Below are 71,540 nucleotides of genomic sequence, written 5' to 3'. Positions count from 1 at the left end.
GGTGTGACCAACCGACCGTTGGTGCAGGCCATGCGTCGCCCGTTGATTGCGCAGCCGACCATTGGCCGCGAGCGCCGTTGGCTCACCGGACAGTCCGGTGCACACCGGACACTCTAGTGAATTTTAGCTACGGCGCCTTCGCTTTTTCCCGAGAGCAGCGAGTTCGCCGCCGGGCCAGCCTGGGCACCGGACACTGTCCGGTGCGCCTCAGGATAGTGCTGATTTGGCTGAACATAGCGAGTTCTTCTCCACTTCTTTTCCTCTTTTCTTGGTAATGTTTCTAGTACTTAGATAAACATGTTAGTACCCAAAAACTGTTTACTAGGGCTAGAAACATACCTTGGTTCTTGATGTGCACTTCTAAATCACTTGGCACATATGAACTTAAAACAATGTGTTGGGCATCTAATCACCAAAACAATTATAGAAATGGCCCAAGGGCACATTTCCCTTTCAATCTCCCCCTTTTTGGTGATTTATGCCAACACATTAAAAAACAACTAAAAGTGCAACATCATTCTCAAAAGTGCATAATTGAAGACCAAATTTTCTCACTTGAGATTTGGCATATTTGGATCACTTTTGCCACCACTTGGTTTATTTTCGCAAAACAAATTATTTTTCCTATTTCTAAGTCAAACACACTTGTTTGGGCAAATAGAGAGCTATTCCAAGAGAAGAATTTATCAAGTGCCAAAAGACTCCCCCTTTTCCCATCATCAAAATTCTCCCCCATAAGAGACCAAATTTTGCAATAAGAGTCATTTAGGAAAAATACAAATTCTAACTCTACTATTTTTGAAATTCACAAGTGGTTGGCTGATCCATTTGCTTTAGCCCCTTAGTTTCTCCCCCTTTGGCATTAAGCACCAAAACGGGATAACTTTTGGCCCCTTTAACCTCATTGCCTCACCAAAATGTCAAATAAGAGCAAAAAGGCCATGATAACACAATAAGGAACTTAGGACAAGATACATTTTACCGGAATGCAGTGGAAGCTCTTTCCTTATCCAAGTTCACTTTCCCTTTCAATGTTCCTTAGAGACTACTTCAAGTGTACTCAAACAAACAGGTTAGTCTCGAAGGAGTCAAGTTGTAGCCCATCTCCCCCTAAACATGTGCATCATTTGCAGAGGGACTTGTGAGGTCCGGGGATGACTTGTACAACTTGAGCACCATAAATAAGCAATAATTGATGTAAATGCTCAAAATAACATGATCAAAGGCATGGTAGACATGTATGCTATAGATTAATCCAAGTTACATGAATCTAAGACATTTAGCTCACTTCGCAACCTGCAAAATCGTTTCTCATCTAAAGGCTTGGTGAAGATATCGGCTAGCTGGTTCTCGGTGCTAATATGGTAAATGTCGATATCTCCCTTTTGCTGGTGGTCTCTCAGGAAGTGATGCTGGATGTCTATGTGCTTAGTGCGACTAAGTTCAACAGGATTATCCGCCAAGCGGATTGCACTCTCATTATCACATAGGAGTAGGACTTCGCTCAGATTGTAGCTAAAGTCTCGGAGGGTTTGCCTCATCCAAAGCAGTTGCGCACAACACTGTCCTGTGGCAACATACTCGGCCTCAGCGGTGCATAGGGCAACAGATGTTTGTTTCTTGGAGCTCCAGGACACTAGGGACCTTCCTAGAAATTGGCACGTCCCTGATGTGCTCTTCCTATCAACCTTGCACCCGACATAGTCGGAATCTGAGTATCCAATTAAGTCAAAGGTAGACCCCTTTGGATACCAGATCTCGAAGCAAGGCATAGAAACTAATTATCTAAGAATTCGCTTGACGGCCACAAGATGACACTCCTTGGGGTCGGATTGAAATCTAGCACACATGCATACACTAAGCATAATGTCCGGTCTACTAGCACAAAGATAAAGTAATGAACCTATCATTGACCGGTATGCCTTTTGATCAACTGACTTACCTCCTTTATTGAGGTCTAGATGTCCGTCAGTTCCCATCGGTGTCTTTGTAGACTTAGCATCCTTCATCCCAAACCTCTTGAGAAGATCTTGAGTGTACTTCGTTTGGGAGATGAAGGTGCCTTTCTTGAGTTGCTTCACTTGAAAGCCAAGGAAGTAGTTCAACTCGCCCATCATCGACATCTCGAACTTCTGCATCATTACCCTGTTGAATTCCTCACAAGACCTTTGGTTAGTAGAACCAAATATAATGTCATCGACATATATTTGGCAAAAAAAAAGATCACCATCACAAGTCTTTGTGAAAAGAGTTGGATCAGTTTTCCCAACCTTGAAAGCATTAGCAATTAGAAAATCTCTAAGGCATTCATACCATGCTCTTGGGGCATGCTTAAGTCCATAGAGCGCCTTAGAGAGCTTATACACGTGGCCGGGATACTTGTCGTCCTCAAATCTAGGGGGTTGTTCCACGTATACCTCCTCCTTGATTGGTCCATTTAGGAAAGCGCTCTCCACGTCCATATGGAACAATTTAAAAAAATGGTGAGCAGCATAGGCTAATAAAATCCGAATTGACTCTAACCTAGCCACAGGAGCAAAAGTCTCCTCAAAGTCCAAATCTGTGACTTGGGCATAACCTTTTGCCACAAGTCGAGCCTTGTTTCTTGTCACCACTTCGTGTTCGTCTTGCTTGTTGCGGAACACCCACTTGGTTCCCACAACATTTTGCTTTGGACGTGGCACCAGGCTCCAGACTTCATTTCTTTTGAAGTTGTTGAGCTCTTCCAGCATGGCCAACACCCAGTCCGGATCCTGCAAGGCTTCTTCTACCATGAAAGGATCAATAGAAGAAACAAACGAGTAATGCTCACAAAAATTAGCTAATCGTGAGCGAGTTGTTACTCCCTTGCTGATGTCACCTAGAATCTGATCCACTGGATGATTCCTTTGGATCGTCGCTCGGACTTGAGTTGGAGGGGCCCATGATGCTTCTTCCTCCATAACTTGTTCTTCATGTGCCCCCCTTGATCCAGCCCTTCTTCTTGAGCTACCTGTTCATCATCTTGAGTTGGGGGAAGCATCATCGTAGAGGAAGAGGGTTGATCTTGTTCCTGTAGTTCCTGTGGTCGCACATCTCTTATCGCCATAGTTCGCATTGCGGCCGTCAGAACCTCATCTTCATCTATATCATCAAGATCAACTTGCTCTCTTGGAGAGCCATTGGTCTCATCAAATACAACATCGCTAGAGACTTCAACTAATCTTGATGATTTGTTGAAGACCCTATATGCCTTTCTATTTGAGTCATATCCTAGTAAAAACCCTTCTACTGCTTTGGGAGCAAATTTTGAATGTCTACCTTTCTTCACTAGAATGTAGCATTTGCTCCCAAATACAGGGAAATAAGAAACATTGGGTTTGTTACCAGTTAGGAGTTTGTAAGAGGTCTTCTTGAGGAGGCGATGCAGGTAAAGCCGGTTTATGGCATGGCAAGCTGTGTTCACAGCTTTTGACCAAAACCGCTTAGGTGTCTTGTATTCTCCAAGCATCGTCCTTGACATATCAATTAGCAACCTGTTCTTCCTCTCTACCATGTTGTTTTGCTGCGGTGTGTAGAGAGCAAAGAACTCGTGCTTGATGCCTTCCTCCTCAAGATATTATTCAACCTAAAGATTCTTGAACTCAGACCCATTGTCGCTTCTTATCTTCTTCACCTTTAGCTCAATTCGTTTTGAGCTCTCCTTAGGAAGAGCTTAAGGGTTCCTTGAGATTCATATTTATCCTGTAAAAGAACACCCAAGTGAAGCGAGAAAAGTCATCTACAATAACAAGACCATACTTACTTCCCCCGATGCTGAGATAGGCAACGGGTCCGAAGATATCCATGTGTAGAAGTTCCAGTGGTCTTCATGTTGTCATCACATTCTTGCTGTGATGAGTACTCCCCACCTACTTTCCTGCCTGGCATGCTGCACAAGGTCTGTCTTTCTCAAAACAGACATCGGTTAGAGCTGACACATGATCTCCCTTTAGAAGTTTATGTAGGTTCTTCATCCCAACATGTGCCAGACGGTGATGCCAAAGCCAGCCCATATTAGTCTTAGCAATTAAGCATGCATCTAGACCGGCATTCTCTTTTGAAAAATCAACTAAATAGAGCTTGTCATCTAAGACACCCTTAAAAGCTAATGAACCATCACTCCTTCTAAAGACAGATACATCAATGTTTGTAAATAAACAATTATAGCCCATGTTACACAATTGACTCGTAGACAATAAATTATACCCAAGCGATTCAACTAAAAACACATTAGAGATCGAATGCTTGGATGTGATGGCTATCTTGCCTAAGCCTTTGACCTTGCCTTGGTTCCCATCTCCAAAGATAATAGAATCCTAGGAATCCTTGTTCTTGACGTAGGAGGTGAACATTTTCTTCTCCCCCGTCATGTGGTTTGTGCATCCGCTGTCGATAATCCAGCTTGAGCCCTGGATGCATAAACCTGTAAGGAATTTAAGCTTGGGTTTTAGGTACCCAGCTCTTGTTGGGTCCTACAAGGTTAGTCACAACAATTTTTGGAACCCAAATGCAAGTCTTGTGTCCCTTGCATTTAGATCCCAATTTTCTAGCAACCACTTTTGCATTTTTGCATGAGAGTACAAAGGAAGCATTACATGCATGATAAACAGTAGTAGGTCCATTGCAAGTTTTCCTAGGTGCATGAGACACAACATGATTACGCCTAGGCCTATTTTTACCATAAGCATAAGTAGAGCTCGATGCAAACATAGCATGTGAATCATGATAACTAGGTAAAGCCGAATGATTATAACTTTTACCATGATGAGAAACTTTCTTAACATGAGCATAAAGATAAGCATGGTTCTTTTGATCATGTGAAGAATATGAACTACTAGCCATAGGAGCCTCCCCTTTCTCCTTGTTGAGACCAGAAGTCCTTTGGCTTGTTAAGTTCTTGGTTTCCTTTTGAAAACCAAGTCCATCCTTAATTGAGGGGTGTCTACCAACGGTGTAGGCATCCCTAGCAAATTTTAGTTTCTCATAATCATCTTTGCAAGTCTTAAGTTGAGCATTAAGACTTGCAATCTCTTTGTTTAATTTAGCAATAGAAGTAGCATGTTCATCAAAATCAACTTCTTTACACCTATTGCAAATAACAACATGATCTACACATGAACTAGTTGCACTTACTTTTGCTAGCTTAGCATTTAATTCATCATTTAAATTCTTTAAGCTAGAGATAGATTCATGACAAGTAGCAACTCAGAAGATAGCATTTCATTTCTCTTAATTTCTAGAGCAAGAGACTTTTGAACACTAATAAATTTATCATGCTCCTCATACAAAATATCTTCTTGCTTTTCTAGTAATCTATCCTTTTCATTAAGAGCATCAATTAATTCATTTATTTTGTCTACTTTAGTTCTATCTAATCCCTTAAACAAATCAGTATAGTCTACTTCATCATCAGATGACTCTTCATCACTAGAAGAAGTATACTTGGGAGTGTCCCGAATACATTCCTTCTTCTTCTTAGCCATAAGGCATGTATGGCGTTCACTGGGGAAGAGCAAAGATTTGTTGAAGGCCAAGGTAGCCAGTCCTTCATCGTCGGAGTCGGATGAAGAACAGTCAGAGTCCAATTCCTTTCCAAGGTGCGCCTCGCCCTTTGCCTTCCTATAGTTCTTCTTTTTCTCCTTCTTCCCATGCTTTTCTTGTGCCTGGTCATTATCATTATCGGGACATTGAGCTATAAAATGACCAGTCTTATCGCATATGAAGCAGGAGCATTTTCCCCTTGACTTGTTGTTTGAACTTGCTCACTGGCACAAGTTGATCCAACAGCGAGGTGTAGTAACGCAAACAGGGTTTCTGCACGTGATGGCAATAGCTCTGTTAATCTAGCCTCTCAAGGGCACTGTGCGGGGGTATTTATAGGTGTTCGGGTGCCCAGCATCCCATGTTAAGGATGCATGTGCCCTCAGACACCTAGGCTATCCCCAGAATATTCCCATAAAGCGGGGTTACAGACCGTAATTACAGGGAGGTCTTTACAAATTAGGCCCGTAACGCGCAACGGCCACGCAGGGCCTGTTACAATGGGTCGGATCACACGTGGGCCTCCATTCTGGACGAGGTCGCAGGATGAGATGACCTCGTCACAGGTCTTCGTTCGGCAGCGTATGAGACAAAGGGTAAGTCTGCCCGCTGTCTTGTCACCGTTGGTGTAGCGAGTACGGCGAAGGCCTCGAGCGAAGGGTGGCATCTTCGCCTTCGCCCCAACATTTTCCCTCCGAGGGACCAGTTCGACTAAGTCACCTGGTGCCGAAGACGTCGCTAGATGGCGGAGACGCTGCCCTCACTCGAAATGGTTCCGCGGGGGTTTTTGACATGACCGTTGATTGATGCCGTACTATTGGATTGCGGGTTTCCCGAAGCGTCGCGCCCTGTGTATAAAAGGGGACGGGGGGTGGCGCGTTTTGAACTTTATCTTTCCGAGCTCCGTGAAAACCCTAACCGCCTTCTCAAACCTCTTGCTGCTCGTCTGCCCTCCTTGCTCTTGTTCGCCGGAGATCTGGCCCGTGTGAAGCAGACCGCCCGCCGCCGCCGATGGTACGTAGCGATGCCGACCTCTTCTTCTTCTGCTGCCGCTACGCTGCCGGCCGACGCGTCGTTTGAGGAGACGCTAAGCACTGTGGCAGCGGAGGAGTCGCGCCGGCGACACGGTGGATTTCGGTGTGTCGCGGATGTCCTCGGTCCGCGTGCAAGATATGCAGCAGCTTGGTTACTTTGGCGGCGGAGTCGCTCGTGTCCCGGGGACGGAGGAGGTCCCCGAGCTAGAAGGCGAGTTGGTTGTCTTCGAGGCGTTTTTCGCCCCTGGTCTTCGCTTGCCTGCGCACCGATTTGTGGGAGAGGTCCTGCGCAGATTTAACGTCCAGATCCACCAGCTGACTCCGAATGCCGTGGTGGCTCTGTCGAAATATGTCTGGGCGACGACTTCGTACGGTGGACAGCCATCGGTCGAAGTCTTCGCGAAGTACTATTGTCTGCACTGGCAGAAAAGGATGATCGGAAATAAGGTTGCTCAGTTTGGGTCCTGTACATTTACGCCGAAGACCGGTAAGACCTGGATGGAGGTAGTTGAGTTGGTTCCTTGCGCCCGCAATAAATGGGGCAACTGGCATGAGTTTTGGTTCTACGTTGCAGAGGGCACAGTTGAGGACCATCCGGGGCTCCCCGTGGCCGAGATGTGCTCGTATTATTACTCAGCATACCCGCAGTTTGAAGTGGCGGAGGAGGATGCAGACGAAGGGGCCCTTCGGTGCGCGGCCGGCCTGAGCAGCGGGCGCGATTTGGTTGAGGAGTTTGTGGCGTATGGGGTGTGGCCTTTGGCGCATGGCTGGGCGCTGGGCGAAGTATGCCCTCGATAGATGCCTTCCCGTGGTGGGATGCTGGTGCGAAGTCCTGCCTTCGCACTGGATCTGCGTAGTCGCGATCCGGCCGCCGTTGTGCGTGAGGCGGAGGATGGGGCGGTGCGGATTGTTGGTCGGTACGTGGCAAAGATAGAAGGCCAGCGTAGCTGGGATATACGCGGGTCTAATGACCGCTTGAACAGGGTCTTCGAATTGAACCGCTTGCCGTATGGCGGGAAGAACCCGGTGGCAGCGACTGGAGACGACCCCGCGCCGGCGGCCGCCCCATCCTCTAAGAAGAGGAAACTAGGTATTGCTACGGGAGGACTGGGGGTTTCCGATGGTTTTGCTAGGGAATTGATGAGGACATGCGTGGCCCCAGGGGGAAGGATGTCTTCGCCCGAGCTCTGGGAGTCTTCGGCGCGGATGCTGAGGGTTACCGGGGGTTGGTGGCCTAAGAATGTTCCTATCCCCCGCGCGGCCGGCGAAGATTTTTTTACATCTCGCATGGTTCGTGATTGGAGGGTGTTTCCTTATGGGCGGAATATTGCTGTTGTTTTGTCGGCAGTGATGGACAAGGATTGTCAGGGAGCTGTGCAGAAGCGCCAGGCGGTCGTCAGGCTGCCTGAGGCCAGGCCGAAGAGGTCGCGGGGGACTGCGAAGGCTGCTGCCCCCGGCGGAAGCCAGCCGACACTGGCGGCGAAGTAGGCCGCCCCTGGGTCCAGCAGGGTGCCGGAGGCTGTGAAGGCGGCCGCCGCCGGCGGTACCAAGTCTGTCTCGGCGGGGGCCGTGAAGGCTCGAGAGTTGCCTCCGCCGGGCAAGCGCGTTCTCGACTTCGCCACTGATATTAGCGTGGATGATTATCTTGTTGGTAAGTCATTAGCTCGAGTTTTTTTTGATATATTGAAACGTTACAGGGTCGGGCGAAGGCCAACCTGTTGTTCCGCCCGCCGTGGCGACCGCGGCGGCTGCCGTGGTGCCTAGGGCGAAGGGTAGTGCTCTTAGTGCCGGTGGTGAGATTCCGGCACTCACTGCCGTCAGGGACGAGGCGGGCGTTGTGTCCCGCCGGCTGAAGGAGGCGTTAAGTCAGGTAAATTGAGCTAGACTTCGGTTTTTACCAGCTTCGTTGGGGCTGTGGTCTTATGTGTGTCTTGTAGGCGGCTGACTTCGCAGACCGCGCGGCGTCGGGGGCCCTTACGGCAGTGGTGTCTGCCGAAGTCGAGAGACTTCGGGCGCAACATGCTGACGCCGTCTGGGAAAAGTCGGCCGCCGACAGCAAGTGCCGCAAGTTGGCGGATAAGGTGGCCGCGCTGGAGGGTGAGAGGACTGACCTCCGACGCCAACTGGCGGAGGAGAGGAAGGAGGCTAATGAGGCCCTCGCCAAGGCGCAGTCTACGCAGGCGGAGGCCAATTTGGTGCAGGCGGAGTGCAGTCTCGCCAGACAGCGCGCCGAGGAATTGGAGGAGCGGTTCAACGCCCTGCAGACCCGTGTGGAGAGGGCCGAGGCTTCGACGCGCTCGGAGACTGAGCGGACGCGCAAACAGCTTATGGACTCATACCACGAGCTGGGCGCGCGGACCGCTGACTTTGAAGTGCCAGACCAAGAGCCCGGCCTTCGCTGCCTCGAGTGGCTGCAGGAGGAGTTGCTGGCGCTCCCCACCATTGTGGAGGGGTTTATGTCCTATGCCTCCCTGGTCACCTGCGAAGGGGCGATGAACGCGCTGTCCCGCGAGGGGTGCCGGCACTATGAGGTCTTCGACCAAGCTGATGAGGATTTCGAGCGTGATATTTACAAGGTTGAGGACCCTGTGGTGAAGGAATCCGTGGGAGCCCTCTTTGACCGGATGTGGGGTCCTCACGGTCGGGAGGTGGTCAGGGAGCGGTCCGAGACGACGAGGGGTCAGGTAATGTTTGACTTTTGTTTGGTGTTGTTGAACGTGGGTTATATGTGGGTTTGCTGAATCTATGTGTTGTGTCTTAGGCGACGCGTAACGAGAAGGTGGAGGACTTCGGGGCTTTGAACAGCGCGCAGCCTGACTCGGAGTCGAACCCGGTGGCGGCTGTGTCCGAGGTCGCCCCGGCGCCGCCCCTAGAGACCGTCGGAGGCGCCCCTGATGCCCCCACAGCCACTGCGGCCGGCGGTGGCTCGTCGCCAACTGCTGCGCCGAGGGCTAAGGATCCTGCGAAGATGGCGGCGGAGGCGGCAGTGGATGATCCTACGACGGCTGGGTCTTCGCAGGTGGCATAGTGGGTGTGGGTAGTTAGGGAATTTTGCATATGTTGCTGAACCTTGGTTGCTGCGTAGGTTCAAGATTTTGGGCCTGCGCACGCAGCCGCTACTGCTAATTTTTTGGCGGCTTCGACCGTGGATGATGGGAATGAATCGGATGAATCTGCGTCTAAGCTTTCTGATTTTGATGATTCTGGGAGTTCGGTTGGGTGGACTGAGGAGTCGTCGGATGAGGACTTGGATTACTTTGTGGCCTTGGATATGGCAGCGGCGGAGGCTTCGCCGCGTGCTGTGGATGCTGAGGTTGTGCCTGGTCCAAGTGCGGGGCGTAGGCGGCGAAGGGCGGTTGCGAAGCGTAGAGTGAGTGAGGCGGACGGCGGTCGGCTTCGTGTGAACAGGGCTGGCAGGCAGGAACTGTTGTCCTTGCCGGCAGCTGTGAGTGCAGGTGAGGGGTAGCTGCGAAGTCTTTTTGCGGGTGAGGAGCTGAGGATAATGCTATTTAACTATAGGGAGATGGGAATTATTCCGAAGGTTGAACCGATGTAGGGTGTGATGCCCTCGCTTGTTCATATGTAATGGCTTGTATGATGAGGTTGTGTGCCTTCGCACATTCGGCTATGCTCACGAAGGCGTTACGTACTTGGTCTGGTGTATTTGTTATGTTGGTCTGGTGCGCATGTAGTCGGTCTTTGCGCGGACAGTTTGGTGTAGTCTTTTCCGCACTTGTTATGCTTGGTCCGGCTGCACCCTTAGGCGACTGTTGCACGGATAGTCTTCGCGAAGACTTCGATTATTCGCACTTGTTGTGCTAGTCCGACTGCACCCTTAGGCGACTTCTGCACGGATAGTCTTCGCGGTAGACTTTGATTCTTCGCACTTGTTGTGCTAATCCGGCTGCACCCTTAGGCGACTTCTGCACAGATAGTCTTCGCGGAAGACTTCGATTATTCGCACTTGTTGTGCAAGTCCGGCTGCACCCTTAGGCGACTTCTGCACGGATAGTCTTCGCAGAAGACTTCAATTATTCGCACTTGTTGTGCTAGTCCGGCTGCACCCTTAGGCGACTTCTGCACGGATAGTCTTCGTGGAAGACTTCAATTATTCGCACTTGTTGTGCTAGTCCGGCTGCACCCTTGGGCGACTTCTGCGCGGAGTTGTCGCATGCGAGGGTGGCTAGCGCTGGGCCTCGCGGTGACTTTGTATTGGTCGAATGTCGAAGACCGTCGGTGCGGTCTTTTTTCGACGTAGATTTTTGCGGGGGATTTTTCACTTGTATATTACATGACTCCGCCTCGTTAAAAACCTCACCCCCGGGAGGAAAAGAGTGCAGGCCAGAATAAAATTGTTTTTGCGAATTACAAGGGCGAGCTGGCCCTGATGAGTCAAACAAAAAATTTGCGGAGATTATCGATGTTCCAGGAATGCTCCAAGTCTTTGCCGTTTGGCGTTGCGAGCCTGTATGCGCTGGGGGAGGCCTTCGTCTTGACAATGAAAGGGCCCTCCCACTTGGGCTCCAGCTTGCCCCTGGACTCTGTTCGAGCTGTCCGGACGAGTACGAGGTCCCCTTCGATGAATTCCCTTGGGATGACTGCGTGGTCGCGCCATGCTTTTGTCTGGGCTTGGTATTTGTCCAGAGCCCTGTAGGGCGAAGACGCGGTCTCCGTCGATGAGGTCCTTCGAAGTCGGCTCGTCTATGTCGGGGACGGCCGACGCGGCTGTCCGAGGCGACCCATGTTTTATTTCTTGTGGACGGTCGAACTGCTTGCCGTTGTCGACCATGAGTTCGGACGGTACTCCGAAGCGGCAAACAATATTTTGCCAGAAGAATTTCTGGGCTGTCTTCGATGTGATGGTGGATACTGCCCTCGCTTCAATCCATTTGGTGAAGTATTCAACGACGACGAAGGTGAACTTGAGGTTCCCCTGAGCAGTGGGCAGGGGCCCGACAATGTCTAGGCCCCAGCGCTGAAGGGGCCACGTGTGGGCGATCAGCTTCGTGAACTGCGAGGGGCGTCCCGAGCGTTGGGAAAATTTCTGACAGGCTTCGCAGGATCTGACGACCCGATTTGTGGTGCAAATAATGGTGGGCCAGTAGAAACCTTGGCGAATCACCTTTGCCGCTAGGGCCCTAGGCCCTGCGTGGGAGCCGCAAGTCCCCTTGTGGACTTCGCGCAGGATTTGGACGCCTTCGGTCTCGGTGACGCACTTAAGCATCGGTTGACTGACCCCCTTCTTGTAAAGTTGGCCCTCGATCAGTGCGAAGTCCCGGCTTCGGTGGTTGAGGCGCTTGGCCTCATTGCTGTCGATTGGGTGATAGTACCCCTGTAGGTACAGGGTTATTGGCGCCCGCCAGTCTTCGGTCATGATGAGGTTGATTATGTGGTGGCCCTCGCTGTCGTTGGTTATTTGGAGCCCTTCAGGGCTGCGGACGGCTGGCGTGCCGATGACGTGGTAGAACACGTCGGAGGGTAAGGCTTCGCCCCTGACGGCTGCCTTGGCCAATGCGTCGGCTTCTTCATTCTTGGCCCGGTCCACATGCTGCAAGGTGAATCCCTTGAATTGTCTCTCGAGACTTCAGATGGCCGTGAGGTATTGCATAAGTGCGGGGTCCTTTGTTGCATAGTCTTTCTCGACTTGGCCGGCGACTACCTTGGAGTCTGTTCTGACAATGCAGGTGGTGACACCAAGGGCTCTTAGTTTGCGGAGGCCGAGGATGACAGCTTCGTATTCTGCTATGTTGTTTGTGCATCTGTCAGATTCCAGAGTGAAGCTTAAGCGTGCCGCGTATCTGTGCTTGACCCCGGCGGGTGAGGTGATGACTGCAGCAGCGCCTGCCCCCGCATGGCACCATGCACCGTCGTAGTGGATTGTCCAAACCTTCTCTGCGGACGGGTCCGGCTGTGTTATTGGCCCGGTCCAGTCGACGACGAAGTCTGCTAGAACTTGTGACTTGATCGCTGTCCTGGGCTCGAAAGTGATGTGGTAGCCGAAGAGTTCGGCCGCCCATTTGGCGATCCGTACCGATGCCTCCGGGTTTCTGAATAATTCGCCGAGTCCCCTATCTGAGGTGACGCGGACCTTGAATGCTTCAAAGTAGTGGCGCAATTTGCGCGAAGACATAACAACTGCATAGGCAATCTTTTCGAGTTCCGTCATGTTACATTTTGACGGTGTGAGCACTTCGGAGACGTAATAAACTGGGCACTGTCTGATCACGCCCTCTACTGTCTGCTCCTGAACCAGTGCCGCGCTGACCGCGTGCGGCGAGGCCGCAACGTAAAGCAACAGGGGTAGCGAAGAGTCGGGGCTTGTAAGAACCGCCAATTCCAACAGGTACTGTTTCAGTGAGGCGAAGGCCGCCGCCTGCTCTGGTCCCCAAGCGAAGTCTTTTGCGCCGCGGAGTGTTTTGAGGAAGGGAAGACTTCGCTCAGCGGATTTGGAGATGAATCTGTTGAGGGCGGCCAATCTGCCCGTCAGACGCTGGACGTCTTTGGCTGACTACGGGGGCGTCATGTTGATGATGACCTGGATTTTGGTTGGGTTGGCCTCGATGCCGCGGTGTGATACCAGGTAGCCCAATATTTTCCCCTGGCGAACGCCGAAGACGCACTTTTCGGGGTTCAGGCGAAGTCGTGCGTCCCGCATGTTCGCGAATGTCTCGGCGAGGTCAGCGAGATGGTCCTCCTTGCTCCTGCTGGCGACGACGATGTCATCCACATATGTGAATATATTTCTGCCGACTTGTTCTTCGAGCATTGTTTTGGTAAGCCGGGAGAAGGTGGACCCGGCGTTCTTGAGTCCCTCCGGCATTCTGATAAAGCAATATGTGCCGAAGGGTGTTATGAAGCTGGTGCTGGCCTTGTCTTCCTCCTTCATATATATTTGATGGTAACCGGAGAAGCAGTCGAGGAGTGACATGACTTCGCACCCGGCCGCGCTATCGACTATTTTGTCGATCCGAGGCAACGGGAAGTTGTCCTTTGGGCAGGCCTTGTTGAGACTGGTGAAGTCGATGCACATTCGCCACTTGCCGCTCTTTTTCTGCACCATCACAACGTTGGAGAGCCACATGGGGTAAGCCACTGGCTCGATAAATTTGGCTTCCAGGAGGCGATGCACCTCGGCCTTGGCGGCTTCTGTCTTCTCGTCGGACATTTTGCGGAGCCACTATTTTTTCGGTCTCACCGAAGGGTCGATTCCCAAGCTGTGCTCAATTATGGATCGGCTGACCCTGACCAAGTCGAGGGCGGACCAGGCGAAGACGTCTTTGTTCTTGGACAAGCAGCATAGGAGTTTCTCCTTGTCATGCGAAGTGAGGTCTTCGCTGATGGTGACTGTCTGCTTGGGCGTGGCCTGGTCGAGGGGAACAGTCTTGGTCCCGTCGTTGCTCTGCAGCTGTGCCTTGTCGTGTTCTTTTTCGTTTGGGCTGGCGGATGCAGGGACCTCGCGCTGGGCCGTGAGGCAGTGAACATTTCTTTGCCCGGGGATGAAGTCCCGCTCTATATTGCGCGCAGTCTGCTGATTGCCGTAGACCGTGATGGCGCCTAACAGACCTGGTATCTTCATGCACAGGTACAATCCGTGAATGGCTGCCTCAAACTTGTTGATGGAGCCCTGGCCCATGATGGCGTTGTACGGATACACCATATCGACGATGTCAAAGGTTATTTGCTCACTTCGGGCATTGGGTGCTACACCGAAGGAGAGAGGCAACTCTATTTTGCCGACAGGAAAAGTGCCCTTGCCGCTGAAGCCATACAACGGGTTGTCCGAAGGCTTGAGCAGGCTGTGGCTTATGCCCATGCGGTTGAAGGCATGGAGGAAAATGATGTCTGCTTGACTGCCATTGTCGACTAGGACTTTGTGCAGGTCCCAGCCTGCCACGCTGCAGTTGATAACCATGGCGTCGATGTGGGGGGCGCTGCGCAGGTCGACGTCTCGGGCGTCGAAGGTTAGCGGTACGTGGGACCACTTCGTCTGCACGACTGGACCGGTGATGGCAACGTGGTTGATGCTGCGGTAGTGGTCCCGCTTCTGCCGCTTTGTGTCGAAGTTGGTGCTAGACCCCCCAGTGATCATATGAATGACTCCGCGATACGGCTGATCGACGAAGTCTTCTTGCTTTGGGGCGTGGGGGTTGTTGATGTTTTGTTGTTGCTGGTGTGGAGGTGGGGGTGGGGGAGGTACGATTTGTACTTCCTGGTGGTGTTGGTATGCGTGGTGCGGTGGATGTGGGGCGGGGGCGTGGATGTATGGTGGAGGGTGTTGCTGATAAGTGTGCGCGACAACTCTAGGGTTGTCGGCCGGTTGCTCCCGTGCCATCCTGTCTCTGGTGGCCTTCGTCTCTGGGCAGTCTTTGGTTTGGTGGGCGCAGTCTTCGCCGTGGAAAAGACAGTAGAATCGGCGCGGCGGCTGCGCGTGTCCCCGGCCCCTACCGCGAGTTCCATTTCCGCGGCCCTGGGGGGATATTCCTGGCGGCGAGGGGCATCACCAGTGGGGTGCTGGTTGGCAATGTTGGGCACCTGCTGCTGATTGCGGCCGTCTCGACCGGAGTCTGGCTGCGGAGTTCTCGTCCACGTGCGGCTGGACTGTGGAGCATCTTTGGGTTTCCTCTGAGACTCAACTTTGCGCTGGTGGAGCTCTTCAGATTTGGCGTATTTTTCAAATAGCTGATATAATTCTTGGAGGTTCTTGGGCAGATCTCTGATGCAGTGGCTGTAAAGGACGCCGGCGCGAAGGCCACTGATGGCGTAGTGCATGGCAATCTGGTCATCGACCGAGGGCAGCTGTGACTTGAGTGTTAGAAACTTGCGGTAATACTCTCGCAGAGTCTCTTTCTCCAGCTGCTTGCAGAGTGAGAGTTCGGCCAAGGCATCGGTGTCCGGGCGGTACCCTTGGAAATTGAGCAGGAATTTGTCCCGGAGGCTTCTCCAGGAGTCGATGGACAGCGGTGGCAACCGGGTGAACCAGGTGAGAGCCGGGCCCTCGAGGGCGATGATGAAAGACTTGGCCATCGTGGCGTCGTCCCCACCGGAAGATGCAACGGCGACCTGATAACTCATGATGTACCGTGTTGGGTCAGTGCTGCCGTTGTACTTGGGATAGGTCCCTGCCCGGAAGTTGGCAGGCCAGGGTGTCACTTGCAGGTGTGGCGCCAGGGGACTTCGCTCGTCGAGGTAGTTGACCCCTTGGAATGGCGCGGCGTGTGGGATGGCGTGGTCGCGGTAGGGAAAGTGCAGGTCTTCGACTTGTGCGCGCTGTTGCAGGGGTGGCCCTTGTTGCAGGCCGAAGTGGCCTTCGCGCTGCATTAGCGCGATCTCTTGCTCGAGCTCCTGGGCCTTCTGCTCTTCGTCTCGTATCATTTGCCGCACCTTGGCTTGTGCAGACACACGTTGGCGCTTGGCCTCAAGTATCTCTTTTTGCTTCTGGAGATTGTGGTTCTTGATGCGCAGGGCGCGCAGTTGTAGCTGTTCTTCTGCGGAGACGCCGATGACTTCGCTGTCCTCGGTGAAGTCCGTGCCCTCTGGTGGAGCGAAGTCTGGGGGAGGTTGCGGCTGTCCTTCAGGGCTGCAGGTGCGGTGAGCGTCGTCTTCGCAGGTGCGGTGAGCGTCGTCTTCAGTAGCCTCTTGGTGGGTGGAGTGGGTGAGTGCGAGGGCCTTGCCCTTTTTTGCGGCCAGCAGTGCTGCCTTCGCAGCCTCGTCAGCCTTCGAGCTAGCTTTCTTGGGTGCCATCGCGGGTGTTTGTTTCGTAGCACGAACGGTGGCGCCAAATGTTGGAACTTGCTCACTGGCGCAAGTTGATCCAACGGGGAGGTGTAGTAACACAAACAGGGTTTCTGCACGTGATGGCAATAGCTCTATTAATCTAGCCTCTCAAGGGCACTGTGCGGGGGTATTTATAGGTGTCCGGGTGCCCAGCGTCCCGTGTTAAGGATGCATGTGCCCTCAGACACCTAGGCTATCCCCGGAATATTCCCATAAAGCGGGGTTACAGACCGTAATTACAGGGAGGTCTTTACAAATTAGGCCCGTAACGCGCAACGGCCACGCAGGGCCTGTTACAATGGGCCGGATCACACGTGGGCCTCCATTCTGGACGAGGTCGCAGGATGAGACGACCTCGTCACAGGTCTTCGTCCGGCAGCGTATGAGACGAAGGGTAAGTCTGCCCGCTGTCTTGTCACCGTTGGTGCAGCGAGTACGGCGAAGGCCTCGAGCGAAGGGTGGCGTCTTCGCCTTCGCCCCAACACTTGTTCTTGTGGGGGTACGCCTTTCGTCCTTTTTAGCGCGGTCTTGAAACGCTTGATGATAAGCACCATCTCGTCTTCATTGAGCCCGGCAGCCTCCACTTGTGCTACCTTGCTAGGTAGCGCCTCCCTGCTGCTAGTTGCTTTGAGAGCAACGAGCTGTGGCTCGTAGACAGCGAGTGGACCATTGAAGGCGTCGTCCACATATCTTGCCTCCTTCACCATCATGCGTCCGCTTACAAATTTTCCGAGGATTTCCTCGGACGTCATCTTAGTGTACCTAGGGTTCTCACGAATAAGATTTACAAGATGGAGGTCAATAACTATAAATGACTTGAGCATGAGTCGGACGACGTCATGATCCGTCCATCTTGTACTCCCGTAGCTTCGAATTTTATTGACCAGGGTCTTGAGCCTGTTGTAGGTCTGTGTTGGCTCCTCTCCCCCAATCATCGCGAACCTCCCCAGCTCGCCTTCCACCAGTTCCATCTTGGTGATCATGGTGGCGTCATTACCCTCGTGAGATATTTTGAGGGTGTCCCAAATCAGCTTGGCGTTGTCCAAGCCACTGACCTTGTTATATTCATCCCTGCATAGAGATGCTAGCAACACAGTAGTAGCTTGGGCATTTTTATGAATTTGTTCATTAATAATCACAGGGTTATTAGTATTATCAAAGTGCATTCCATTTTCTACAATTTCCCAAATGCTAGGATGGAAGGAAAATAGATGACTACGCATTTTATGGCTCCAAAATGAGTAATCCTCTCCATCGAAGTGTGGAGGTTTTCCAAGTGGAATAGAAAGTAAATGTGCATTTGAATTGTACGGGATGCGAGAATAATCAAACGAGTAGTTTTGGTTAATCGTTTTCTGTTTGGACGAGGAGTCGTCATCCCTGTGGGGGACAGATATCCCCTGGGTCCACTAGAAGGCTAGAAGACCTCGCGAAAGGCCTTAGACCCATTGTTTCGCAAGGCCATCCTTTCGTGGGCCTAGGGAGGAATGTCTGGCGGAGTGGATCGACGCAAGATTGGATCAACTTGAGCCCAGACAGCCCAATGGATCTAAGCATTATCCACGGCAGTGATCCGATTCTCCCGTGTTACGCCCTCAGGGGTCGGAACTGAATGATGATAAGTCGGCAGAATTATAGGAAGCTAAGTTTAGTCGGTTCACTGTTACTTAGGCGCATGTTGTTATCATATCCGCATGTATCGCCCCATGGTCGAGTATATAAGGCCTAGGGGGCACCCCATCAAAAACACCTCTCTCATTAGCCATCTACTTAGCCCTCTAGCATCCCTCGAACTAGAAAACCACCTTGTAACCCACCACATAAAAGATCCACACCAGGAAGTAGGGTATTACGCCTCTCTATGCGGCCCGAACCTGTATAAAATTGTCCACTGTCTCTCGTGCGTCTAGCACGAACCATCGAGCTACAGTCAGTAACACCGTCCTACTCCAAAAAAGCACCTCGAGGGGCAACCCCAGGTGCACGGTCGGACCCAAAACACTGACAGCTGACGCGCCAGGTAGGGGGTGTGTCACTGATCCAAGCTAGCTCAATGGCTGTCACTTTCTAGCTCAAGATCGCTCTCCGCCCTGGATCCGTATTCTGTTTCGGAACCATATCATCCATAGCAGACGCAGAAGGAACTCTACATCACATAGCAGATCTACTAGAGAGAAAGCCTTCCTCGATAATCTCCGGGAAAGTCGGAACGAAGCAGGAATAGCGCAACCTCCAGCGCTCCGGGCGAAGACTACCACCTATAAGCCAGGAGCGGAAAATTCATTCACCCAAAGAACCCCGTTGTCCACCTCATCCACAGAAGAGTGGACATGGATTATGAGGAAAAAGAAACAAAGACTCGTCATGCTGCCCTTCTGGTGCCTCCGCCCTCAAAGGAGAACAGAAAGAAGCTTGTCGTCACGACAACTCTGTTCTATCCCAACGTCCTCTTTATCGGGGGGAGAGTGGAATCGTCCCCCATCTCCGACGACGAACCAACTGTGCCTAGGGAAGAACCACATCAGCAGGAAGCTCGTCGACTAAGGAATCGACGCCGCAATGCTCAGCGACATCATGAAGCCGGAGAACGAGACCCGGCGCAGCCTGTGTCACGAGATGAGATCTTGGAGGTGGGAGAAACTCTAGATGAACAAGCCTTCAGGGAAAGGAGGAATTCCCGCCGACGTAATCGTCGGCGAGCTCAAGAGCAGGCCGAGCAGGAGGCGAGACAACGTCGCGAGAACCCTCTCCTCGGACGAAACTTGAACCCCGACTTCGCCCGAGCCATGAACACACTGAGCGAGGTCGGTGGAATGTTGGCTCGGATAGCCGCTAGCCTCCCTCGGACTCTAGACGCCGAGGGCTACCGGCGGCTGCTCACTCGAGCAACTAACCACCTTCTGCCTCTCGCTCATCCTCCGAGACGCATGGAGCTCCATCAATGCTTCACGCGAACGACGACATGAGAACGAGATTCGGCATTGAGAAGAGTATGATCGGGATCATGGCATCTGTGCGCGAAGTCAGGCCACCAGGGTTGAATCGGCGACAGCCTCAACTGGCGGCACAACCCGGGGATGGTCGAGGCAGCACATCGACAACTCCCCTCCCCAGGACCGACACCACAATCATCGATAGGAAGACACGTGTGGAGTATCGGCTCTCACTCCATGTCTCAGGGCCATTCAATGGCCCCCTAACTTCAAGGTCTCCAACGTCGACAAATAGGAGCCTAAGCAGGACCCGGGAGGCTGGTTGGCCGTCTATACCACCGCTGTCCGGGCCGCTGGGGCAACTGAAGATGTGATGACTACGTACTTGCCCATCGTCCTTGGGCAAGATGCGTTGCAATGGCTACGACACCTACCCCGACACTGCATCGACGATTGGAGCGACTTCAGTCGGTGTTTCATCGCCAACTTCCAATCCCTCTCCGACAAGCTGGTGCAGCCATGGGACCTCAAATCCATCAGGCGGCGAGGGGATGAAACTCTCCGATCATACCTCAAAAGATTTCAAACCATGAGAAATCGTATCCCCGAGGTTGCGGAAGCAGCGGTGATCGAGGACTTCAACTGAGGATCTAATGACTCAGCTTTCGTCTGAGCCATACTATAAAAGGCGCCGACTACCTTCGACCAACTATTTAGGGAAGCGGACCGCTACATCACCGCCGACGAACAGGCTCAAGACCTCATTGGAGGAACGAAGCCTACACCACCGGCACCACGACGCGACACGAACCAACAACCTGACAAGTGTTGGGAGAAGAGGCCTCACGAAGAAGTCCACGCTGTCGGACCACCCGTCTCTCGTGCCCGAGGGGCACCCCACGGAGGCGAGCGGACATTGGACGATATTCTCGACGCCCAATGTCTGTATCACAAGGACATGTGCCACACCCTCCGGAACTGCAGAGACTTCAAGCATTCCGTCGAGAACGGTCAACCCTTCCAACCTCTGCCACCTCCCCCTCCGCGAGGAGGACCCAGAGAACCTCGACAACCTCAGCAGCAGGAAGGAGAAGGAGGTGGAGCATTCCCGCGCGTTAACGAAGAAGTCAACGTCATCTTTGGCGAACATGGGTCCCAAGAGAGCAAGAGGCAGCAGAAGCTCAATGACCGTCAGATACTGGTGGCGGCCACCAGTCCTCCCGCCCCGTATCGATGGTCTAAACACCCGATCACCTTCACTCGGATAGATCAGTGGCTCAACTTCGATCATCCAGGGAAGTACCCGCTCCTTGTTGATCCAGTGATCCGAGAAAGCAGGGTAAAGGAGGTGTTAGTGGATGGGGGAAGCAGCATCAATGTCGCCTTCCTCGGACACTCCTAGGCTTGGGAGTCACACTCAAAGAGCTCCACGAGTCAGACACTCCTTTCTTCGGCATTGTGCCAACTGAAGGAGAATATCCACTCGGACACATCTACATGTCGGTCACCTTCGAAACTCCGGAAAACTACAGAACCGAGTTCCTGAGGTTCGAGGTAGCAAGCTTCGACTGCGGATACAACGCTATCATCGGCAGGCCAGGATTGGCGAAATTCATGGCCATTCCGCACTATACATACATAATATTGAAGATGTCGAGACCACAAGGAATCATCACCGTGCACGCTGACTTCCAAGGCGCCATAGAATGCTTCCGAGTGGCCGTTCAGGCGGCCCTCACCAGCAAATCATCAACGACTTCTTCCGTGCAAGAGAACTCAAAACCTGAGGAGGACTTTGTAGTACCTACAAATGAAGCTCAAGTCGTGACCTCTATGCGGCCGACTGAGGAAACGAAAAGAATCAACCTTGGATTCGCTGATGAATGCAAAACTGCCATCATCAGCTCCAGCTTGGATGACAAATAGGAAGGCGCGCTCATCCAGTTTCTGCAAGATAACTGAGACGTATTTTCATGGCAACCTATGGATATGCTGGGAGTCCCGAGAGAACTGGTCGAGCACAAACTGAAGGTCTATCCCCAGGCGAGGCCGATCCAACAAAAGTTGCGTCGTTTCACGCCCGACAAGAGAGAAGTCATCCATGCCGAGCTAGCTCGTTTGGTCGTAGTAGGGTTCATTAGAGAAGTACCGCATCCTGAGTGGTTAGCAAATCCTATTCTCGTACTCAAAAAGAATAAAGTGGATTGGCACATGTGTGTCGACTATATAGATCTCAACAAACACTGTCCGAAGGATCCCTTCGGACTTCCTAGAATAGATCAGGTGGTAGATTCAACCACCGGATGCTCTATACTGTCATTCTTGGATTGCTACTCGGGATACCATCAAATCAGCTTGGCAAAAGAAGACGAGGAAAAAACAGCATTCATTACCTCGTTTGGAGCTTTCTGCTATACCTCCATGTCGTTCGGCCTCAAGAACGCTAGAGCAACTTACCAGAGAGCCATTCAAACATGCTTAGCCGATCACTGGGTAAGCGGGTAGAAGCCTATGTTGATGATGTGGTGATCAAGACAGAAAACTCAAAAAATTTCATTGAAGATTTGCAACTAGTCTTCAACAGTCTGAGGCGATATCGGTGGAAGCTCAATCTAGAAAAATGTGTCTTTGGAGTGCCAGCAGGGAAGTTGCTCAGATTCATTGTCAGCCATCGAGGGATTGAAGATAACCCGGAAAAGATCGAGGCTATCATGAGGATGGAAGCACCACGTCACAGAAGAAAGTGCAAAGACTTACTGGATGCATGGCAGCTTTAAGCAGGTTCATATCAAGGTTAGGAGAAAAAGGCCTACCATTCTACAAATTGCTCAAGAAGGTGGATAAGTTCCAGTGGACCTCAGAAGCTCAGGAAGCTCTTGATGCACTAAAGAAGTTCCTAACCACACCACCAGTGCCAAAACCACCACGCCGAGCCACGCCAAACCAGCTGGCAGAAGATCTGCTGTTGTACATCTCTTGCACGACTCACGTGGTGAGCACCGCATTGGTAGTCGAGTGAGCAGAGGAAGGACATGCATATCCAGTACAGCATCCCGTCTACTTCATCAGCAAAGTTCTGAGGCCATCTAAGAAGAAGTATCCTCAAGTTCAAAAACTATTGTACGCAGTACTTCTAACTGCACGCAAGCTCCGTCACTACTTCAACGACCACAAAGTCATAGTAGTCACCAAGTTTCCAATAGGGGATATTCTCCACAACAAAGAAGCCATTGGAAGAATAGCCAAGTGGGCCTGCGAGCTGGGAGCTCATGACATCGAGTTTCGGCCTCGTACTGCAATAAAGACTCAAACACTGGTTGACTTCGTATCAGAGTGGACCGAGCAACAAGAACTAGATAACCTAGAGACTGCAGAAGTATGGCGGATGTATTTCGATGGCTCGCTGAAGCTGCATGGAACATGCGCAGGGATCCTCTTCATTGCACCTAGAGGTGAACAACTTAAATATGCTCTTCAGTTGTTATTCTCAGCACCCAATAATGCATCAGAATATGAAGCTTTGATCCACGCATTGAACATTTCCATATCACTGGGCATTAAGAGGTTGATGGTATACGGAGATTCACTGGTGGTCATAAATCAGATAAACCAAGAATGGGATTGCTTGAATGACTCTATGGGCAAGTACTGCACAGCCGTTCGAAAGCTGGAAGATAAATTTGAAGGGCTGGAATTTCTTCATGTGGAAAGAGATCGCAACGCGGCAGCAGACACGTTGTCGAAAATAGGATCCAGTCGAACCCAGGTTCCACCTAGAGTTTTCGTCCAAGAGGTGCCACGCCCAAGTATTTCCTCAGATCAAGCAGAAGAGTGCAATGTTTTAAGCCAACCAGAGTCAGACTCTAATGACTGGAGGGAGCCCATCATCAGATATATAAAGAACGAAGAGGAACTAGATGACAAAGCCGCAGCAGAACGCATCACAAGGCAGTCAGCTCATTATACCCTCATTGGGGATGCACTGTACAGAAGGGGCGCAATAGGAGTCCTCATGAAGTGCATTCCTTTGGTTACTGGGAAGCAACTGCTAGATGAGATCCACGCTAGGCAGTGCGAGATACACGCGACATCCAGGACTCTGGTCGGAAAGGTCTTCAGGTCTGGTTTCTACTGGCCGACAGCAAAGAGTGATGCAGCCGAGTTAGTCCAGAGGTGTGAAGCTTTCCAATTCTTATAAAGCAGCAGCATTTACCAGCACAGCAACTGCAGATCATACCCGTAACATGGCCATTTGCGTGCTGGGGACTGGACATGATTGGACCCTTCAAGAAAGCTCAGGGAGGATACACGCACGTGCTGGTCGCCATTGACAAATTTACCAAATGGATAAAATACAAACCCATTGCTTCTCTGACTTCAGCCAAGTTAGTGGAGTTCATACAGGATATAATATTCAGGTTTGGGATACCGAATAGCATCATAACCGACCTGGGATCCAATTTCACTAGCTCTGAATTCTTTGATTTCTGCGAACAACGAAGCATCCAAATCAAATATGCATCAGTAGCACATCCAAGGGCCAACGATCAGGTAGAAAGGGCTAATGGAATGATACTGGAGGCACTCAGGAAGAAAGTCTTTGACAAGAATGAAAAGTTCGCAGGAAAATGGATCAGAGAGTTATCGTATGTGGTTTGGAGCTTAAGAACTCAACCTAGTCGAGCTTTGCATGGAAATACTCCTTTCTTCATGGTCTATGGTTCGGAGGCAGTGCTACATGCCGACCTCAGGTTTGGGGCACCAAGGCTGGTCTTCGAAAACATAGCTGAGGCAGAAGCTACCAGACTAGAGGATATTGACATATTGGAAGAAGAGCGATTGAATACAGTAATTTAGTCAGCTAGATACTAGCAAACCCTGAGGCGCTATCATGATAAGGCTATATGACATCGATCTTTCGTAGTGGGAGACTTGGTCCTTCGCCGAATTCTAACGGGGGAAGGACAGCACAAATTGTCACCACTATGGGAAGGGCCATTTGTGGTAGCGGAAGTCACTCGGCCAGGATCATATCGGCTTACTCGGATGGGTGGCACGAAAGTAGGGAATTCATGGAATATAGAGCATCTCAGGAAGTTTTACCTTTAGCAAGATTTCAAAAGCTATCCGGGCAGCATTGTATTCTGTAAGTGGAAAATACATCATCAATAAAAAGACTTCATTCTCAAGGGCACTTGAACTGTTGGCTTAGGGTGACCACTATACCCTACTAACGGAGCAATCGGCTTAAGTCGGCAGTGACTTAAGACGATGCAACATGCTCACGCTTACTTGACTTAGGGTGACCACTATACCCTACTAACGGAGCAATCGGCTTAAGTCGGCAGTGACTTAAGATGGTGCAACATGCTCACGCTTACTCAGCTCAGGGTGACCACTATACCCTACTAATGGAGCAATTGGCTTAAGTCGACAGTGACTTAAGACGGTGCAACATGCTCATGCTTACTCGGCTTAGGGTGACCACTATACCCTACTAACGGAGCAATCAGCTTAAGTCGACAATGACTTAAGACGGTGCAACATGCTCACGCTTACTCGGCTTAGGGTGACCACTATACCCTATTAATGGAGCAATCGGCTTAAGTCGGCAATGACTTAAGACGGTGCAACAGGCTCACGCTTACTTGACTTAGTGTAACATGCTTACGTTTACTCATCTTAAGGCAACCTCTATGCCTCATCAGCTAATCAATTAGCATAAAGTAGGAAAAAACTTCAAAACCAGCACGCTGCATCTACTTCTGCAATCATCTATAACAACTGTTGAGTTCTAACGACAGAAAACAAACATAGCATTCAGCGTCAAGAACACGTTCTAACTGAATATTTGAGCACATTGGACACACACATATATTGTTCACAAATGTATTCAGTATCTCTACTTGGCAATGTCTTTCTCAGGAGCAACTGAGGAAGAAGGGCGACTCGAGGAGTCAGGAGCAGCTTTGACATCGGCCACTATATCATCAGGAACAACTACACCCGGCCTCCTCATCAGGATCCGCCCTGCACGAATGGCTTTGTCCATAGCCTTGTCGCGCTGAGCCTTCAGAATGGTGGAATTGTCTTCTGCAACCTTGGTAGCTAGTCGAGCGGCCTCTAGCTCCTGGGTGACTGATCTCTTGGAGGCGCACAGATCCTTGATGATGGAGTCCTTGCTTGACACCAACTGCCTAAGACGTAGGGTCTCATCCTGGGATACTTGCAGCTCGTGACGATGATGGTCCAGATCTTCCATGGTAAAGTAGTGGCTCCTCTCCAAGATGGTCAGAGAATTGCTGGCGTCATGATACAACCTATCAAGATTATCGCGAGAAGCCGCAAGTGCCCATTTCTCCCCCTACAAACGAGAATCAACTCTCAAGTATCCAATAAACAGTAAAGTCACAAGCAAATCCAGTCAAGTAAGCTTACCTCATTAGCCGCCCTTTCGGAGTCAAGCTGAACACTAAGAGAGGAATTCAAGGAATTTGCATCGTTTAAGGAAGCAGAAACCCGGGCCAGGTCGATCTGACCTTGAGAATACTTCCCCTCAAGCTCTAAGTACCGCCGGGTTGAGTCGGCTCGGTACTGAAGATGTTTTTCCTCAAGTTCAGAGTACCGTCGGGTCATATCTAACAAAAAGCAGTCGAAGAAGGATACACAGTTAAAAACAAACCAATCAATCAGCCAGGGAGGAAACAAAGACACTAACCAGCATTTGATATTTTCAAATCAGATATCTGCTTCTGAAGCAGCAACGGGTTCCACTGCGTCAGAGATAGAGCTCCATCTGGGATAGAGGCACCATGTGATCTCAATTGATCAGTCATCCCATCGACCAAAGCCTGATATTAAAAGCAAATGAGTACAAAGAAAGTGATTCGCCAGAAGTATTGATAGAACAAAAAAGCCAATTTACCTGGAGATTAGAAAAGAATGAAGGCAATCCCAAGTCATGAGAAGTTGCGTTATAGCTCGACGAAGGAAGGTCAACTAGAACAATCTGAAGAGCATAGTCGGGGGTTGATTCAGCTCCACTAGCAGATAACAGAATTCTGGCATCCAGAGCGCCGACCTCTAAGGCGACTCCTTTGCTTGAAGCTAAAGAAGCATGCATCGCTATCGCCCCATCAGAACGTGGTGGAGACAACCTGACGTGGACATCCATGGAGGTATGGGAAGGGGAGCTCGCCCGAACACCCTCGGGGGCTAGGTTGCAGTTTGCGCTACCCACCTGAGCCGGATCGTTACCCGCAACACCCTCGAGGGCTGGGTAATCGCTGGCACCACCCTTGGGGGCTGGGTTTTCTGCAACGGCCGCCTCTGCGGCCGAAGGACCCTCACCACCTCCATGGGAGTCGGGCAATCGTGACCAACCTCTTGACATTGAAGATTGCCCTCCAAAGTCGACGATGCGCGAGATGTTGCTCGGGAGACCTCTAATCTCGCGTCTGGAATTTTAGAGCAAACATCCATTATATCACCATCAGTCGGCTCTGATAGCATATTTTCAGGGACAACATCCTCAAGAGCCCGATCAAAATCTATTACAGACAATTCTTGAAGGTTGACGAGAGCAGAAAGAGCTGGAGAAGGAATATCACTGTCCTCGCCACTACCTCTGTAATGTCGGCTATTCTTGCGAACTAGTGGAATTTCTTCCTCTTCTTCTTCTTCGTTCTCATCAAAAATGCGGACAAAAGATGGTGCAGGATCACACCCATTGGAGTCAGCTGGCGCACGAATACACCCATTGGGGTCAGCTGCATTGGGATCAACTTCAGCAGGTACACCAACAGTGGGATCAACTTCAGTAAAGACCTCTACCGATACTTTTTCAGCAACAGGAGCAGAAGGGCCAGCATCCTGGTCCAAGCACGACAATCGCCGAAGCCGTCTCTTTTTCTTCTTCTTTCCTTCAGCAGGCGCAGCCGGACGACTGACCTGACGAAGACGCTTTGAGTACCCTCAGGCTTCCGGATGTCCACTGCTCTATCAATCTCTGGTATAACAGCAACAGTCATTGTTTCAGCAGGGGTCGAGTCTGAAGAATCTCCAGCCAACATGTCAAGCACAGCATTCATTTCTGCATCATCTGGACTTGCTGGCATCTCAAAATGAACTTGCCTCTCATCATTGGGAAGGTCACAAAGAGAACCAACCAAGACCTCAATATCTTCGGGAGAGGGTCACACTCTAAGACCCAGACCACTATCACCAACAGGAGGATTGGACACAAAACTGAAAAAGGACTTAAGAGGTGGCAGATTCCAAGCAGAGTAGGCCACAGGAGCACCAACATTTGACACTTTGCCTCTCAAGATCATGTCCAGCCGGCTCACCAAATCCTCAGCAGGAATTCTCCTATTAATAACCCAAGTTGAGTCAGTAACACCACTGTACAAGTAAGCCGGGTACGCTCTGTCCTTCAGGGGCTGAATGTTCTTAAAAACAAAATCAGCAACCACAACTTTAGCGGTCAGACCTCTTTCCTTTAGCAGACAGACTTCAGCAAGCAGAACCTTGGCTTCAGTTACTTCCAAGGCAGTAGGAGATTCAGTCCAACTTGGAGTATGTACATCTGGTTGCCTGCTCGACCGAGGGGGGAGGGACTTGCCGTGGTTTTCCACAATAAACCACTCTAGGCACCATCCTTTAATGCTGTCCTTAAGCGGGATATCGAGGTATTCTGTTTTCCTCCCTCGCCGCATCTCCAGACTTGCACCACCCACGAGTTGGTGCTGACCCCCAGTCGTCCTAGGTCGGCAGTGGTACAGATACTTCCATAAACCAAAGTGGGGAAAAACTCCGAGGTAGGCCTCACACAGATGAACAAAGATAGAGATTTGCAGAATGGAATTGGGTTTCAGATGAGTTAGGTTCAGATTGTAAAAATCAAGGAGACCGCAGAAGAAGGGAGAAATGGGAAGAGCAAGGCCGCGGATAAGAAAAGGAACATAAACAACGGACTCGTGGGTATCCTCTGTTGGGACAGTAACCCCACGGCAAATCCGCCAAGAACAAAGCTCTCTCGGAGGAAGAATTCCAACATCGACAAGGTGAAGGAGATCCAATTTCGAGACAACAGACATGTGGTTACCCGCGAAAGGCAACTGGCTGTTGGGGTCGATGGGAGGAATGACCACTGCAGCAGAATTTTGGTTCTTCCACTTGGGCGCCATCGCAATCTCATTAACGGATTGAAGGGAAATGAAATTAGAGGGAAGCAGAGTAATGTTTGGAGGCAGAAAGGTGAAGTTAGGGCTCAGAACGCAGAGGCGTGCGGCGACGTGATATAAATGGGGTTTTCCCGGGTCAGGCACCATTTCTAAAAGGCACTAAGTCATCACTCAAAAAAGCAAGGTGTCCTGCAGCCACTTCTAAAGCACTGACATGGCTCAGTATAACTCGGCGGCTACCTCTAAAGCGCCGACGCGGCTCAGCTGTTACCTCTAAAACGCTGACGTCACCAAGTACCACTTGGCTGTTACTTCTAAAACATCGATGTGATCCAGCATGACTCGGTTGTTACCTCTAAAACGCTGAAGTCATCAATCACCACTCGGCTGTTACTTCTAAAACGTCGGCGTGGCCCAGCATAGCTCGGTTGCTACATCTAAAACGCCGATGTGATCTAGCATAATCCGGCTATTACCTCTAAATACACCAGCAGTAACTCAGTCGTTTTCTCTACGTAAATGTAAGCAGAATCAAATACGACTCAGCAATTACCAGTCATTACTCGGTTGTTATCTCTAAAAACAACGGTAACGCTGGGCATGAATACAGGCTATCGATTGATTATAAAGGAACGATGGGAAAGTGAAAGATATGCACAGAACAAGCCAAAATTTTCTTCATTATATAAAGGGGAAGTCCTTCCACAAACTCAAAGACCAACTCATTATGGGTAGGCCTTCTTTCCCTTTTTTTCGCTACATTACATTACTACATCACTACACTACTTACACTACACTATACTACTAACTACTACTACATTATTTCATTACTGCTAATACTATTTCTACTACTACTTATCTATACTAATATTTAAGCCAGTGGCGCTTTTTGCCACTGGCCCTGCCGCTGCCGCCGTCGCCCTTGCCGCTACCACCATCACCCTTGTCGCTATCGCCCTTGTCGCCGCCGTCACCCTCGTCATCACCGTCGCCACCGCTCCCCTCCTTAGACGAGTCGGAGGAGTCCTCCTCGTTCGAGGAGATCTCCGACTCATCCGAGCCCTCGAGCCCGGAGCGCTCGATGGCCCGGATGTACATCCACACCTCGGCGGTGATCCCCTAGGAATCGTCCTAGTCATCGAACGACGCCGAAGGAGAGGCATAGGCTGGTGACCCCTCGGACCTGGAGGAGAACTCCTCCTCCAAGTACTCAGAGTCACCAAAGTCCTCGGAGGGAGACTAGGCTCGCGCTTCCTCTTGTCGCCGGAGTGGTGCGATGAACTTCTGTTTTTCTTGCTCTTGCCCATGGTTGAGTAGAAGAGAAGATAAAGGAGGAGAATAAGCAACAAATGGCAGAGAGATGTGTGAAGACACCAGTGAAGCAAGCGCTCTATTTATAGGGGCGGGAGGCAACCGCTCATCTCCTACCATGGTCACTGAACAGTCACAAATATTCAATATGCAATTCAAATCATCTGGAAATAAGTCAGGTGACAGACGCCATTTCACGCAACACGACACCCATTGGGACTGAAGTCAACTGCTTGGACGATATGATTACACCCCACGGTCACGTCAAGTTACTACTCAAGGGCAGTTTGCTAAACGCTCAGCGTACCAAGCTGTCCCTTGGCTACACCCATTGGGGGGACGTCCAGGAATTTTCAATAGATTTTCCCAAGCAGTCACATCCATACAGTATACACAATGAATAAGACAGAAGGAAGATATTGATAGGGATCGGAGGAAAGCCAAAAATAGATGCTAAAGTACAAGTCTAATCGACAGAAGCATTGAAGCACCAAGCGAAATGAAGACCAGCCAAGAGCCATCTACTGGACGTCCAATCTGTCGCCGATCAAATAAATTTCAAACCTAACCGGGCATGGGCGGACCGCATTGCTGATCTCAAAGGCAAAAACAAATGCTGATCTCCAAAGCATGAACGGACAGTAAAATGCTGATCTCTAAAGCATGAACTGATGGTAAAATGCTGATTTCCAAAGCATGAGATGAAGATCTTTGAGTGGATTATTTTTCAATAATCCACTCAAAGCTCGGGGGCTACACCCATTGGGTGCACCTCCGGTGCACCCAATGAATCATTAACCCCAAAAAGACAGAATGCTGATCTCTAAAGCATAAAACTGATGATATGACGCTGATCTCTAAAGCATGAACTAATGATGAAATGCTGATTTCTAAAGCATAAGACAAAGATGAACCAACGGCTTCTAAAAGGCAAGAAATGAAGACCTTTGAGTGGGTTATTTTTAGTAATCCACTCAAAGCTCGGGGGCTACACCCATTGGGTGCACCTCCGGTGCACCCAATGAATCTTCAACCTCTAGAAACAAAGTACTTATCTCTAAAGCATAAGCTGACCGATCAAAGCTTAGAAGCAACGACTTGATAAGCATACTGTCAAAGCATCCACATTTTAAAATCGATAGCTGCAAGCTGGACCTAGAATCTTTGGGCCGATTATTTCAAAATCAACTCAAAGATTGGGGGTTTATGGGGGACAGATATCCCCTAGGTCCACTAGAAGGCTAGAAGACCTCGCGAAAGGCCTTAGGCCCATTGTTTCGCAAGGCCATCCTTTCGTGGGCCTGGGGAGGAATGTCTGGCGGAGTGGATCGACGCAAGATTGGATCAACTTGAGCCCAGACAGCCCAATGGATTTAAGCATTATCCACGGCAGTGATCCGATTCTCCCATGTTGCGCCCTTAGGGGTCGGAACTGAATGATGATAAGTCGGCAGAATTATAGGAAGATAAGTTCAGTCGGTTCACTATTACTTAGGCGCATGTTGTTATCATATCCGCATGTATCGCCCCACGGTCGAGTATATAAGGCCTAGGGGGCACCCCATCAAAAACACCTCTCTCATTAGCCGTCTACTCAGCTCTCTAGCACCCCTCGAACTAGAAAACCACCTTGTAACCCACCACATAAAAGATCCACACCAGGAAGTAGGGTATTACGCCTCTCTAAGCGGCCTGAACCTGTATAAAATTGTCCACTATCTCTCGTGCGTCTAGCACGAACCATCGAGCTACAGTCAGTAACACCGTCCTACTCCAAAAAAAGCACCTTGAGGGGCAACCCCAGGTGCGCGGTCGGACCCAAAACACTGACAATCCCTTGGTGAAGAGGAGGAAGCATCACTGTCGTAGTAGATGATCTTCTTGATGCGTCTCTTCTTCTTCCCATCTCTCTTCTTGTGACTCGAGCCTGAGTCAGTGGGTTTGTCGTCTCTTAGCTCATTGAAGAGGGACTCCTTCTCCTTGTCGTTGATCACCATCCCCTTGCCCTTAGGATCCATCTCTTCGGGCGGTTAGTCCCTTAGATGAAGAGTACGGCTCTGATACGAATTGAGAGCACCTAGAGGGGGTGAATAGATGATCCTGCAATATTCAACACTTGTAACACAAAATTGGCTTATAATATGTTAGTTAGATTAAACCAAGTTGCTATAAAGCGAGCTCTTGAGATGGAATCAATCACAGAGAAAAGCAACACAAGAGACACGCTGTTTTTATCCCGTGGTTCGGCCAAGTAACACATGCCTACTTCCACGTTGTGACGTCCCAATGGACGAGGGTTGCACTCAACCCCTTTCAAGTGATCCAATGATCAACTTGAATACCATGGTCCTTTTTCTTAGAGTTCTTTTCCCGTTTGCGAGGAATCTCCACAAGTTGGAGCCTCTCGCCCTTACAATGTTGATCACAAAAGAAGCACAGAAGTAAGGGAGGGAAAGCAACACACACAAGACTCAATTCGCAAACACACGCACACAAGCCAAGACGTGAGCACAAAAACATGGCGCAGGGAGTTTACAACTTGAACAGTGCTTAAATCTCTAACACTATGACCTGATTGCGTGATTGCGGAGTCTAGGAGTCTTAGGATGTTTAGTGAATGCTTGGTGTCGTGCTCCATGCGCCTAGGGGTCCCTTTTATAGCCTCAAGGCAGCTAGGAGTCATTGGAGATCCAATTGGAAGGCAATTCTTGCCTTCTGTCGGGTGGCGCATCGGACAGTCCGGTGCACCACCGGACATGAACAGGACCTGTCCGGTGCCCGATCTCCTTCCTTTTTTGGCGCAGTCGACCGTTGGCCCTTCGGTCCCGTTGGCGCACTGGACAGTCCAATGTGACCAACCGACCGTTGGCGCAGGCCACACGTCACCCGTTGATTGCGCAGCCAACCATTGGTCGCGAGCGTCGTTGGCTCACTGGACAGTCCGGTTAATTTTAGCCGCGGCGCCTCCGCTTTTTCCCGAGAGCAGCGAGTTCGCCGTCGGGCCAGCCTAGGCACCGGACACTGTCCGGTGCGCCTCAGGCTGGTGTTGATTTGGCTGAACATAGCCAATTCTTCTCCACTTCTTTTCCTCTTTTCTTGGCAATGTCTCTAGTACTTAGATAAACATGTTAGTACCCAAAAACAATTTACTAGGGCTAGAAACATACCTTGGTTCTTGATGTGCACTTCTAAATCACTTGGCATATATGAACTTAAAATAATGTGTTAGGCATCTAATCTCTAAAACAATTATAGAAATGGCCCAAGGGCACATTTCCCTTTCAAGACCCTGCTAGGTCACCTTGGTAGTGATCAATGGGGAGGCTAGAACCCTAGGCATAACGGGAATCACGACTTGTGGGTAAAGTGTGCGACCTCTGCAAAGTGTTAGAAACTGGTATATCAGTCGTGCTCATGGTTATGAACGGCCTTGGGATCCTCTTTGATTAGAAGAACTTTGGTTACTTTTATGATGATGGTTAGCAATGATGGTTATAATTTTGATCTCTTGTATTTCCTCTTGGAGGGAGTGCTTCTGGGTAATAACTAGGTTTATTACTAAAATTTGGCTCTACTTATAGTAATAAAACTTGACCAACTAAAAGCAACTGCTTAACCTTAACTCCACATACAGCTAGTCCACTTTAGCCAAATGGGACATTTGCTGAGTACGTTGATGTGTACTCACCCTTGCTTTACAAACCACCCCACCCCAGGTTATCCCCACTGTACTCAGGGCTCAGGAGGAGATGTTGGCAACATGGAGGACTTTGAGGAGTTAAAGGACTACGATGAGTTCTAGTTTATCTTAGTGGCAAACTCCCAGTCATCTGCCTATGTAGGCTTATCCTCTATGTTTTGTATTTCTGCACTTTGATATTAATGTTGAAGACTATGGCTATGTATAGACTCTGTGGATGTCTTGGTCATCTTGATGTAGTTAAAGTACTTTTTCGCTATTTACTTTGAGCATTGTGTGATGATGTCTAATTATGTAATCGTTGTGTACGTGAGTTCTGATTCTGGCACATACATGGCTCGCATTCGGTTTGCCTTCCAAAACCGGGTGTGACAGATCTCCATCACATTGTTTCTATAATGCTACACTCTAAGGCAAGATAGTATGCTTGCCGCCACTTGAAGGTTGTCTCAGCGAACCATCACGTCTCCTCTCCTATGTATCGGGCAACCTCAAATCTGAAACCCTTTCTCCACCATGGCGTTTCTCTCGCCAGCAGCCGCCTCGTCGAAGAGGCTGAGGGTCTATTCGTCCGCCGCTATCGACGGTGCCGTCACAGGTAGCAGCAAGCACGTGGGGACCCACAACGACAACTTCCACTGCGTTGAGGTGCTCGGCTGTTTCCTCATCTGACTCACCTCCCTGTTCGCCGGCGCCAATGTCATAAGGGTGATTTTTCTCTCCCTAATACACCAGTTGTACCCATGCACTTGTTTAGATGTTATTTGGTTTGTGGAATGGGGATCTTCTCTCGTCACTTTTTGTGCAGATTGAGGAATTAATTGGTTGATCTATCACCACTTCGTCCTCACAAGCTAATGATTTGTCCTCACAAGTCAATGATTAGTCGAGGCATGAGTTATGTATTGCTTCCACCAAAATTCATTCCTTCAACTGAAACCTTAGTAATTTAGTGAATGTATATATATGCTAATAAATGGGTCGATTGGTTTAATACATTGTTGAATTGATTTTGCACACATTGTAAATAATCTATTTGTTCCTTACCTAAAGTCAGTTGTTGGTATATAAGTGCAAAAATAGATATGCATCATGCAACTGCACTCATGTGTTTGCCTCCATTTCTTGAACTTTGCTATAGATCCTTGATACATTGGATGTTGTTCTTGATGTTGGGGTGTCTATGATCCCAGTCAACATCGCCATAATCATCACCAGAAGGGCTTCAGTGAGGTTTTTGAACATGGATTCAACACAAAACTTAGCAGCTTGAACTTTGCTATAGATCCTTGATACATTGGATGTTGTTCTTGATGTTGGGGTGTCTATGATCCCAGTCAACATCGCCATGATCATCACCAGAAGGGCTTCAGTGAGGTTTTTGAACATGGATTCGACACAAAACTTAGCAGCGTTGGACTTGTCTACAAGGTACTTCCCATGGACAATGCTAATTTTGAATTTTATTCTACAAATTTCCATTGCCCTCAGCAATAACTCTTACATATAAATCCTTCGAGAAGTAAGATTTTGTTATGAAACTCGGTGACATCTGTCGTTGGGTTTTCAACTGCACCACACCAGCTAGTGGATCCTTGACAGAATGCACAATTTTTATTTTATATGCACAACTTTTATTTTGTATGCACAGCATTGCCTTGATGTGCTAATTTATTGAGGCTTACAAGTTGCACACTGAAGATTGTTATTAGTATTCTTGTAGTGGTTTTATCTTCATTTCTGATAGAAATAGAATGCTTATTGTTTAAACTTGCCCTAATTTTGTAGCATTTTGGTAAGGAGATCATTGCTAAGGAGCTTGGGGTTAATGAGGATCATGAAGATGTTCACCGTTTGTATCTCTCAATATATAAAAGTTTTGTTGAGGTGTGAATCTAATTACATGGAAGTGTAGTTATTTTTTGGGTGCATCATGAGTAAAAGTTTAAGTTAATCCTTGTTCTTTCTTTTAACTTAATAAAAATAATGAATATCATCAAATCTGAGCTTTTGTCTTACAATTCTAGAATTGTTTATGTGACATTGGCTACTGGGAAGTTTTATGGTAGCCAACAGTTGCTTATTGAGGCTTTACACTATGTTTTCACCCACCTTCTACATTGATTCTTTTAATTGGATCTTATGAATGGAGGAAATACCAGCAACTAATGTATGATCTCATTGTTGGGTCATTATGGGCTTAGTAATTATTTCTTGATGGATTCAGTGTAAAGCAAGCGTCATCTGTTTTTGCACATATGGCTATTGAAGTCCCACTTAGAATAACTCTTTTTGGCTTATTTAGGTGACGAGATTTATTCACTTCTTTAGCCCAAAAGGAAACGGCAATGAACCAATTATACAATTTATTAGTTGCCTTCTTCGATTACCATTTTAACTAGCTTCAATTCCCTCAACCATCTTTTGACATCAAGATTGTTTAAGACACATCTAGTACTATTTTTCTTCCATCCTTATGAGTTCTTACACTTTGTTTGATGTGCTAAAGTTACCAATACATTTGTCATGTTATAGGCACTTTACGCAATTGACAATGGAATCAATCAATATGACATAGATCAACCACCAAAGTATGTAAACAGTGTTGGTCACCTGTTTTTTATTGCTGTGAATCAAGAATAAGGCAACATAATTGTTAAACATTATAGACCTTTGTCCTTTGAAGCATTATCTCCCTTCGAGTATAATGAGTCTCAGACGAAGATCATGAAGAATAAGTCTTCATACAAATATAAAAAGCATAATTATAGATGTTACATCGTACCATTTATTCACTTCATATCAAATGGTAAACAATATTAGAATTCATATCATACATTAATAAACTAATACATAATTCACATTACATTTGTACCTTCGGTTTGTTCGAAGGTAAAAGCATGAAAGCGATTCCAGTTCATCGTGAACAGTACGGAGGTACTGTTCATCTATTTATAGGCAACCGTACTGCTTCGTACGATATTACATTCATGCCCTCATAGATTACACACAAAGTTTATAATTATTCCAGGGATAATATTGTCATTTGCACTTAGCAGCTTGAACGACACCTTCTCCTTATGTCGGCTTCCTGTGTCAACGTAACAAAGCTTGCTTCGTCGTGCTTCCTTTGATCTGCGTCGAAGCTTTTCTAGTGACGAAGCTCCTGTGACACTTAGTAACATGCTGATAACAGATGGTTAGTCATGTTTTTAGTACCTTCAGAAGACAAAGGCCCCCAACAAACAGTACACACTTGTCTTCACGTGTTGGACGCCTTAATCCAAACTGGACTGATCCAGAACAGTCACCTGAGAAAGTGAATGCAGCATTTGAACATGCAATGATACTCACTGAAAGTGAATTTATGGAGGTATTTAACGTTTTTGACTAATGGCTCAGTGCCATATCATGTTAAGTTCATTCAATGCATATGAATTAGTAGATTTAGGGTTTTCTAGCGCTCTTTTTATGTGATAAAATTATATGTATGGTTATGTTCATATGAGTGGCTTAGTACTAGTAGATTATGTGTTATGTTTGATGTCACTCCTTTCTTGTATGATGATAATAACTATCTTGGGAGATTGTGTGTTTGCTATCACTCTTTTGTTATGACAATATTATCCATCTTCATTGCCAGAGTGTTCGCTTCCATGTTAAATCATGGTTACCAGCAAGGTCTATTATCCTGGAGTGTTTGTTATCAAGAGGAAATATTGATCCAAGTCGAGAAATCATGGTTTTGGATAGGTTCTGCCCGGTAAAGTCTTGACCTTTTTGTGTTATATCAAACTGAATCTCACCAATATCCACAACTGATTTTGGCTCGGTTTTTAAATTCAAAGGAAGCCACAAATGTTATGCTTGCTTGGTTGTTTTATTTTACCATCTTTCATGTGCATGATATTTTGTGATATCTACCTAAGATCTTGTGGTCCTGCTCTTGTTGTAAAAAAAGACATTTAAAAATTGTTACACCCCTTGAAAAAAGGAAATTTATGGTATGTGCTTTAGGTATCATCTTCAAACTTGGGCTGACCAATGTTTTGTGGTTGTAGAAAGTTATTTGAGTTAGAGATTATATCTTTGAACTTGCTTATTGAAGTGCTATGATCAACAACATATTGAAAATGTAAGCTGACGATTGATCTTACAACAACAATGGAAACTTCATCTATTTGAGCTTGAAGAGGAGCTGAAGGTTGATCCTCTGACCAAGTATGTGTTGTATCACGTAAGAGTCTTCTCTTCTCAGGCTACGATTCATCATGAATTTCATGAACTCCAACCAACCAGGTGATGGATATGTGTGACAGTTCTTCAAATGTGTTTGATTTGGAACTATGTAAGTGTTGATGTCAAAGACTATGTGAATGTCGAACTATGTTAGTGTTTGATTTGGAACTATATGTTGATGTCAAAGACTTGTTGCAACTATTTGGAACTATATGTTTGTGAATGTGAGGTGATGTTTGAGAATGTGAATGTTTATGTGAATTGATGTTTGTGAATGTAATTGTGAATGTGAATGAGAATCTGTGGTTGTATATGAAATCTGTGTTTTTCTGTAAATATCAAAAATTTACAAAAATAGGATTTTTTGCCCCTTCTGAATAGCCTTATGTCCGACGGCTCATATTATGTCTGGCGACCCACCGCTAAGCCGTCGGACATAAGTTGTATTATGTCCGACGGCTTAGCAGTGGACCGTCGGACATAAGAGTCATGGGCCCCACCAACGAACATTGCGGTTGTTATCGAAGTTAAATGTCGAGTTGTCGACGACCCTTTTCGGTTGTCAGACATAAGTTATTTTCGACGGCGACCATCGAAAATAAGCTTATTTCTGACCCGTTACAACCGAGTGATAGGTAACGTCGAACATAAGCCTTCGGTCATCGAAAATAAGTTATTTTCGACGGCTTAGGGTCTATGTCCGACGGCCAAAGCCGTCGAAAATTTCCTCTTTTATTTACGGTTGTGCCCTAATGAAAAACAAAAAAGGCTCACTTAGCACAAAGCACGAAACTCTTGAATGACGGCAGAAATCTGAATGAACCATACCTGCTTTAATTAAATTCGGAAAAAGGCCAATTGACACGAAGGGACACTGCAAAGGGGGCAGAATGCATCCGGTTCCAACAAAACCGTCATCGTTACCGTCGACATGCCCATGGGTATCTGCTACCTAGTATTGCATGCGCATGCGGTATTGCAGCAGCAGCATCTCTGCGCGCGCGCGCATGGAGATCGGCGGATGGCTGCCTTGCCCGTGACTCGGCACGCTTGCGTGCGCCTGATGGAGCCAAGCGCGCGAGCACATGCACGTCGTCACGGGTCGTGCTATCCGGCCCGGCCCAGCCATATATAAGGCCGGCCGTCGCCGTCGCCGTCGTCCGACTCTGATCCGCCGACGTGACCACGACCACACAACACAAGCTTGCTATAGGTGCTCGCGATCATATCGAAGATCGTGTCTGTCCGTACGTGCTCGAGAATTGGAACGATCCGGGTGGCCGGGAGGAGGAAGGCGAGCAACGCGGCGGCGCTGGTAGCGGTGCTGATCGTGGCCGTGGCGGCGGCCGCGGCCGGCGCCATCAAGCTCTGCGGCGTGGACGAGTCCGCAGTGGACGCGTGCACGCCCTACTGCAAGGCGGGCAGCACGCAGGCGGCGCCGGGCCAGCTGTGCTGCGCCAAGGTCAAGTCCGCCCGCTGGAGCTGCCTCTGCGACTACCGGAGCGCTCTCTCCAGCGACATCGACGCCGCGCGCGTCATGGACCTCGCCACCAAGTGCAAGTGCGACTACCCGCCGGCGTCCTGCGACGACAACTAGCCAGAGCCACACCACCGTGTTTCTTGTTTACGTGTCTTGTTGCTGCTTTATCAGTGCTACATTCTTGTGCAGTCGTGCTCGTTGGGCTATCCGCCAGCAGCATGCATGCCACGTTGTACGTGTTTCTTTGCTGCGGCGTGCGTCCACGCCGTCGCAAACAATAAAACTTTTCAGTCGTCCAACCGACGGAAGTCTCCCTTTGTTCTGTGCACTAGCAGTTGGACGATCGAGGCGACATAGATCCTGGCTGCATGTCACGAGTGTCGAACAGACCCATGCATGCCAGCAGATTTTGACCCACAACATTTACACAGAAAGTTCGTGGTGCAAAACTGTAGACAGATCACTGCGTCTGCTTTGAATAGTCTGCCATTTTGTTACCGGCCGTTTGCAGCATGCAGAATCAAACAAATGGGCCGGGAGATAGTAAACTTGTCGCATGCATCGGTTGTTTTTTTGTATAAAAGATAAATCTCACCGGAGCGTTTATGTTAAATTTAATATGACTATGATCTACTATATTTTATTTAAAATATAACAAATATATTAAATGTGTTTGGGTCATCTAAGTCTTCCCCACCCCCTCGAAGTGTCGAGGCCCTCTAGACAGTCAATTAAGGCCTTTGTAAGTGTCGGGGCCCTCAGGACAGTCAAGGCCATTACGGGAGCATGAACACTCAACAAGAGCATGTCAAAACTACAAATTTAAGCAATAAAAAAATCACAAACATGTTTATTAGTGAGACTGAAGAAAGAACATATAGGTATGATATTTTACGTACTATTCTTTTAATATGTAATCCACCAGAATGGTAGATGGATATTATGACTAATATTCATGTGTGGATGCTTCTTTATTTTCTTCTTATAGGGTTAGCGGGGTTGGAGCCTTACTGATGGCCTGGGGAACAAGTTTTGTGCTCACGAAAGTTCACTTCAGGATAGATGGTGGTCTCAAGAACATGTAGCATGTTTCTTCTATAAAAAAAGAATCTAACTAGAAGCTCTATACTGTGTATTTACATAATAGTTTCCGAGTTGAATGAATGTATACTATTGGTTATTGAAAAAGGCTATAATTGTGGAGGTTTACTCCATTTACTTTGCTTAATGGTGTGTATAATAAAGTTATGCCAAATGTTATTATTATATATGAGTTGGATATTTAGCATCCACGACTTTTTCATATTAGTTTTGATTATTTAACATGGCTAGCAGATCTGAATTTAATGCTCAAATTTAATTTAGTTAGAAGTTCTAAATATCATATATATGTGTAATCTAAGCAATTTCGCAAGCCTCACAAAGTTGTGGATGCGAGAAACTTGGCGTTGTGACTAGTTCATTCTGATTTATATGATATCCAATGAAGAATTTATTAAAGGCGGGAGAAGATACTTCACAACTTTTATATATGATTGTACTACATATTGATATATGAATTTAATTAAATCAAAAGACGAAGCATTATATTATTTTAAGACCTAAAAATGAAGTAGAAAATCAACATCAGGAAAAAAAATATGATTAATATTTCATAAGATGGAGAATACTTTTCAGTGAATCATCAGCCTTATCGCTATATCGCTGTCGTCCGCTCCGATCGATCGTCCGCTATTGACGTTATCTTGGTCAGTACCGACCTCCGACTGCGCCACGTCAGCGGTCGAGACCATCCCGCTGGAACCGCCTAGGTCGCAGGCACGGGGACACCTGCTGCATCGAGGGAGGCAGGAGGCTACGCACAGAGTGGTGCCCGGCCTAGAAAGGGCCGCTGGGCCGGTGGTCTCGTGAATCGTGACACAATTTTAACTGGGATCTAACGGAATGACAGCAACTAAAACTTTGTATAATAGCAGCGAAGAAAAAAAAGTTAGATAATTTTTAGGAAAGCACTGTAATTTTTGGTAGCATCGAAGGAATTGATCTGTTTTTTTTTTACCATCCGGCCGAATGCTTCCATTGCTGCCAAATACAACTGGTGTGTGCCCAGCACCAGCAGCGCATCATGCGTCGTGACTCGTGAGACACCCGTGCCTATAGGTTGGTTACCACTCAAAAATAGTTTGACCACATTTTTGACTCGGCTACGGCCTCGTGAGTCGTGACCAGTGGTCCGAGACTGAAGCCTGCCCAGTGCTCAGCTCACATCCATCCACCCACAACATGGCGATATCCTCCACCCAAAAGGGAGCTTGTTCCATTAGCGCTCAATAATTCATAGCAAGTCAAAACCCATTAGATCTAGATAGATCAGAAATAACCAAACAAGATCTAAAGGCTTATTCGGTTCGCTCTAATCTATATAGATTAAGTGGGTTTAAATATCAAGCAAGTCAATTTTTTTATTTTTTTCCAATCCTAATCAATACATATGTAATGAGAATAATCGAACAAGTTGTAAAATATAGAGCAAAAATACCACTGTGGCAGATCCAGAGATTCCAACAACTAATGTCCACGAGACATCACCAGACCGTGGATGGTACGGCTCCGAATATGAAATCCAGAATCCAGATGCAGCAGGCCATGCCTTTGGAGGTCACATGAGGAGACGGACATCGTTGTGGACTGGGCAAGAGCTTGGCCATGCAGAGATGCAGGATCCAGAGCTTGCTCTGGCATTGCCTGGTCACGTACCATTACAGGCTCTGAACAGAGTTTCTCTCTTTATTTGTTGGTTCATTGCCTTCTCTCTCTCTCCAACCACCTTCTCTTGCTAAATAAGAAAAAAGATGTACTTCCTCGGTCTCAAAATATAAAGCGTATATATGATTCAGGATGCACGAGAAGAGGGTATTTTGGGGAGGGCGCAAATGCACAGATCCGGAGCGTGTTTTCGGGCGAAGCGGAGCGGGAGCAACATCTTCGACACCGTTTAGGCCTTGTTCGGTTACATGGGATAAAATCCTACCATGGATTTAATCCGTTTATGGATTGGGTGAATCCATACCTCACACCCAATCCTATGGTGGGATTAAATCCATCAACTAATCCATATATCTCTCAAAGCTAGTTATTCTTTTGATCCATAGATTCTAATGTAAACTTGTGCAATATCTTTATGGATTTATTCCATACCTAATGAGCTATGGATAGAATTCATGTCTTTCATTGTTAAAAAAAAATCACAAACCCTTGGGTTATATTCCATGATGGGTTTAACCGAATAAAAAAATTTAAGTAGTCTTGGATTATTTTGGGGCATGGATTGTGACATGGATTTAATTCCAATCCATGCTAATCCAGAGCTGGATTGGTGTAAACGAACAAAGCCTTAGTAAGTGACGCTGTGAAAAAACTGCTCCTGGAGCTGGTCCAAAAGCGACACCAAACGGGTTAACTTCGCTGATTTCTCTTTCAGGGTTTGAGTGAAGATTTGGAGTTGATTTCTATTCATTTTTTGTCCTGGGAAGAGCCATGTCAACTGTCTTCCTTTCCTGCTGTGCAACACTGAAACACCAAACGCCCAAGCTTTGTATTCGGATCTTGTGCCCGTTAACTTCGATTGTCCTGTAAAAAAAAATTCTTACGTTCAAAATGGGATACAGGAAACAAAAACGCAGAAAGGAACACCTATAACAGACAAAGTGACGCTATGGTAATAATTGAAGCAATGCCCCCCGCAGCTAAGTTTCAGACGCATCTGTTATCCCGTGCGTTCGTGCATACGAGAGGGTGGAGCCACCTGGTGCTGGTGGTCTCCGCAGTCCCCACTGCTCCCCCTCCATACTAGTGTCTCTGCATGGTATGGCACAGGGATATGCATATGCAAGGCATGAGCAGAGTCACAGAGCTGCCACACACAAGCCATTGCACCTGTCTCCCAGTTTATATAACCTCTAACACTTGCTTCCTTATGCTGTTTCTCTGAATCCAAATAAAGCACCATCCCCCCCATTTTCTATCCATTGCTCACTTGAACTAGAGGGATGGCTAATGGTTGCTCCACGACTACCACAAGCTCCCTGCTCCTCTTCTTCCTTCTCTCTTACTTGCTCATCGGTCATGCTCTCTGCAGCCAAGGCCACAATGGCAGAACATCAGGTTCTTCCCTTCCTTGTACAAACACCGAGTTGTTTATTTCCTTTCTTTTTCTTGCATGGGACGAGCCGCTTCTTTCTTTTAGCATTTGCTTCCTGTTCACTTCCACTGATTATTTGCTCATTTCAATCTAATTTGTGGTGAAGGTGCTGATTATGTGGTGCAATATCTCCACCAGGAATTACCTGGTAAACATATAGTTTTGCAGGAGACCGTCAAGGTACCCATCTCTCTTTCAGATGTAGCGATGTAGCGTTCTTCAGGGTTCTAAGTTTCAAAGGCTTGCAGTACCTTTTTATTCTTTTACACATGTATTATGACAGGAAAACTTTGGAAGGACAAAATGTCAACCACTTGCCTCCAACATCCATCACTCCTCTAGTATTACTGGAAAAAAACTTTAGAATTGAAACAAGGAATGAAACTAAAGTTTTTTTTCTAAAAAAAAGTGGAATACAACCTTGCAATAGATTAACCCACAAATTGCTCAGTGACCTTAAAGCAAGTATAGTTAGCGTGATATTTTCACATGCCTTGTTATTAGGGTCTAAACAAAGGCATATTGCCAAAGTATGCACGGAGAATGTTGATCGGCTCAATTGCGCCAATATGCACATACAACGAGTGCAGAGGGTGTCGATTCAAGTGTACTGCTGAGCAAGTCCCAGTGGATGCAAATGACCCCATGAACAGTGCTTACCACTACAAGTGTGTTTGCCACAGGTGATCTTCAATGAGTAGGAGGAGCTTCTATGTTATTGTGTGTCCTGGAGAATAGTAGTATTTTCGCCCGTTTTTGGTTCTCCCTCTCCTTTTCTTTCTATTCTTTGTTTTCTCTGTTGAAAAAGGCTTCTTTGTCTCATTTCTATTTTACAAGAGGTTAGCTAGTAGAGGACTGGAGTCTGGAGGAGCATTTTGTACTTTAAAATGCCTAGCTCAGGTTATGGACTAGTAATTTTGTTAGTATAAATGGTTACCAATTTTGACATCTGAAAGTATGAATGGCCAGCCAATTCAAGTGCATAAATAGTACGGTTGACCTATGGCGACAATGCATCAAGTCTATGAAGTATGAACAAACCTCAAAATGTACCAACTGCTTGAACAGCCTTGGAGATCTAGGCTGGATCTTCTGAGCATCATCAGTTCTTATGGTCATTCATGGCACTCCTCTTTTACATAGTAATAGAAATAACAATCACCTGTACAATTGGGAAGTATGTTAAACTACACAAACCCACAGAAGGAAAGGTGACAAGAATGGAGCTCATGCAGAGGGAATGCTATTGTGGCCAGCATTCAATCAAATTAGACCTCATTTTAAAGATTAATTAACTAAAAAGTTGTCAGAGAAAAGATGTCAAACCGTTACCTGCATCTCTGACTAAAGTGAATATGCATAGTTTCATTCATGTTGTACATTATTATCAGCAGCAAACTTCTGGTGCCAAAAAAGCACGCAGTTTGCAAGTATAAGGCACAAATATGTATATATAACTTCTGTGAGAATTCAGGTAAACTGAGCTCTGTGCATGAGTTGCCACTGCAGGGCCACAACTGCAATGTATATTGTGAGCAGGATATCGGAGTTCCTTGCAGAAGAATTTATTGCTTAAAAGGCCACTGATGATGGTAACCAAAATTTGTTCCTGGCTACTGCTAAGTATGCATTTAAAGTCATTTAAACCCTTTGTGGTTCACCCAATACCAAGACAAGTTTTAGAATACATCAATGTACAAGAAGATTCATCGAAGCCTTGAGATACAGAGGCCCAACAAATAGTCAGTTATTCATCAAAGGCATCCAGAGGGCTGTGTTTGGACTTGGGAGAATGTGTTGATTTAAAAAGTCGCTTACCCATATCTTTCAGCACTATAAGTACACCCTCACTGAGATGTCATAGGTCACGCAAAAGATGACCCGCACATTAAAAGGTCAGTTATATTTCAGATTAATAATTTCAAAACATAAAACAAGAATTTAGCTTGAGTAAATCACACTACGATGACTCATCAGTCATAACATGTGATGATAGCAATGTGCTACATACTATGACTGTAGCTCAAGACTTGCAGATATCCTAAAAAAAGGGCAACAGGACAGAAAAAAATAGAATACACTGTTATTCTGAGGGACACAATCACACAACAGAGGGGATGCATTCTTCTAGACGGCAAAAAAAATCTGACATGTAGCCACTGTTTTCAAGTCGTCTGAAATCGCGATTAGTCACGAACTCACGATTAATCGTCCAAGTCGGTTTGGACCAATCGTGATTAATCGCCCAAGTTTAGTCGGCCCTAGTCGGTCAGTCAGAACGACTAGCAAATCGTCCGACTTGAAAACATTGATGTAGCGGCCCAGAACCCAGTACTATTAGGCAATAGAATGAGATCTCACCGTTTGTCTTAAATAAACAAGAATAGGTCATACTAGCTCCCTATCAGGTGGCCCTGAATCTAAGAGACTCACATGGATGTATGTCAGAGGATCCATATCGATCTGTTTTATTTTACATACGACGCCTACATCAAGCCATAATTGAGTCTCATGCACCAAGGTTGATGTCAACACAGCATCGAACCCATTGTCCAGCAGCACCTATGTAGCTTGATAGTGTTCATCATTGTTAACTCTGTTGGGATATAATATTAAATTATAAGCTTGAGCATGCTTCTGTACAAGTAGCAAAGAGGACGAACTGTTTCGATGTCTCACTCGTGCCAAATCACACTACTCATGCTGATGGTCAGGTAGTCAGGACTATATGCTTAAAACAGACTGGTAACTTAGAAAGCAGTTACTTTTCAGTTTTGAAGCCAAAGAACTAAAACTAGGCATATTTCAGAGTCCCAAATTATCAACTATTGTTCCTAATATCAGCGATTTTTCATTTTGTAATCAGCAAACAACAACACAGCTACAAAATGACATGCAGAAATACATAAGTAAGAAGCAACATACAATATTGAAATCTTCATTCTGAAATCTGAACTTCATCTATCTTCATTCTGATGAGGTGATGATATAAAGAACAATGCTACAGAGGTGAAGAGTGAAGACACTTCTCAACTAGGACCAAACTTGTCCTTCAAAGGCTAAAACCACTTTTTAAGTCCCATAACCCACAAGTGGCTACTCCACACAGTTACCATTTGTCGGGGACCATAATTAGGGGTACCCTCAAGACGCCTAATTCTCAGCTGGTAACCCCCATCAGCATAAAACTGCAAAGGCCTGAAGGGTACGATTAAGTCAGGATCAGTCCACACGAGTGACTCGATCACGCTTCACCCGAGCCTAGCCTCGGCCAAGGGCAGCCGACCTCGAGAGACTTCCGTCTCGCCCGAGGCCCCCTTTTTATGGCGGACACATCACCGGCTCGCCCGAGGCCTTGGCTTCGCTCAGAAGCAACCTTGACTAAATCGTCACACCGACTGACCAAATTGCAGGGACATTTAACGCAAAGGTGGCCTGACACCTTCATCCTGACACGCGCCCCCGGCAGAGCCGAAGTGACCGCCGTCACTCCACCGCTCCACTGGCCAGTCTGACAGAAGGACAGCGCCGCCTGCGCCACTCCGACTGCAGTGCCACTCGACAGAGTGAGTCTGACAGGCAGTCAGGCCTTGCCAAAGGCACCACGGCGAACTCCGCTCCGCCCGACCCCAGGGCTCGGACTCGGGCTAAGACCCGGAAGACGGCGAACTCCGCTCCGCCCGACCCCAGGGCTCGGACTCGGGCTAAGACCCGGAAGACGGCGAACTCCGCTCCGCCCGACCCCAGGGCTCGGACTCGGGCTAAGACCCGGAAGACGGCGAACTCCGCTCCGCCCGACCCCAGGGCTCGGACTCGGGCTAAGACCCGGAAGACGGCGAACTCCGCTCCGCCCGACCCCAGGGCTCGGACTCGGGCTAAGACCCGGAAGACGGCGAACTCCGCTCCGCCCGACCCCAGGGCTCGGACTCGGGCTAAGACCCGGAAGACGACGAAACTCCGCCTCGCCCGACCCCAGGGCTCGGACTCCGCCCTGGCCTCGGCCGAACGACTTCCGCCTCGCCCGACCCCATGGCTCGGGCTCGGCCACGGCAACGGAAGGCAGACTCAACCTCGGCTTCGGAGGAACCCCCACGTCGCCCTGCCTAGGGCACAGACCGCCACGTCAACAGGAAGCGCCATCATCATCCTACCCCGAATCGACTCGGGTCACGGAGAACAAGACCGGCGTCCCATCCGGCCAGCTCCGCCGGAGGGGCAATGATGGCGCTCCACAAGCTCTATGACGACGGCGGCCCCCAGCTCTCTTACGGAAGCAGGACGACGTCAGCAGGGACTCGACCGCTCCAACAGCTGTCCCTCCGCCAGGCTCCGCCGCACCTCCGACAGCCACGACATCACGCCAGCAGGGTGCCCAGATCTCTCCGGCTGCCACATTGGCATGTACCTAGGGCGCTAGCTCGCCCTCCGCTAGACACGTAGCACTCTGCTACACCCCCCATTGTACACCTGGATCCTCTCCTTACGACTATAAAAGGGAGGACCAGGGCCTTCTTAGAGAAGGTTGGCCGCGCGGGACCGAGGACGGGACAGGCGCTCTCTTGGGGCCGCTCGCCTCCCTCACCCGTGTGGACGCTTGTAACCCCCCTACTGCAAGCGCACTTGACCTGGGCGCGGGACGAACACGAAGGCCGCGGGACTTCCACCTCTCTCACGCTCGACTCCGGCCACCTCGCCTCTCCCCCCTTCGCGCTCGCCCACGCGCTCGACCCATCTGGGCTGGGGCACGCAGCACACTCACTCGTCGGCTTAGGGACCCCCCTGTCTCGAAACGCCGACAGTTGGCGCGCCAGGTAGGGGCCTGCTGCGTGCTGACGAACAGCTCCCCGTCAAGCTCCAGATGGGCAGTCTCCAGCAACCTCTCCGGCCCGGGACGGTGCTTCGTTTCAGGACTCTTGAGTTCATGTCCTTCGACGGCAGCTACGACATGATACTTCTTCCACCGCCGCGCGACTACGACAATGGCGGCCGACAACCCGCCCGCCGGCGGCGGAATCGACGACGTCTTCCCCGCGTGGTGGAAGGGCAACATTCGGGCTCGCTCCGTTCTCTCCCCCGCCAACGGAGGATTAGGCGGGGCCGTCAAGGCCAGGTGGGAGGCCGCGCTTCGTCGGCCGTCGAGCGAATCGACGCCCCCGACGCCCCGACGGAAGGCACGCCGGACGTCGACCTCGCGTTCAAGACGGAGGCAAGCGCCGTCCCCCCGCGGCACGCTGACCCCGAGCAAGAAGACGACGCCGGCGCGCTCGCGGAAAGCCTGCAGGACGTCGCCCTCGAACCAGAGTTGACGGTGCAACCAGTCCCCGATGTGACTACGTCGCTCCTCGTCGACAAAAAGGTACCGACTAACTCCCATCTTGCGTCATTTCGACTCGGCCTCAACCCGCCAAACGACCTCGTTTTGGCGGGCGCTCTCATTGAGGCGAGTGCAACCCCACTGAGGTTCCGTATGCGGTCGCCTTGGGACCGACTGACGGACGTCTCGACCTACGGGCCCTCTGGGTCCGAGGAAGATGACGATCCCAGCATCGCTTGGGATTTCTCCGGACTTGGCAACCCCAGTGCCGTGCGGGACTTCATGACCGCATGTGACTACTGCCTATCCGACTGTTCCGATGGAAGCCGCAGCCTTGGCGACGAGAGCTGCGGCCCAAGCCACGAATGTTTCCACATCGAGCTAGGGGATCCCTCCGAAGGCAACCATCTTGGCATGCCGGAGGACGGTGATCTCCCTAGGCCGGTGCCTCGCGCCGACATCCCACGGGAGCTAGCTGTGGTCCCCGCTCCGGCGGGGGGTTACGACCCACAACTCGAGCAAGTCCGCGAGGCGCAGGCCAGGCTCAACGAGGGAACAGGAGCGCTTGAGCCGATCCGTCGGGACGTCGGACAAGCATGGGTGGGCCAACCCCTGCCCGGAGAAATACGTCACTTGCCCCAAGGTCTCCAGCACCGCGTCGCCAACGATGTCAGGATCAGGCCGCCGCCCGCATCCAGCGGGGTTGGTCAGAACCTGGCAACCGCAGCAATGCTCATCCGCGCGATGCCGGAGCCGTCAACCACCGAGGGTCGGCGAATCCAGGGAGAACTCAAGAATCTCCTGGAAGGCGCTGCGGCCCGGCGGACCGAGAGCACTGCCTCCCGAAGGCAAGGTTATCCCTCGGAACCTCATGCCGCGACTTCCCGATTCATGCGGGAAGCCTCGGTCTACACCGGGCGCACGCGCAACACCGCGCCTGCGGCCCCGGGCCACCTCGGCAACGAGCACCATCGACGCGACCGTCGGGCTCACCTCGACGAAAGGGTGCGCCGAGGCTACCACCCCAGGCGTGGGGGGCGCTACGACAGCGGGGAGGATCGGAGTCCCTCGCCCGAACCACCCGGTCCGCAGGCCTTCAGTCGGGCCATCCGACGGGCGCCATTCCCGACCCGGTTCCGACCCCCGACTACTATCACGAAGTACTCGGGGGAAACGAGACCGGAACTGTGGCTCGCGGACTACCGCCTTGCCTGCCAACTGGGTGGAACGGACGACGACAACCTCATCATCCGTAACCTCCCCCTGTTCCTCTCCGACACTGCTCGCGCCTGGTTGGAGCACCTGCCTCCGGGGCAGATCTCCAACTGGGACGACTTGGTCCAAGCCTTCGCTGGCAATTTCCAGGGCACATACGTGCGCCCCGGGAATTCTTGGGACCTTCGAAGCTGCCGGCAACAGCCGGGGGAGCCGCTTCGGGACTACATCCGGCGATTCTCGAAGCAGCGCACCGAGCTGCCCAATATCACCGACTCGGATGTCATCGGCGCGTTCCTCGCCGGCACCACTTGCCGCGACCTAGTGAGCAAGCTGGGTCGCAAAACCCCCACCAGGGCGAGCGAGCTGATGGACATCGCCACCAAGTTCGCCTCTGGCCAGGAGGCGGTCGAGGCTATCTTCCGAAAGGACAAGCAGCCCCAGGGCCGCCCATCGGAAGAAGCTCCCGAGGCGTCTGCTCCGCGCGGCGCCAAGAAGAAAGGCAAGAAGAAGTCGCAATCGAAACGCGACGCCGCTGACGCGGACCTTGTCGCCGCCGCCGAGTATAAGAACCCTCGGAAGCCCCCCGGAGGTGCAAACCTCTTCGACAAGATGCTCAAGGAGCCGTGCCCCTACCATCAGGGGCCCGTCAAGCACACCCTCGAGGAGTGCGTTATGCTTCGGCGTCACTTCCACAGGGCCGGGCCACCCGCCGAGGGTGGCAGGACCCGCGACGACGACAAGAACGAAGATCTCCTAGCAGGAGAATTCCCCGAGGTCCGCGACTGCTTCATGATCTATGGAGGGCATGCGGCGAATACCTCGGCTCGGCACCACAAGCAAGAGCGCCGGGAGGTCTGCTCGGTGAAGGTGGCGGCGCCAGTCTACCTAGACTGGTCCGACAAGCCCATCACTTTCGACCAGGCCGACCACCCCGATCATGTGCCGAGCCCGGGGAAATACCCGCTCGTCGTAGACCCCGTTGTCGGCGATGTCAGGCTCACCAAGGTCCTGATGGATGGGGGCAGCTGCCTCAACATCATCTACGCCGAGACCCTCAAGCTCCTGCGCGTCGATCTGTCCTCCGTCCGAGCAGGCGCTGCGCCCTTCCACTGGATCATCCCTGGGAAGCGCGTCCAGCCCCTCGGGCGACTCGACCTCCCCGTCTGCTTCGGGACACCCTCCAACTTCCGAAGGGAGACCCTGACGTTCGAGGTGGTCGGGTTCCGAGGAACCTACCACGCCATGCTAGGGAGGCCATGCTACGCGAAGTTCATGGCCGCGCCGTCCCCAACTACACCTACTTGAAGCTCAAGATGCCGGGCCCCAACGGGGTCATCACCGTCGGCCCCACGTACAAACACGCGTTCGAATGCGACGTGGAGTGCGTGGAGTACGCCGAGGCCCTCGCCGAGTCCGAGGCCCTCATCGCCGACCTGGAGAACCTCTCCAAGGAGGTGCCAGACGTGAAGCGCCACGCCGGCAACTTCGAACCAGCGGAGACGGTCAAGGCCGTCCCTCTCGACCCCAGTGGCGACACCACCAAGCAGGTCCGGATCGGTTCCGGGCTCGACCCCAAATAGGAAGCAGTGCTCGTCGACTTTCTCCGCGCGAACGCCGACGTCTTTGCGTGGAGTCCCTCGGACATGCCCGGCATACCGAGGGATGTCGCCGAGCACTCGCTGGATATTCGGGCCGGAGCCCGACCCGTCAGGCAGCCTCTGCGCCGATTCGACGAGGAGAAGCGCAGAGTGATTGGCGAAGAGATCCACAAGCTAATGGCAGCAGGGTTCATCAAAGAGGTATTCCATCCCGAATGGCTTGCCAACCCTGTGCTTGTGAGGAAGAAAGGGGGGAAATGGCGGATGTGTGTAGACTACACTGGTCTCAACAAAGCATGTCCGAAGGTTCCCTACCCTCTGCCTCGCATCGACCAAATCGTGGATTCCACCGCTGGGTGCGAAACCCTGTCCTTCCTCGATGCCTACTCAGGGTATCACCAGATCCGGATGAAAGAGTCCGACCAGCTCGCGACTTCTTTCATCACGTCGTTCGGCATGTACTGCTATGTCACCATGCCGTTCGGTTTGAGGAATGCGGGCGCGACGTACCAGCGGTGCATGAACCATGTGTTCGGCAAACACATCGGTCGCACAGTCGAGGCCTACGTCGATGACATCGTAGTCAAGACAAGGAAGGCTTCCGACCTCCTCTCCGACCTTGAAGTGACATTCCGGTGTCTCAAGGCGAAAGGAGTCAAGCTTAATCCTGAGAAGTGTGTCTTCGGGGTGCCCCGAGGCATGCTCCTAGGGTTCATCGTCTCCGAGCGAGGCATCGAAGCCAACCCGGAGAAGATCGCGGCCATCACCAGCATGGGACCCATCAAGGACTTAAAAGGGGTACAGAGGGTCATGGGATGCCTCGCGGCCCTGAGCCGCTTCATCTCACGCCTCGGCGAAAGAGGTCTGCCTCTGTACCGCCTCTTAAGGAAGGCCGAGTGTTTCGCTTGGACCCCCGAGGCCGAGGAAGCCCTCGGCAACCTGAAGGCGCTCCTTACAAAGGCGCCTGTCTTGGTACCCCCGGCGGACGGAGAAGCCCTCTTGGTCTACGTCGCCGCGACCACTCAGGTGGTTAGCGCCGCGATTGTGGTCGAAAGGCAAGAGGAAGGGCATGCATTGCCCGTTCAGAGGCCGGTCTACTTCATCAGCGAAGTGCTGTCCGAGACTAAGATCCGCTACCCGCAAGTTCAAAAGCTGTTGTATGCTGTGATCCTGACAAGGCGGAAGCTGCGACACTACTTCGAGTCTCATCCGGTAACTGTGGTGTCATCCTTCCCCCTGGGGGAGATCATCCAGTGCCGAGAGGCCTCGGGCAGGATCGCAAAGTGGGCGGTGGAAATCATGGGCGAAACGATCTCGTTCGCCCCTCGGAAGGCCATCAAGTCCCAGGTGTTGGCGGATTTCGTGGCCGAATGGGTCGACACCCAGCTGCCAACGACTCCGATCCAACCGGAGCTCTGGACCATGTTTTTCGACGGGTCGCTGATGAAGACGGGGGCCGGCGCAGGCCTGCTCTTCATCTCGCCCCTCGGAAAGCACTTGCGCTACGTGCTGCGCCTCCATTTCCCGGCGTCCAACAATGTGGCCGAGTACGAAGCTCTGGTCAACGGATTGCGGATCGCCATCGAGCTAGGGGTCAGACGCCTCGACGCCCGCGGTGATTCGCAGCTCGTCATCGACCAAGTCATGAAGAACTCCCACTGCCGCGACCCAAAGATGGAGGCCTACTGCGACGAGGTTCGGCGCCTGGAAGACAAGTTCTTCGGGCTCGAGCTCAACCACATCGCTCGGCGCTACAACGAAACCGCAGACGAGCTGGCTAAGATAGCCTCGGGGCGAACGACAGTCCCCCCGGACGTCTTCTTCCGGGATCTGCATCAACCCTCCGTCAAGCTCGACGACGCGCCCGAGCCCGAGGTACCCTCGGCTCAGCCCGAGGTACCCTCGGCACAGCCCAAGGTACCCTCGGCCTCCGAGGGTGAGGCACTGAACGTCGAGGAAGGGCAGAGCGGGGCCACGCCAGATCAAGATTGGCAGGCCCCGTACCTGCAATATCTTCGTCGAGGAGAGCTACCCCTCGACCAAGTCGAGGCTCGGCGGGTAGCGCGACGCGCCAAGTCATTCGTCTTGCTGGGCGACGAAGAGGAGCTCTACCATCGCAGCCCCTCGGGCATCCTCCAGCGATGCATCTCCATCGCCGAAGGTCGGGAACTGCTGCAAGAAATACACTCGGGGGCTTGCGGCCACCACGCAGCGCCCCGAGCCCTTGTCGGAAATGCTTTCCGGCAAGGCTTCTACTGGCCAACGGCGGTGGCTGACGCCACTAGAATTGTCCGCACCTGCGAAGGGTGCCAATTCTATGCGAAGCGGACGCACCTGCCCGCTCAGGCTCTGCAGACAATACCCGTCACTTGGCCCTTCGCTGTATGGGGTCTGGACCTCGTCGGTCCCTTGCAGAAGGCGCCCGGGGGCTACACGCACCTGCTGGTCGCCATCGACAAATTCTCCAAGTGGATCGAGGTCTGACCTCTGAACAGCATCAGGTCCGAGCAGGCGGTGGCGTTCTTCACCAACATCATCCATCGCTTCGGGGTCCCGAACTCCATCATCACCGACAACGGCACCCAGTTCACCGGCAAAAAATTCTTGGATTTTTTGCGAGGATCACCATATCCGGGTGGACTGGGCCGCCGTGGCTCATCCCATGTCGAATGGGCAAGTAGAGCGTGCCAACGGCATGATTCTACAAGGGCTCAAGCCTCGGATCTACAACGACCTCAACAAATTCGGCAAGCGATGGATGAAGGAACTCCCCTCGGTGGTCTGGAGCCTAAGGACGACGCCGAGTCGTGCCACGGGCTTCACGCCGTTTTTCCTGGTCTACGGGGCTGAAGCTATCTTGCCCACTGACCTGGAATACGGCTCCCCGAGGGCGAGGGCCTACACCGAACAAAGCAACCAAGCTAGCCGAGAGGAATCGCTGGACCAGCTGGAGGAAGCTCGGGACAGGGCCTTACTACACTCGGCACGGTACCAACAGTCCCTGCGACGCTACCACGCCCGAGGGGTCCGGTCCCGAGAACTCCAGGTGGGCGATCTGGTGCTTCGGCTGCGGCAAGACGCCCGAGGGAGGCACAAGCTCACGCCCCCCTGGGAAGGGCCATTCGTCATCGCCAAAGTTCTGAAGCCCAGAACATACAAGCTGGCCAACCATCAAGGCGAGATCTACGGCAACGCTTGGAACATCAAACAGCTACGTCGCTTCTACCCTTAAGATGTTTTCAAGTTGTTCATATACCTCGCACCTACGCAAAGTTTAGTCGTCAAGGAAGGGTCGGCTTAGCCTCGGCAAAGCCCGACCCTCCCTCGGGGGCTAAAAGGGGGGAGACCCCCTCTGCGTCGAATTTTTCCTCGAAAAAGGATCTCTTTTTAGCATGATTTCTTTCGTGCTTCTTGACTACTTCGGAAAGCGGATCCTGGAAACGACGGAGTACACGTAAGCAGCCAAGGCTGACCGAGCCGAGGGACTCCTACGCCTCCGGGATACGGATACCTCACTCATCACCTTCTGCGATAAGTAACTTGCGCTCGGATAAAGCGACTCCGTGGACCGAACAAGTCTTCACGTTCGGAAGCTCTCCTGCCGAAGCAGTCCTTCAAGCTTTCTCGACTAAGTCGGGGACAGGGCCTCATGGACGGGTGAACCCAGGCCCACGCATCGAGCAACCGGCACGCCAGCTGCTGCATGCGAGCAACCGCACCGCCACTTGTGCCACCATCGCGCCTCTTCGGTTGCGGAGCCAATGCCACTACTCGAGGCGACCCAACAGCGCCAGCCTGGCGCGTCGGTCAAAGCAACCGAAAGTGGGCCGGCAGTAATAGCGGTGGCAGGCGGGCGGGCGCAGCGGTCACGTCGTCAGCCAGGCTCACGTCCCATCCTGGGACAGCAAGAGAGCCTCCTCTCACGGCGTGGAGACGGTGCACCCGTGACCCGTTCCTCGAACGGATCGCACGCGCGCAACGGCCGCCCCGCCAACCACTCGCCCCGTCGCATTAACTCCGCGGCGGGACACGCGGCGCCTCTGGCAGGAGGAGCGCGCGACGCTTCACCTTCGCCGTAATAATCGCGTCAGAAAAGGTACGCCACGTCGTCCGATTTCGTATCCTTTTCCGTTTTCCTCTTTCTCTATCTCTTGCAACAGGGACCGGGAAAGGGGGATACCCCGAAAGGGATCCTTCTCCGCGAAGGAACCGGGCTCCGAGCCCCCCACTACTGATCAGGGGTTCGAAGGCTGGCCCTCCGAAGGGTTCAACAGCCGCCTCAGATCGCGTGGGCCCGACACCCACTACTGGTCAGGGGTTCGAAGGCCAGCCCCCCGAAGGGTTCCATGGCCGCCTCAGGCTACTCGGGCTCCGCGCCCATTACTGATCAGGGGTTCGAAGGCTGGCCCCCGAAGGGTTCACAGTCGCCTCAGACACCGAGCGAGGGATGACCAGGGGTACGTTCGATACATAACCAAGGCTCGGGCTGCGCTCCCGAGGTACCCTAGGACATTTCCGAGACTAGCGGGAACGATCTTGTAACGGAATCCCATCGGAGGGAGGCATCGAGCCCTCGGACCCCGTCGCCAGGGGACCGGGTCCGGCAAATCACCCGCAGGTACTTTTGGGCGTGCCTCTGGGCCCCTAGCCGACCCCCAACGAACGGGGCACGGACGTCCACTCGGATTACCCGCTTGCAGCTCACCGGAGACACCATGTTCGGTGCCCATCGAGGGTAGCATGGCGCACTCCCCCTCTCCTCCTTGCGGAAAGGCGACGTAGGGGCGTATGTAAAAAGTCGAGTCTGTCCCTGATCGCCCTCTCGCCCTGTGCAGAGGCTCGGGGGCTGCTCTCGCAAAAACCGGCTCCGGCCAAATCGTTGACAGCGTCAACATACCAGCCCGAGAGCTTGGACCCCGACCGTGCACCCGGGCTACGGCCAGTTCGCATGAGGGAACGACCAGACCAGCCGAAGCATTGCGCGAGGTATTAAGACCTCGAAGGAGTGTAACCACTCCTCCGAGGCCTCGGGGGCTACACCCGGCGGGTGCGCTCGCGCGCACCCACCGGAACGAAATGCAACCGAGAAAGGCTGGTCCCCTTGCAAAAAAGTGCGACAAAAGCCTCCAAGCGAGTGCTAACACTCCCTTCGAGGCTCGGGGGCTACTGTCGGGGACCATAATTAGGGGTACCCTCAAGACGCCTAATTCTCAGCTGGTAACCCCCATCAGCATAAAGCTGCAAAGGCCTGATGGGTACGATTAAGTCAGGGATCAGTCCACACGAGTGACTCGATCACGCTTCACCCGAGCCTAGCCTCGGCCAAGGGCAGCCGACCTCGAGAGACTTTCGTCTCGCCCGAGGCCCCCTTTTTATGGCGGACACATCACCGGCTCGCCCGAGGCCTTGGCTTCGCTCAGAAGCAACCTTGACTAAATCGTCACACCGACTGACCAAATTGCAGGGGCATTTAACGCAAAGGTGGCCTGACACCTTCATCCTGACACGCGCCCCCGGCAGAGCCGAAGTGACCGCCGTCACTCCACCGCTCCACTGGCCAGTCTGACAGAAGGACAGCGCCGCCTGCGCCACTCCGACTGCAGTGCCACTCGACAGAGTGAGTCTGACAGGCAGTCAGGCCTTGCCAAAGGCACCACGGCGAACTCCGCTCCGCCCGACCCCAGGGCTCGGACTCGGGCTAAGACCCGGAAGACGGCGAACTCCGCTCCGCCCGACCCCAGGGCTCGGACTCGGGCTAAGACCCGGAAGACGGCGAACTCCGCTCCGCCCGACCCCAGGGCTCGGACTCGGGCTAAGACCCGGAAGACGGCGAACTCCGCTCCGCCCGACCCCAGGGCTCGGACTCGGGCTAAGACCCGGAAGACGACGAAACTCCGCCTCGCCCGACCCCAGGGCTCGGACTCCGCCCTGGCCTCGGCCGAACGACTTCCGCCTCGCCCGACCCCATGGCTCGGGCTCGGCCACGGCAACGGAAGGCAGACTCAACCTCGGCTTCGGAGGAACCCCCACGTCGCCCTGCCTAGGGCACAGACCGCCACGTCAACAGGAAGCGCCATCATCATCCTACCCCGAATCGACTCGGGTCACGGAGAACAAGACCGGCGTCCCATCCGGCCAGCTCCGCCGGAGGGGCAATGATGGCGCTCCACAAGCTCTATGACGACGGCGGCCCCCAGCTCTCTTACGGAAGCAGGACGACGTCAGCAGGGACTCGACCGCTCCAACAGCTGTCCCTCCGCCAGGCTCCGCCGCACCTCCGACAGCCACGACATCACGCCAGCAGGGTGCCCAGATCTCTCCGGCTGCCACATTGGCATGTACCTAGGGCGCTAGCTCGCCCTCCGCTAGACACGTAGCACTCTGCTACACCCCCCATTGTACACCTGGATCCTCTCCTTACGACTATAAAAGGGAGGACCAGGGCCTTCTTAGAGAAGGTTGGCCGCGCGGGACCGAGGACGGGACAGGCGCTCTCTTGGGGCCGCTCGCCTCCCTCACCCGCGTGGACGCTTGTAACCCCCCTACTGCAAGCGCACCTGACCTGGGCGCGGGACGAACACGAAGGCCGCGGGACTTCCACCTCTCTCACGCTCGACTCCGGCCACCTCGCCTCTCCCCCCTTCGCGCTCGCCCACGCGCTCGACCCATCTGGGCTGGGGCACGCAGCACACTCACTCGTCGGCTTAGGGACCCCCCTGTCTCGAAACGCCGACACCATTACGTCCTTTAAAACTGACTAAAATGACTAAATAACTGAAGCCTCAAATACAAAGCATCTTCATTCAATCACATCTTGAGTCACCACTGTGCAGGCAAGTCAAGAAAAAATAATAAAATGGACCACACATGGATACTCATCGATCCAGTGTTGTTTGAGTTGGTACCTGCTTGTGCTTGAGCTGGAAACCTCAGGGTTGAAAAATAACACATTACCATCAGAGCTACGAACCATCAGATGTAATTATAATTTGGTCATGTGCATGTTTAGGATGTTAAAACAACATACACCATGGTGAAGGATTTCACAAAATTGGTAGACAAAGGAGCATCAAATAGATGCCACCATGTTAGACAAATTCCACAGCATCAAGTACATTTCATCCTTACAAATATATGAGCCAACTCCATTCACAAACTCATGTATTTCACCATCCACTTCAATCACACTCCGTCCAATATCCTTTCTCATTCCCTCATCACTCATCAATTTCCTAATCCTCAAAACATCACCCCACATTCCTTCATCAGCATAGATATTTGACAGAAGGACATAGACTCCAGAATCATCAGCTCCAAGATCTGCAAGACGTTCCACTGATAACTCAGCCAGCTCAACACAACTGTGGCTTCGACAGGCAGCAAGAAGAGATCCCCACAATTCTGGAGTTGGTTCCATGGGCATTGTCTCTATAGCATGCCTGGCCTGATCCAAACGGCCAGCACGACCAAGTAGATCAACCAATGCACCATAATGTTCTACCTTGGGATCTATCCCAAAATCCTTTTTCATTCTGTGAAATATCTCTAAACCCTCTGAGACCAACCCAGCATGTGTGCAAGCAGTCAGCATGCCAAGTACACTAAGATCATCCACTGCAACACTTTCAGCCTCCATTCGATGGAACAGCGTGACAGCATCCAGACCAAAACCATGAGTTCCAAGTCCAACAATCATCACATTCCAAGTGACTACACTCCGCTCGGCCATGCTTTCAAAGATCAACATGGCAAGATCCAAGCACCCACATTTCACGTACATATCTATCAAAGCTGTTTGCACCACAACATCAGACAGCAGCTTCTTCTTTTCCAAGTAAGAGTGAAGCCATCTTCCTTGCTCCAAAGCGCCCAGCTGAGCACAAGCACTGACAGCTCCCACGGCAGCGATCCTATCAGGCCTTAAGCCACACCGTAGCATACTCTGAAAATACTCCAAAGCCTCCTTTGCCTCTCCACAACTGACATGCCCATCAATGACAATGCTCCACGAGATCACATTCCGCTCCGGCATTTCCTCGAACAGTGACCTCGCCTCATCCATCCTACCATGCCTGGCATAACCATCGATCATTGAGTTCCAGCACACCAAATCCCTCTCAGGCATTTGATCAAACAACTCGCGTGCACGGTCCACACCAGCACCGCCTTGCTTCCCATACCCGTCGATCAAGGTCGCCCACGAGAACGTGTCCTTCTGCGGCATTTCGTCAAACATCTCCTGCGCGAGCCCCATCTCCCCGCACCCAACGTACCCAGCGACCATGGAGTTCCACGAGACGAGATCCCGCGAAACGCCGCCTGCCTCGTCGAACACCTTCCTGCCCGAGCGGATGTCCAGGATCCTACAGTAGAAGCTGATGAGCGCGTTCACCGTGAAGAGGTCCGCGGCCAGCCCCCTCCTCACGGCCTCGGCGTGAACTAGGAGTCCGGCCCTGCAGCCAGGCGCGCAGCCGCAGGCCTTGAGGACCGCGGGGAACGTGTAGGCGTCGGGCCGCACGCCGCAACGGCGCATCCGCGCGAAGTAGAGCAGCGCGGCGCGGGGGCGCGCCGGGGCATGGAGGCGGATGGCTGTGTTCCAGGCGAATGGGTCGCGGGCGGCGGGCAGCGGGAGTCGCGCGAAGACGACGTCCGCGAGCGCGGCGGCGCTGGGGACGGACGCGAGGGCGAGGAGGAGGTGGTTGGAGAGGCGCAGCGGGGACGCGGCGAGGTGGCCCGAGGTGAGGAGGAGGGCGTGGCACTGGAGCGCGTGGGAGGCGGACCTGCACGCACGGAGGCGGGAGAGGAGCGTTGGCAGTGCAACGGCGGGACAGGGAGGCCGCATCGATCAGCCTCAGACATGACCGTTCCAGACGAAGCCAAAGTGTAGCCGTGTAGGAGCCTAGGAGAAGAGCAGGAGACGAATCAGACGATGAGTGAGTGAGTGACTTCCACAGCCGAACCGAAGCCCGAGGGATTCTTTGGTGGGCTAGCTATTGATGGGCCTTAACGAGCCCGTTTCTACCGCGGCTTGGGTATAGCACCGACGATCGGTATCAAAGAACGAGCGCCGTGCTTGAGCGGAGCGCGGCTTCTTTTTAGTCCCACCTCGGTGGCTTTGACCGCTCATTGCCGGAGAAAGGCTAAGAAGTGTAGTCTATTCTTAGCAGTTTAATATCTGATATTTGATATGTAGACTATGTGTTCACTTTGATATTAAATTTATTTTTTATTTATATGGGAGAGGATCCATTACAGTAGCTACATTGCACTACTATCTGAGCCTGTACCCCAACCAACTCAATGAAATTAAAAAATAAAATTTCTTGTCAATTTGAAACAAACCTTAAAATCTAATCTAAATCACTTTGGAAAGTGTCGCTGGCGTACCCCAACCAACTCGAAATGAAATTTAAAATTAAAATTACTTGCCAATTTGAAACAAAACTTAAAATCTAAATAACTTTGGAAAGCGTCGTTGTAAGTGCACTACTGGGCCAGCCCTTGAACCCCAACCAAACCAATTCCTAAATCTTTATCGACTTTAGGCTGTCTCCAGCAATAACCACTAAATTTAGCTAGATGGTCTGGTACGCTAAATTGCGGACGAGGACATGCGCAATGCGTCCAACAACATTCGTTATATGGCGCGCGCTAAATTTTAGCGCTCGTGACATGCGTGATGGGTCCAACAACATTCGGTATATGGCGCGCGCTAAATTTTAGCGCTCGTTCGGGAGACGCCAAACGTAGAGGCTGTCGAGCGTCCGCTACACGTCGACCGTTCCTCTCTCCCGCGCTATTGAAGTATCCGCTTTCTCTCCGTGATAGGCACCGTGCTACCGCCCCGGCCCCGCCAGAGACGTTCGGCCTCGCTGTGCTGGTTTCCGCCGGCCAAGGCGAGGTCCTCAACGGCAGCGTCGTGAGGGCCGCCGTCGCCGCCGGGCCGTCATGATCTTTGCCATGACCTTCGCGAACGCCATCTTGCTCGGCCGGGCAAGATGTGCAGCCGTAGCTACCAATGGCGTCCTCCTAACATCCTCCGCCATGGGCGGGGGCTATAATAGCCACCGCTCGGCTCTGTACCTGCGGGGAGAGAGAACTGCTGATAGTCGCCTAGAGGGGGGTGAATAGGGCGAAACTGAAATTTACAAATATAAACACAACTACAAGCCGGGTTAGCGTTAGAAATATAAACGAGTCCGCAAGAGAGGGCGCAAAACAAATCACAAGCGAATAATGAAGTGTGTGACACGCGGATTTGTTTTACCGAGGTTCGGTTCTTTCAAACCTACTCCCCGTTGAGGAGGCCACAAAGGCCGGGTCTCTTTCAACCCTTCCCTCTCTCAAACGGTCCCTCGGACCGAGTGAGCTTCTCTTCTCAAATCAAAGCCGGGAACAAAACTTCCCCGCAAGGGCCACCACACAATTGGTGCCTCTTGCCTTGATTACAATGGAGTTGTGATCTCAAGAACAAGTGAGAAAGAAAAGAAGCAATCCAAGCGCAAGAGCTCAAATGAACACGGCAAATCACTCTCACTAGTCGCTAAGGCTTTGTGTGGAATTGGAGAGGATTTGATCTCTTTAGTGTGTCTAGAATTGAATGCTAGAGCTCTTGTAGTAGTTGAGAAGTGGAAAACTTGGATGCCATGAATGGTGGGGTGGTTGGGGTATTTATAGCCCCAACCACCAAACTTGACCGTTGGCTGGAGGCGTCTGCTCGATGGCGCACCGGACAGTCCGGTGCACACCGGACAGTCCGGTGCACACCGGACAGTCCGGTGCCCCTGCCACGTCATCACTGCCGTTGGATTCTGACCGTTGGAGCTTCTGACTTGTGGGCCCGCCTGGGTGTCCGGTGCACACCGGACATGTACTGTTTGATGTCCGGTGCACCAGTATGGGCGTGCCTGACGTCTGCGCGCGCTGCGCGCGCATTAAATGCACCGCAGGGAGCCGTTGGCGCCGCAGGGAGCCGTTGCTTCGCTGGCACACCGGACAGTCCGGTGCACACCGGACAGTCCGGTGAATTTTAGCGGAGCGGCTGCCGCGCGAACCCGAGGCTGGCGAGTTCCGGAGATCGCGCTTCCTTGGAGCACCGGACATGTCCGGTGCACACCGGACAGTCCGGTGAATTATAGCGCGCCGGCTTCCGAGAATTCCCGAGGGCGAAGAGTTTGAGTTGGTGTCCTCTGGGCACACCGGACAGTCCGGTGCCTCCAGCCAGAGGTGCCTTCGGTTACCTCATTGCTCCTTTGTTGAATCCAACACATGGTCTTTTTATTGACTGAATGTGAACCTTTACACCTGTATACTCTATACACTGGGGCAAACTAGTTAGTCCGATTATTTGTGTTGGGCAATTCAACCACCAAAATTATTTGGGAACTAGGTGTAAGCCTAATTCCCTTTCAATCTCCCCCTTTTTGGTGATTGATGCCAACACAAACCAAAGCAAATATAGAAGTGCATAATTGAACTAATTTGCATAATGTAAGTGTAAAGGTTGCTTGAATTGAGCCAATAAAACTACTTACAAGATATGCATGGAATGTTTCTTTCTTATTTAGTATTTTGGACCACGTTTGCACCACATGTTTTGTTTTTGCAAATCCTTTTGTAAATTCATTTCAAAGATCTTTTGCAAATAGTCAAAGGTAAATGAATAAGAGTTTGCAAAGCATTTTCAAGATTTGAAATTTTCTCCCTCTGTTTCAAAAGCTTTTCCTTTGACTAGACAAAACTCCCCCTAAATTAAATCCTCCTCTTAGTGTTCAAGAGGGTTTTGATATACCATTTTGAAATACTACTTTCTCCCCCTTTTGAACACAACAGGATCCCAATTGATAAATACTTCTTGGAAAACACTAAGTTTTGAAATTGGTGGTGGTGCGGTCCTTTTGCTTTGGGCTCATTTCTCCCCCTTTTTGGCATGAATCGCCAAAAACGGAATCATTAGAGCCCTTGGGTACTATCTTCCCCTTTGGTCATAAGTAAATGAGTTAAGATTATACCAAAGACGAAGTCCTTTTGCTTTGAATTCTCATTCCTCCCCAAAGAATAGAGAGATGCTTGGAGTGATGGCGAAGTATGAGTTACGGAGTGGAAGCCTTTGTCTTTGCCGAAGACTCCAATTCCCTTTCAATATACCTATGACTTGGTTTGAAATAGACTTGAAAAACACATTAGTCATAGCATATAGAAGAGATATGATCAAAGGTATTCAAATGAGCTATGTGTGCAAGCTAGCAAAAGAAATTTCTAGAATCAAGAATATTGAGCTCATGCCTAAGTCTAGTAAAAGATTGTTCATCAAGAGGCTTGGTAAAGATATCGGCTAATTGATCTTTAGTATTAATGTAAGAAATCTCGATATCCCCCTTTTGTTGGTGATCCCTAAGAAAATGATACCGAATGGCTATGTGCTTAGTGCGGCTATGCTCGACAGGATTGTCGGCCATTTTGATTGCACTCTCATTATCACATAGCAAAGGGACTTTGGTTAATTTGTAACCGTAGTCCCGCAGGGTTTGCCTCATCCAAAGCAATTGCGCGCAACAATGACCTGCGGCAATGTACTCGGCTTCGGCGGTGGAAAGAGCGACCGAATTTTGCTTCTTTGAAGCCCAAGACACCAAGGATCTTCCCAAGAACTGACAAGTCCCCGATGTGCTCTTCCTATTAATCTTACACCCTGCCCAATCGGCATCCGAATAACCAATCAAATCAAATGTGGATCCCCGAGGGTACCAAAGCCCAAACTTAGGTGTATAAGCCAAATATCTCAAGATTCGTTTTACGGCCGTAAGGTGGGATTCCTTAGGGTCGGATTGGAATCTTGCACACATGCATACGGAAAGCATAATGTCCGGTCGAGATGCACATAAATAAAGCAATGAACCAATCATCGACCGGTATACCTTTTGATCCACGGACTTACCTCCCGTGTCGAGGTCGAGATGCCCATTGGTTCCCATGGGTGTCTTGATGGGCTTGGCATCCTTCATTCCAAACTTGGTTAGAATGTCTTGAGTGTACTTCGTTTGGCAAATGAAGGTGCCCTCTTGGAGTTGCTTGACTTGGAATCCTAGAAAATACTTCAACTCCCCCATCATCGACATCTCGAATTTCTGTGTCATGATCCTACTAAACTCTTCACATGTAGACTCGTTAGTAGACCCAAATATAATATCATCAACATAGATTTGGCATACAAACAAGTCATTTTCAAGAGTTTTAGTAAAGAGTGTAGGATCGGCCTTGCCAACTTTGAAGCCATTAGAAATAAGGAAATCTCTTAGGCATTCATACCATGCTCTTGGGGCTTGCTTGAGCCCATAAAGCGCCTTAGAGAGCCTATAGACATGGTTAGGGTACTCACTGTCTTCAAAGCCGGGAGGTTGCTCAACATAGACCTCTTCCTTGATTGGTCCGTTGAGGAAGGCACTTTTCACGTCCATTTGATAAAGCTTAAAGACATGGTAAGTAGCATAGGCCAATAATATGCGAATTGACTCAAGCCTAGCTACGGGTGCATAGGTTTCACCGAAATCCAAACCTTCGACTTGGGAGTATCCTTTGGCCACAAGTCGAGCTTTGTTCCTTGTCACCACACCATGCTCGTCTTGCTTGTTGCGGAAGACCCATTTGGTTCCTACAACATTTTGGTTAGGACGTGGAACTAAATGCCATACCTCGTTTCTTGTGAAATTGTTGAGCTCCTCTTGCATTGCCACCACCCAATCCGAATCTTGAAGTGCTTCCTCTATCCTGTGTGGCTCAATAGAGGAAACAAAAGAGTAATGTTCACAAAAATGTGCAACACGAGATCGAGTGGTTACCCCCTTATGAATGTCGCCGAGGATGGTGTCGACGGGGTGATCTCGTTGGATTGCTTGGTGGACTCTTGGGTGTGGCGGCCTTGGCTCTTCCTCATCCTCCTTTTCTTGATCATTTGCATCTCCCCCTTGATCATTGCCATTATCTTGAGGTGGCTCATCTTCTTGATTTTGCCCTTCATCAACTTGAGCCTCATCCTCATTTTGAGTTGGTGGAGATGCTTGCATGGAGGAGGACGGTTGATCTTGTGCATGTGGAGGCTCTTCGGATTCCTTAGGACACACATCCCCAATGGACATGTTCCTTAGCGCTATGCATGGAGCCTGTTCTTCACCTATCTCATCAAGATCAACTTGCTCTACTTGAGAGCCGTTAGTTTCATCAAACACAACGTCACATGAGACTTCGACTAGTCCAGTGGACTTGTTAAAGACCCTATATGCCCTTGTGTTTGAGTCATAACCAAGTAAAAAGCCTTCTACAGTTTTAGGAGCAAATTTAGATTTTCTACCTCTTTTGACAAGAATAAAGCATTTGCTACCAAAAACTCTAAAGTATGAAATGTTGGGCTTTTTACCGGTTAGGAGTTCATATGATGTCTTCTTGAGGATTCGGTGAAGATATAACCGGTTGATGGCGTAGCAGGCGGTGTTGACCGCTTCGGCCCAAAACCGGTCCGGTGTCTTGTACTCATCAAGCATGGTTCTTGCCATGTCCAAAAGAGTTCGATTCTTCCTCTCCACTACACCATTTTGTTGTGGCGTGTAGGGAGAAGAGAACTCATGCTTGATGCCCTCCTCCTCAAGGAAGCTTTCAATTTGAGAGTTCTTGAACTCCGTCCCGTTGTCGCTTCTTATTTTCTTGATCCTTAAGCCGAACTCATTTTGAGCCCGTCTCAAGAACCCCTTTAAAGTCTCTTGGGTTTGAGATTTTTCCTGTAAAAAGAATACCCAAGTGAAGCGAGAATAATCATCCACTATTACAAGACAATACTTACTCCCGCCGATGCTTATGTAAGCAATCGGGCCGAAAAGATCCATGTGGAGTAGCTCAAGCGGCCTGTCGGTCGTCATGATGTTCTTGTGTGGATGATGGACTCCAACTTGCTTCCCCGCCTGGCATGCGCTACAAATCCTGTCTTTCTCAAAATGAACATTTGTTAATCCTAAAATGTGCTCTCCCTTTAAAAGCTTATGAAGATTCTTCATCCCAACATGGGCTAGTCGGCGGTGCCAGAGCCAACCCATGTTAGTCTTAGCCACTAAGCAAGTGTCGAGTTCAGCTCTATCAAAATCCACCAAGTATAGCTGACCCTCTAACACTCCCTTAAATGCTATTGAATCATCACTTCTTCTAAAGACAGTGATACCTACATCAGTGAATAGACAGTTGTAGCCCATTTGACATAATTGGGAAACAGAAAGCAAGTTGTAATCTAAGGAATCAACAAGAAAAACATTGGAAATAGAATGGTCAGGAGATATAGCAATTTTACCAAGTCCTTTGACCAAACCTTGATTTCCATCCCCGAATGTGATAGCTCGTTGGGGATCTTGGTTTTTCTCATATGAGGAGAACATCCTTTTCTCCCCGGTCATGTGGTTTGTGCACCCGCTGTCGAGTATCCAACTTGAGCCCCCGGATGCATAAACCTACAAAACAATTTTAGTTCTTGACTTTAGGTACCCAAATGGTTTTGGGTCCTTTGGCATTAGACACAAGAACTTTGGGTACCCAAACACAAGTCCTTGACCCCTTGTGCTTGCCCCCAACATATTTGGCAACTACTTTGCCGGATTTGTTAGTCAACACATAAGAAGCATCAAAAGTTTTAAATGAAATAGCATGATCATTTGATGCATTAGGAGTTTTCTTTCTAGGCAACTTGGCACGGGTTGGTTGCCTAGAGCTAGATGTCTCACCCCTATACATAAAAGCATGGTTAGGTCCAGAGTGAGACTTCCTAGAGTGAATTCTCCTAATTTTGCTCTCGGGATAACCAGCAGGGTACAAAATGTAACCCTCGTTATCCTGAGGCATGGGAGCCTTGCCCTTAACAAAGTTAGACAAATTTTTAGGAGGGGCATTAAGTTTGACATTGTCTCCCCTTTGGAAGCCAATGCCATCCTTGATGCCAGGGCGTCTCCCATTATAGAGCATACTTCTAGCAAATTTAAATTTTTCATTTTCTAAGTTATGCTCGGCAATTTTAGCATCTAGTTTTGCTATATGATCATTTTGTTGTTTAATTAAAGCCATATGATCATGAATAGCATCAATATCAACATTTCTACATCTAGTACAAATAGATACATGTTCAACAATAGATGTAGAGGGTTTGCAAGATTTTAATTCTACAACCTTAGCTTGTAATATGTCATTTTTAGTTCTAAGGTCGGAAATAGTAGCATTGCAAACATCAAGATCTTTAGCCTTAACGAGCAATTTTTCATTTTCAATTTTAAGGCTAGCTAGGGAAGCATTCAACTCATCAATCCTAGCAAGCAAATCAACATTATCATCTCTAGGATTTGAAGTTGAAACATTGCAAACATGTGAATCAACCTTAGCATTTAAACTAGCATTTTCATTCCTAAGGTTGTCAATCATCTCACGGCAAGTGCTTAGTTCACTAGATAATTTTTCACATTTTTTAATTTCTAGAGCATAAGCATTTTTAACCTTAACATGTTTTTTGTTTTCTTTAATTAGACAATCCTCTTGGGAATCCAAAAGGTCATCCTTTTCATGAATAGCACTAACCAATTCATTCAATTTCTCCTTTTGAGCTATGTTAAGGTTGGCAAAAAGGGAACGCAAATTATCTTCCTCATCACTAGCATTGTCATCACTAGAGGATTCATATTTAGTGGAGGATTTAGATTTAACCTTCTTTTTGCCGTCCTTTGCCATGAGGCATTTGTGGCCGACGTTGGGGAAGAGGAGTCCCTTGGTGACGGCGATGTTGGCGGCGTCCTCGTCGTCGGAGGAGTCGCTTGAGCTCTCGTCGGAATCCCATTCCCGACAAATATGGGCATCGCCGCCCTTCTTCTTGTAGTACCTCTTCTTCTCCTTTCTTCTCCCCTTCTTGTCGTCGCCTCGGTCACTGTCACTAGATATAGGACATTTAGCAATAAAATGACCGGGCTTACCACATTTGTAGCAAACCTTCTTGGAGCGGGACTTGTAGTCTTTCCCCCTCCTTTGTTTGAGGATTTGGCGGAAGCTCTTGATGACGAGCGCCATCTCCTCATTGTCAAGCTTGGAGGCGTCGATTGGTTGTCGACTTGGTGTAGCCTCCTCCTTCTTCTCCTCCGTTGCCTTGAATGCAACGGGTTGAGCTTCGGATGTGGTGGCATCATCAAGCTCGTTGATCTTCCTTGAGCCTTCGATCATGCACTCAAAACTAACAAAATTCCCGATAACTTCCTCGGGGGTCATTTTAGTATATCTAGGATTACCACAAATTAATTGAACTTGAGTAGGGTTAAGGAAAATAAGTGATCTTAGAATAACCTTAACCACCTCGTGGTCATCCCATTTTACGCTCCCGAGGTTGCGCGCTTGGTTCACCAAGGTCTTGAGCCGATTGTACATGTGTTGTGGCTCCTCCCCTTTGCGAAGCCGGAACCGACCGAGCTCCCCCTCAATCGTTTCCCGCTTGGTGATCTTGGTGAGCTCATCACCTTCATGCGCGGTCTTGAGTAAATCCCAAATCTCCTTTGCGTTCTTCAACCCTTGAACTTTGTTATACTCCTCTCTACTTAAAGAGGCTAGGAGTATTGTTGTTGCTTGAGAGTTGAAGTGCTCGATTTGGGCCACCTCATCCTCATCATAGTTCTCATCCCCTACGGATGGTACCTGCGCACCAAACTCAACAACATCCCATATGCTTTTGTGGAGCGAGGTTAGATGAAATCGCATTAAATCGCTCCACCTAGCGTAATCTTCACCATCAAAAGTTGGTGGTTTGCCTAATGGGACGGAAAGTAAAGGTGTATGTTTGGAAATGCGAGGGTAGCGTAGGGGGATCTTACTATACTTCTTGCGCTCTTGGCGCTTAGAAGTGACGGAGGGCGCATCGGAATCGGAGGTTGATGTTGATGAAGTGTCGGTCTCGTAGTAGACCACCTTCCTCATCCTCTTGTGCTTGTCGCCTTTCCGATGCGGCTTGTGGGAAGAAGATTTTTCCTTCTTCTCTTTGTGGTGAGAAGAAGATTTCTTCTCCTTCCCTTTGTTGGAGGAGCTCTTCTTCTTCTCCCTCCTTTTGGTGCGGGACTCTTCCGATGAAGTGCTCCCGTGGCTTGTAGTGGGCTTTTCGCCGGTCTCCATCTCCTTCTTGGCGTGATCTCCCGACATCACTTCGAGCGGTTAGGCTCTAATGAAGCACCGGGCTCTGATACCAATTGATAGTCGCCTAGAGGGGGGGTGAATAGGGCGAAACTGAAATTTACAAATATAAACACAACTACAAGCCGGGTTAGCGTTAGAAATATAAACGAGTCCGCAAGAGAGGGCGCAAAACAAATCACAAGCGAATAATGAAGTGTGTGACACGCGGATTTGTTTTACCGAGGTTCGGTTCTTTCAAACCTACTCCCCGTTGAGGAGGCCACAAAGGCCGGGTCTCTTTCAACCCTTCCCTCTCTCAAACGGTCTCTCGGACCGAGTGAGCTTCTCTTCTCAAATCAAAGCCGGGAACAAAACTTCCCCGCAAGGGCCACCACACAATTGGTGCCTCTTGCCTTGATTACAATGGAGTTGTGATCTCAAGAACAAGTGAGAAAGAAAAGAAGCAATCCAAGCGCAAGAGCTCAAATGAACACGGCAAATCACTCTCACTAGTCGCTAAGGCTTTGTGTGGAATTGGAGAGGATTTGATCTCTTTAGTGTGTCTAGAATTGAATGCTAGAGCTCTTGTAGTAGTTGAGAAGTGGAAAACTTGGATGCCATGAATGGTGGGGTGGTTGGGGTATTTATAGCCCCAACCACCAAACTTGACCGTTGGCTGGAGGCGTCTGCTCGATGGCGCACCGGACAGTCCGGTGCCCCTGCCACGTCATCACTGCCGTTGGATTCTGACCGTTGGAGCTTCTGACTTGTGGGCCCGCCTGGGTGTCCGGTGCACACCGGACATGTACTGTTTGATGTCCGGTGCACCAGTATGGGCGTGCCTGACGTCTGCGCGCGCTGCGCGCGCATTAAATGCACCGCAGGGAGCCGTTGGCGCCGCAGGGAGCCGTTGGCGCCGCAGGGAGCCGTTGCTTCGCTGGCACACCGGACAGTCCGGTGCACACCGGACAGTCCGGTGAATTTTAGCGGAGCGGCTGCCGCGCGAACCCGAGGCTGGCGAGTTCCGGAGACCGCGCTTCCTTGGAGCACCGGACATGTCCGGTGCACACCGGACAGTCCGGTGAATTATAGCGCGCCGGCTTCCGAGAATTCCCGAGGGCGAAGAGTTTGAGTTGGTGTCCTCTGGGCACACCGGACACTGTCCGGTGCACACCGGACAGTCCGGTGCCTCCAGCCAGAGGTGCATTCGGTTGCCTCATTGCTCCTTTGTTGAATCCAACACATGGTCTTTTTATTGACTGAATGTGAACCTTTACACCTGTATACTCTATACACTGGGGCAAACTAGTTAGTCCGATTATTTGTGTTGGGCAATTCAACCACCAAAATTATTTGGGAACTAGGTGTAAGCCTAATTCCCTTTCAACTGCGGGCAAGCATGTGGGAGCAACCGAGGAGGTGAGCACGAGCAAGCAGACGTGAGGGAGGGCGAGAGAGGAGAGTTGTCGTCTCGGATGCTGATGTGTGGAACCTTGCGGAAACCAGGAGAGGTCGTTCTTGGATTTGTGGTTTTTGTTGTGGGAAATAGAGTGATTTTGCTAGGGAGCCAAAGAATATGGCGTATGGTGCTTGCAAATTACTTGCACTAATTCTACCGGTCAATGTGTCCAATTGCAGGTGTTAAAACAATTGTGTTTCCCTTGGATTTGTGGTTTTTGTTGAATTGTTGTAGAGTATTTGATGAGAAATGTGTTAAGCAACAATATTTACCATAATAACACAAATGTTTTAGCATTCCAAAAAATAAAGATGAAAGAACCTTTTTATGGGTAATTCTAATGTACTGGACACAACTTTAGGAT

The 71,540-nt window shown here is 50.2% G+C and overlaps 2 protein-coding genes and 1 pseudogene across 3 annotated transcripts; 2 read left to right on the top strand and 1 right to left on the bottom strand.

Moving 5' to 3' along the window:
• Positions 1-33,922: 33,922 nt before the first annotated feature.
• Positions 33,923-39,335, top strand: LOC103652334 (MYG1 protein-like; annotated as a pseudogene).
• A 3,170-nt stretch (positions 39,336-42,505) lies between these two features.
• Positions 42,506-60,496, bottom strand: LOC100193045 (uncharacterized). 2 transcript variants are annotated; one of them, XM_008673886.4, is made up of 3 exons: positions 58,455-60,496; positions 44,461-44,581; positions 42,506-42,848 (listed from the first exon to the last, which is right to left on the bottom strand). In XM_008673886.4, exon 1 carries the CDS (start codon positions 60,389-60,391, stop codon positions 58,619-58,621), a length of 1,773 nt encoding a protein of 590 aa, XP_008672108.1. In that variant the 5' UTR covers positions 60,392-60,496; the 3' UTR covers positions 42,506-42,848; positions 44,461-44,581; positions 58,455-58,618. The 2 variants fall into 2 exon arrangements, with proteins under 2 accessions (XP_008672108.1, NP_001131685.1); NM_001138213.1 differs by lacking the exons at positions 42,506-42,848; positions 44,461-44,581 and having other exon boundaries at positions 58,603-60,417.
• Positions 43,057-44,406, top strand: LOC103650856 (EPIDERMAL PATTERNING FACTOR-like protein 9). The gene is made up of 3 exons (XM_008676450.4): positions 43,057-43,382; positions 43,526-43,599; positions 43,924-44,406. Exons 1-3 carry the CDS (start codon positions 43,268-43,270, stop codon positions 44,104-44,106), a joined length of 372 nt encoding a protein of 123 aa, XP_008674672.1. The 5' UTR covers positions 43,057-43,267; the 3' UTR covers positions 44,107-44,406.
• Positions 60,497-71,540: the final 11,044 nt, after the last annotated feature.

This window comes from Zea mays, chromosome 3, assembly GCF_902167145.1.
Source record: "Zea mays cultivar B73 chromosome 3, Zm-B73-REFERENCE-NAM-5.0, whole genome shotgun sequence".
In the NCBI taxonomy this organism is placed as follows: domain Eukaryota; kingdom Viridiplantae; phylum Streptophyta; class Magnoliopsida; order Poales; family Poaceae; genus Zea; species Zea mays.
The sequence above is the reverse complement of the archived record's forward strand: the minus strand, read 5'-3'. Positions and strand labels throughout refer to the sequence as shown.

Coding starts and splice junctions, on each gene's coding strand:
- LOC100193045 (XM_008673886.4), bottom strand. CDS start 60,391: ATGCGGCCTCCCTGTCCCGCCGTTGCACTGCCAACGCTCCTCTCCCGC.
- LOC103650856 (XM_008676450.4), top strand. CDS start 43,268: ATGGCTAATGGTTGCTCCACGACTACCACAAGCTCCCTGCTCCTCTTC. Junction 43,383..43,525: donor CCACAATGGCAGAACATCAG/GTTCTTCCCTTC, acceptor TTTGTGGTGAAG/GTGCTGATTATGTGGTGCAA. Junction 43,600..43,923: donor TTTTGCAGGAGACCGTCAAG/GTACCCATCTCT, acceptor CCTTGTTATTAG/GGTCTAAACAAAGGCATATT.